This window comes from Phalangium opilio, unplaced genomic scaffold (genome assembly GCF_054372755.1).
Source record: "Phalangium opilio isolate 3A_F unplaced genomic scaffold, DU_Popi_V2 ptg000204l_1, whole genome shotgun sequence".
NCBI classification, from domain to species: domain Eukaryota; kingdom Metazoa; phylum Arthropoda; class Arachnida; order Opiliones; family Phalangiidae; genus Phalangium; species Phalangium opilio.
In genome coordinates this window covers 306,778-378,552 of record NW_028324215.1, presented here as the reverse complement: position 1 = coordinate 378,552, position 71,775 = coordinate 306,778, and the positions used below count along the sequence as shown (strand labels likewise).

General features: G+C 38.8%; 5 protein-coding genes and 1 long non-coding RNA gene across 8 annotated transcripts; all 6 read left to right on the top strand.

Moving 5' to 3' along the window:
• Nucleotides 1-9,424: 9,424 nt before the first annotated feature.
• LOC149621433 (uncharacterized) lies at nt 9,425-10,013 on the top strand. Its single transcript, XR_016375088.1, has 2 exons — nt 9,425-9,744; nt 9,835-10,013. It is a non-coding gene; the product is annotated as an uncharacterized LOC149621433 (long non-coding RNA).
• Nucleotides 10,014-28,993: 18,980 nt separating this feature from the next.
• LOC149621432 (uncharacterized) lies at nt 28,994-30,847 on the top strand. Its single transcript, XM_089853707.1, has one exon. It carries the CDS (start codon nt 28,994-28,996, stop codon nt 30,845-30,847), a length of 1,854 nt encoding a protein of 617 aa, XP_089709833.1.
• Nucleotides 30,848-30,872: 25 nt separating this feature from the next.
• On the top strand, nt 30,873-32,921 carry LOC149621431 (uncharacterized). Its single transcript, XM_089853706.1, has 2 exons — nt 30,873-31,527; nt 31,606-32,921. Exons 1-2 carry the CDS (start codon nt 30,873-30,875, stop codon nt 32,919-32,921), a joined length of 1,971 nt encoding a protein of 656 aa, XP_089709832.1.
• Nucleotides 32,922-33,267: 346 nt separating this feature from the next.
• Nucleotides 33,268-34,407, top strand: LOC149621430 (uncharacterized). Its single transcript, XM_089853705.1, has 2 exons — nt 33,268-33,311; nt 33,396-34,407. Exons 1-2 carry the CDS (start codon nt 33,268-33,270, stop codon nt 34,405-34,407), a joined length of 1,056 nt encoding a protein of 351 aa, XP_089709831.1.
• Nucleotides 34,408-40,687: 6,280 nt separating this feature from the next.
• Nucleotides 40,688-70,300, top strand: LOC149621429 (uncharacterized). 3 transcript variants are annotated; one of them, XM_089853699.1, is made up of 6 exons: nt 40,688-41,050; nt 41,116-43,052; nt 43,132-49,674; nt 63,825-63,900; nt 63,971-67,741; nt 68,012-70,263. In XM_089853699.1, the coding sequence occupies exon 6, from the start codon at nt 68,058-68,060 to the stop codon at nt 70,131-70,133; it is 2,076 nt and encodes a 691-aa protein (XP_089709825.1). In that variant the 5' UTR covers nt 40,688-41,050; nt 41,116-43,052; nt 43,132-49,674; nt 63,825-63,900; nt 63,971-67,741; nt 68,012-68,057; the 3' UTR covers nt 70,134-70,263. The 3 variants fall into 3 exon arrangements, with proteins under 3 accessions (XP_089709825.1, XP_089709824.1, XP_089709826.1); XM_089853700.1 differs by lacking the exons at nt 40,688-41,050; nt 41,116-43,052; nt 43,132-49,674 and adding exons at nt 57,092-58,025; nt 59,374-62,507; nt 62,570-62,652 and having other exon boundaries at nt 63,825-67,741; nt 68,012-70,120; nt 70,179-70,300; XM_089853698.1 differs by having other exon boundaries at nt 63,825-67,741.
• LOC149621428 (uncharacterized) lies at nt 70,258-71,337 on the top strand. The gene is made up of 2 exons (XM_089853701.1): nt 70,258-70,702; nt 70,765-71,337. The coding sequence occupies exons 1-2, from the start codon at nt 70,258-70,260 to the stop codon at nt 71,220-71,222; spliced, it is 903 nt and encodes a 300-aa protein (XP_089709827.1). The 3' UTR covers nt 71,223-71,337.
• Nucleotides 71,338-71,775: the final 438 nt, after the last annotated feature.

The following is a 71,775-nucleotide window of genomic DNA, read 5'->3' as shown; positions in this document are numbered from 1 at the left end:
CTTGAGAAAGTGAAAGTACATACGAAAACTATGCCGCCAGGTGGCGGCATTAATGTGCGTACAAAAAATAAAAAAAACTAATAAGAAACGAATTCAGAAGGGTAAAATGGGTTTTGCGAAAAAGCTCTTGAATCCAGGGATTTTCAAAACGAAAAACCAGAAATTCATGGCTGAAAGCTACAAACGTTTTCTAGTCACACGTTTAACTGAAAGATTAGCAGTATCGAAGTCTGTTGACGCTAAGACTAGAAACAGATCCACCAAATCTGTCTCTCACAAGCTAAAATGCCAATTGTTAGCTGGTAGAATATTACATTTGAAAAGACAAATGTATTCGGCATACCAAGCCAACCTATCAGGGGTGTTTAGTGAATTTAAAGATATTGCTGAGAAAATGAAAAAATTTCGGTCTGTTAATCAAGACAGTTTAGAGAAAGTAGTGGGTGGGAAAAGGCTTCACAATAGCCTGAAAGAAGCATATTTCCACGAAATCACCTATTATGTAATTGGAAATAATGCAAAAATATTGAAAAATGCCGACGAGTCACGTTACAGCAAAATTTTCCAATTAGATTCTGATGGTCTTGTACGAAAGGTGCTGAGAGACCGTGCTAGTAATTCATCTAAAGAGTTGTTTGTTGACGAAATGGGAAATTTTGTTGACATAAAAAACAATAGCACAGCTGGTGACATTGAACGATACTTCCAAGTTAATGAGTTTGGAGCTGTTACGAGTCTTTTCAACATTGTGGAAACTGTGGAGAAGAATCCGAAAGCTAATTTCGTGATTAATGAAGGTGGGCTTATGGAAACTAAACCGAAAACCGTTTATTGGGAATGCAGCGACATTTGTAATGTGGGAAATCAAGCCATTTCGAAAGTACTAGCTTTCGTAAACACGGTTGCGAATGCGAATGAAAAATCTTTGACTAAAATTTTTGGCTCAGATTTAAGAAACCAATTTTGCTCTAAATGCAACGTGTCTATGACACCAGACGGTACGGAAATCGTCGCAAGAATAGTTGCATTCTTAGGACACACCGCGTACTACTGTCAAAGTCATTTGCTTAACTGGCTCCTCATTCTAGAATAAAAGGTATTCTGAATAATATTTATCACGCAAAGGCCTTGATCAACGCTTTGACAAAAATTTCAACTGAAATTGAAACTGGTGATTACGATTCACTCACGGATAGAGATGTGAGTCGGTAGTTTACCAAATACCGCGTAAATTACCGTTTTATATCTAACCGTAATTTTACAATGGTAATTTACCGGTAAATTACGGCGGTAAATTACCGTGGTAAATTACGAAACATTTTTAGTACGCATTAAATGTTCATTTTACACTTAAATGATCAATTATTTCTGTGTTTACTTCCAAAATGACTCACCAGGCGCTATTCGCTAGTCAGTACTTACAAAATTGCGCTAAAAATCAGTCTTTTAATAATTCTTTAATTAGAAATCAGAATTGAAAGGCCACGGCTGTCATCTTGGTAGCAAAAGCCGCAAATACGTGTAAAGGAGTCAGATAGTGCTCACAATTAAACTTTGTTTGAAGTAATGTATTGTAAGCACAGGAAAATATAAATTACCAAAAATTACTGACTGAACGGTAATTTTTGTTTTCCCAAAATTTCAATCGGTAATTTACCGGTAATTTATCAGTAATTTACCCGGTAAATTACCGTTTTTAAAAATTACGGTAATTTCACATCTCTACTCACGGATGTCATGGCGGAATCGAGAAAAATCCTTGCCGCACTGGGGAAAAATTTAAACAAAGAACAAAACAATGCTTCCACAGGAAGCGTGAACGCTCCAAGACTATGGCGAGCCAAAGCGGACAAAATTCGAAATTCGCTCTCCCTCCTTAGATATTTCGCGCTGTCCCTCCTTATAATACCCTCGCTCCCTCTCTTTAAACCTCGCTCCCTCCCTTCAAAACTTTCCCTCTCTTTCAAAACCTCGCTCCCTCCCTTCAAAACCTTCCCTCTCTTTCAAAATCTCGCTCTCCCTCTTTTTATTACCCTCGCTCCCTCTCTTTAAACCTCGCTCCCTCCCTTCAAAACCTTCCCTCTCTTTCTAAACCTCGCTCTCCCTCCCTCCTTATAATACCCTCGCTCCCTCCCTGCAAAACCTTCCCTCTCTTTCTAAAACTCTCTCCCTCTCTTTAAACCTCGCTCCCTCCGTTCAAAACCTTCCCTCTCTTTCTAAACCTCGCTCTCCCTCCTTATAATACTCTCGCTCCCTCTCTTTAAACCTCGCTCCCTCCCCTTATAAAAGCCTCGCTCTCCCTCCTTATAATACCCTCGCTCCCTCTCCTTATAAAAGCCTCGCTCTCCCTCCTTATAATACCCTCGCTCCCTCTCCTTATAAAAGCCTCGCTCTCCCTCCTTATAATACCCTCGCTCCCTCTCCTTATAAAAGCCTCTCTCCCTCTCCTTATGAAAGCCTCGCTCCCCCTCTTTATAATAGACTCGCTCCCCCTCTTTATAATAGACTCGCTCCCCCTCTTTACAATAGCCGCGCTCTCTCCTCGGAAAAAACGGTCGCTCTCTCCCCTCAGTAAAACGGTCGCTCTCTCCCCTCAGTAAAACGGTCGCTCTCTCCCCTCAGTAAAACGGTCGCTCTCTCCCCTCAAGATAGCGTCCGCGCTTGCTTGTTTTTTATCGTTGCCTTCCACAGTACATTTTTTTGTTGGTATGCGCTATTTTGCAAAGCCATACAGTTGCGGTGAAGATATTCAAACAGCTCGCGCTACTTTGCAGACCGTAGTTCAGGAGACTCATACTGCAGAGTCTGTGTAGGTTGAAATTATATACAAATTATTATGGATAATTACAGATAATTATAAAATAAAGTGCAAAATAAACAAAAATCGTATTATCCATAATTTTTTCATGTAATAACATGCCAATTTTCTGGGTAATTTTAAAATAAAGTGGCGTAGCTTATGTTTAAAAAGACAGAGCTCTGGTGCTTAACTATGCAAACGTTAGCTCACACGATTGTCAGATATTGAAGAGGTAATTTCGGAAATTACTCGGGTACAAGCATGCTTGTTGTAGTGTTTTTTCGACAGTCATTTAGGCGGTCCAAAACAGTCCGAAAATTAGTGAGTGCACTTTTCGGCAAATTGCAAAATGAATTAATTAATCTTCATTAACAAATTAATTCTAATATCAATTTTGTCTGTAAGTTGTACTCAAGCATTTATTATGCAACTTTAGAAATAATTGCTTTTGTGTTATGGTTTTAATTAACTTTGGTGGTTGCAAAATTCGAACTCAAGGTTACACAAAAAAATGAAGTGTCTACCCCCTCGCAATTAAGATTGTACGAACTCTACTTTTTGTTCTAATATCTTTATATTTTTGTTAATACCATAAGTTAATTATCCTCCTCTAAGTACACAAAACGCTATGCTTCCTATGGCAATAGTGTCTGTCTGGGTTCCTTTACAAAGACCCTATACCCTATCCGTAACATGTATCAACTGAACATTAATACAAAATTGTGCTGTATGAGCTAGCGCTTCCTACATATTCTTTACTACGCTTTAGGCCTGAAACCTGCCTCGAACTCTTCAGAGAGAAGAATTTTGGGGTTCGGTTTGAAAAATGCTTTCCGCCAATACCCTACGCAAGAGATAAAAATACGAAGTTTTGAGGGGGGGTTCACCTGCCAGCTTGACCACTAACAGAAATACTACTAGTAAACTCTCCCAAATTATAGCTCCACACATTTAGTAACAGTCTCGGCCGTTCGGTGGCTGCACCTCGACAGAATTTTCTCCCTTTCGATCTTAGAGCCATACAAGTTCTGACGTCACGCTACCCTGCCGAAGATACCCAGCCAAAACCCCGCATTTGTGAACTTAGAGGAGGATAATTAACTTATGGTAATACACAGGTTTTTTCTTCGTACTCGTAGAATCTTTTTATATCCAACTATGTTCAGTTACCTTTTCGTCGGTATTTGAAAATTTTGGGAAAAAATGTAACGGAAATATACCGGTGAATTAAGTTTTTTAGGATACGGCCCGCTAAAATGATCTGCTCTATGGGACTTTAACATTAAAGGGATAGAATCGGATTTATCTGAGTTGGTCACACTAACATTGGTTTTCTATAAATTAACCACCCCTAAAAACATGGGGGTCAGTAGAAATCGCGAAAAACATTTGTTAATTAAAATAAACGTGAATAAAAATTAAAATTTTGAACGCCCGATTTAAAATCGGCCACCATTTTCAACCCTTTACCTACGTAGGTAAAGTTCGGTCTCTGATTGGTTGGTAGTAGTTGGAATGAAAACTGTCGTTTAAGGAGTAAAAAGTAGTAGGAACGAGAATCTAGGTCAGCTTGCCTGGTGCATCGTCGTCTGCTTATATGCTTAAGAATGTCAGACGAGAAAGTATTTCTGATCATTCCGGTCCTGAATCTGAAGATGAAAGTTCGAACTCTGATTCTTTGGATTCCGAAAATTCGGAACAATTTATAATAAACGAATCTGAGGGTAGTTCTTCTGAAGTAGAAGAATTTGGTGTGCAGCCATACTAATTCCCGTCAATCTGTATCATACTGCGCTCACAGAATGAATCCCCCTACCAGTAGGAAAAACACTACGGAGCCTTAGAGACTTATGACGTCGAAATTGGTAGAGACGAACTAGTAACGTTTTTCGGTGGTTCGACTCTGTGTCACCAGGTGCCCTCATGATCGCAAAACTAGAGCATTTTGGATCTTTTAATCGTAATTTAAAAATCATTAATTAAACTAAAATATAAAAACATATATATTTTCAGAATCCTTATTTGTCTATCTATCGAAATAAAGTAACCTTATAGGGATTTATTGCAATGAAATTAAAAGAAAGTATCCCTTTAAGCCTGGTTCACACCTGGCGAATTGAGAAGCGAACGGAGGAGCGAATAGCCCGTCATGAGCAGTTCGCTCGTCCGTTCGCCTAGTCTGACATATTTATGGCCATTCGCTCACCCCTTTCGCCCGGAATAGTTTCCAAACTATTTTTACGAGCGAATAGGTCAGCTTTGCCCGTATAAAATGTGGGTGGGTAGGAGGCCTTTTTATTCGCTGCTCAGCTCTTACCTATTATCGCCCAAAAATCTATTTTCTAGCGACCAAAGAAGATTTTTTTTCTTTCTTTCATCCTAATTGGCCTTATTTTTAAGCAATAGAAATTGTGTCGTTCTTCTGAATATAAGGACCCACTATTTGCAATAAAATCTCAAATGTTGTCGGAGTCATTCTCAACCACTTCTTATAATTGGCTCTATCATTCATTCTTAATTTCCACAATAGGTTATAGATACTGAATTAGTTACGACGTTTAATCAAATCCCATACAGTCCTTTTGAGTTTTTATTAATTTTGAGTTTTTTTATAAATCGGTAGTTATTTTTCCCGAAATTCCTAAAAATTTGGTTTTTGAGTGAGCGCAACATTATTAATTGTTTCAATTCCAACCTAACGAAACCTGCCCTATAAAAGAAGCAATATTTTGCTAAAGAAGATGTATTCGACCAAAATAATGACTTTCCAAATATAGTTAAAAACGTATAGAAAACATTTCCAATAAGAAACCGGCCTAACCCAACCTATTTTTTTCAATTCCAAACTAAATTAATTAATTAACCTTATTAACTATATTACAACCAAACCTAACGTAATTTAATCAATTCCAATTAAACGTAACCAAACCAAATTTAATCAATGCCAACCAAATCCAACCTTTTCAAATTTAATCAATTCCAACCAAACCTAACCTTATGTAATCAATTACAACTGCTACGAACCTAATCAATTCCACCTTACTAAATTCTGTATCTAAGAGCTATGGGAGGAACGTGGTTTTGGGGAAAATGGGAATCTGAAAAATTGGGAGAAAAAATCCGATTGGGAGAAATCAGAAGTAAATAGCAGAAGTGGCCCTTTGTACCTTTGGCTAGTGCAAGGCGTCGCGAAACCCCTCAAAAACAGTTCCCGCGCTCAATATTTTAAATAAACCAATCAGGAGGAGCCCAGAAAGTAGTTCTCATTTTCATTTGATCGCTACCTGGTGATAAGCTTCTCAACTATTTCAGTCGTCTGTCGTGAAATTCTATACTTAGAACTCGCGTGCCGTTCGTCAAATCTAAATATGAATATTTCAACTCAATGTGACAGGGTTGGCAAAAATCCGGATTTTTCTTGAAAAATCCACTGGTATGGGTTTTTGCTGGTTTAAACCGGATTTTATTGGATTTATCCAGCTTTTTTTTAAACTACTCTCTAGTGCTTAATTTTAGCACTTCTATTTACATTTAGTGCTCTAGTTCTCTTTTGCTAGGCCGTCTGATAAAGTTGATAAAACTATAGACCTTTCCCTTAGAGATGAGTAGGGCCCCTGATTTAATCGGGATTTTTCAATCCAACCCGACCCATATCGGGTCGAAAACTATTTAAAACGTTTTGCTGGTCGGGTCGGGCAGGGTTATCATCCATCTACCCGGGTAGACATCTATATTATCTTCAATGGAGCAGGGTCGGGCCCGGGTAGACATTTTTTTATTACCTTCAATAGGGCAGGGTCGGACCCGGGTAGACATTTTTATTACCTTCAATAGGGCAGGGTCGGGCCCGGGTAGACATTTTTTATTACCTTCAATAGGGCAGGGTCGGGCCCGGGTAGACATTTTTATTACCTTCAATAGGGGAGGGTCGGGCCCGGGTAGACATTTTTATTACCTTCAATAGGGCAGGGTCGGGCCCGGGTAGACATTTTTATTACCTTCAATAGGGCAGGGTTGGGCCCGGGTTGACATTTTTATTACCGTCAATAGGGCAGGGTCGGGCCCGCGTAGACATTTTTATTACCTTCAATATGGCAGGGTCGGGCCCGGGTAGACATTTTTATTACCTTCAATAGGGCAGGGTCGGGCCCGGGTAGACATTTTTATTATCTTCAATAGGGCAGGGTCGGGTCCGTTTAGGCTTTTTTATGATCTTCAATAGGGCAGGGTCTGATAAATATTTTTCTAAATGCGCGGTCCGACCCAACAATTTAGCGTTGCGAAAAATTCAACTCAGTCTCACGAGTTTCGGGCGCGTCAAACTAACCCACAATATATGGGAATCGACTTTATTATTATTTCGATGAAATAAAGAGGTGTGGGTCAAACCTTTTCTTCCATCTCACTTTATGGTGCCTATATTATTTTTTTTTTGGAAAAATCCACTGGATTTTTCAACGTGGTTTAAACCGGTTTAATCCAGATGGATAAAACCGGACTGGATACCAGCGTGCCAACCCTGCAATGTGATCTTACATACAAAGATCAAAGTGAGAAGAAGACACAAACTGTATTTAAAGGAAAAACTAAAGCAAGTCAAACCAAACCAGATGTGAAAACTAAGAATATCTCTACGGAAGACTTAAGCCTTGGCGAGCTTGCAGATAGGGAAGGGGTTGAAATTAAGGATAATAATTTGAAAAATCCTGGAACTAATTTGGAAATTGGTGTTCTTGGCGCTAAACAACATTCAGCGGCAGTGATTGTTAAAAGAAAACTACAAGGTACTGATTTGTCTGATGAATGTGCAACTCCTCTGAAATATATGGGTGAGAATAACCCTATGGTTGGAAATGAAGCAGACGACTACTACCAATCCTGGAAATCCATGTATTCATCCGCGTTTTCCCGCCAAAATCACCTAGTTAGGACGGCGCGAAATTTTCCAGAAAGTGACGCCTCGCTAAATTAGTCTATTGGGCCACTTCTGCTATTTACTTCTGGAGAAATGGATATCTTAAAAATTGGGAGAAAAAAATCCGATTATTTCTCTGAGATGGGGAGAAATGGGATGGGAAAGTTGATTAAAACCATAACACAAAAGCAATTATTTCTAAAGTTGCACAATAAATGCTTGAGTACAACTTACAGACAAAATTGATATTAGAATTAATTTGTTAATGAAGATTAATTAATTCATTTTGCAATTTGCCGAAAAGTGCACTCACTAATTTTCGGACTGTTTTGGACCGCCTAAATGACTGTCGAAAAAACACTACAACAAGCATGCTTATACCAGAGTAATTTCCGAAATTACCTCTTCAATATCTGACAATCGTGTGAGCTAACGTTTGCATAGTTAAGCACCAGAGCTCTGTCTTTTTAAACATAAGCTACGCCACTTTATTTTAAAATTACCCAGAAAATTGGCATGGTATTACATGAAAAAATTATGGATAATACGATTTTAGTTTATTTTGCACTTTATTTTATAATTATCTGTAATTATCCATAATAATTTGTATATAATTCCAACCTACACAGACTCTGCAGTATGAGTCTCCTGAACTACGGTCTGCAAAGTAGCGCGAGCTGTTTGAATATCTTCACCGCAACTGTATGGCTTTGCAAAATAGCGCATCCCAACAAAAAAATGTACTGTGGAAGGCAACGATAAAAAACAAGCAAGCGCGGACGCTATCTTGAGGGGAGAGAGCGACCGTTTTACTGAGGGGAGAGAGCGACAGTTTTTTCCGAGGAGAGAGCGCGGCTATTGTAAAGAGGGGGAGCGAGGTTATTGTAAAGAGGGGGAGCGAGTCTATTGTAAAGAGGGGGAGCGAGTCTATTATAAAGAGGGGGAGCGACTCTATTATAAAGAGGGGGAGCGAGTCTATTATAAAGAGGGGGAGCGAGGCTTTTATAAGGAGAGGGAGAGAGGCTTTTATAAGGAGAGGGAGCGAGGGTATTATAAGGAGGGAGAGCGAGGCTTTTATAAGGAGAGGGAGCGAGGCTTTTATAAGGAGAGGGAGCGAGGGTATTATAAGGAGAGGGAGCGAGGGTATTATAAGGGGGGAGAGCGAGGCTTTTATAAGGGGAGGGAGCGAGGTTTAAAGAGAGGGAGCGAGAGTATTATAAGGAGGGAGAGCGAGGTTTAGAAAGAGAGGGAAGGTTTTGAACGGAGGGAGCGAGGTTTAAAGAGAGGGAGCGAGTTTTAGAAAGAGAGGGAAGGTTTTGCAGGGAGGGAGCGAGGGTATTATAAGGAGGGAGGGAGAGCGAGGTTTAGAAAGAGAGGGAAGGTTTTGAAGGGAGGGAGCGAGGTTTAAAGAGAGAGGGAGCGAGGGTAATAAAAAGAGGGAGAGCGAGATTTTGAAAGAGAGGGAAGGTTTTGAAGGGAGGGAGCGAGGTTTTGAAAGAGAGGGAAAGTTTTGAAGGGAGGGAGCGAGGTTTAAAGAGAGGGAGCGAGGGTATTATAAGGAGGGACAGCGCGAAATATCTAAGGAGGGAGAGCGAATTTCGAATCTTGTCCGCTTTGGCTCGCCATACAAGACCGACTCTCGGTGAAAGTGAAATCTTGAGTCGTTACGAAAGTCAATTCGCTCGGGCGGCGCTAAATACCAACGAGAGTAAAATCAACAAAACTAAAATGTTAGGTTAATATTGTTAGATTTAAACATGTGTTAGTTAAATAAAAATAATTAAAGAAGGGAAAATTCAGTCTTTTTTGCCTTTATATCCTTGTATGTTTTGTTTTGTTAAATAATTATAGGCGGCTATAGCATTTTCTCCGCGTTGAAAGAAAATTTTACAAGCTGGAACGTCTTTTTTTCTCTTAATTAGAAGTATCTCTTTAAAGAAAAGAAAAAAATATATGAGAATCGGAGTTTGGAAAATTTGACCATGCCGAGAGATTCTGGAGAGGTTTATTAACAAACATGTTGAAATAGGTCAGTTTTTTTATTAGATATTTAAATAGTGACGTCACTAAAGGACATAAACTGATAAGTTTTTTATGTTCCCCTCTTTTTGCGATGTAGTGATAAGCTTTCTGATAAGCATTTTTTGGCTAAATGAGTCAGTTCGTATACCGGTCTCAAGGTGTTAACATGTTAAATTAACTAAACATGATTCTATTCTATGTAATATACAAATTAATAAGTTTAACCCAGGGAAATATAGAATTCGACTAATAAATTAACTATTTCAATATGCACAATTGCGAGTTCTTGTTTTGGCAACTGATTCACGATTTAAATTTCAACATGGTAGCACAGCGTGGTTGCCAACAGGAATAAACAAGTGGAGTCTTTGAAACAAACAACAAGGAACAAAGGACTATTGAACTGGGTAATTGGTGTGTAAGACAAAATGTTGGTGAAATGTATGAAGAAGAATAGACCAAGGCTTATAACGATATAGTCAAGTGAAGTTATGTAAAGATAGACCAAGGCTTAATAATAAAGAAGAGTCATACACGTATGAAAGAATAATCAATATGTCTGACCACGACGAACAGAGTGGGACATTCTCATTTAAGAAACTCAATGATTCAAATTATGATTTATGGAAATTTGACATGCGTATGGCACTCTTGGATTTTGACTTATGGGAGTTTTTCAGGCCCGACCCAAGCCCAGCCCGGTTTTAGCATTTTGAATAAGGCCGAAACCCGGCCCGAGTCCGAGTACATACTTGGTTTTTCGGCCCGTGCAGGTCTCTGAACCACATGCCACGTAGCGATGCTAACGGTATGTCCTCAAGTAGTTACGGTGAAGTCTCTCTTAAAAACTCGAGATATGCCTCGCCATTTAGTCTGGGTGGTAGAAAATGAGGCTCTAATAAATGTGAGCCGACAATTACTCACCACACATTTAAACTAAACTGAACTTGGTGACTCCTAACAGATGTTGCATGTGGGTTTATCTGACGCCATTCATGGTCATTGTGATAGTTCAAAATATCCTCACGGGAGAAAGATGCCTCATCGGTAACTAAAAGAGCCCGTGAGAATAGATGATCTTCAACTCTAGCCACAAACCACCGGCAAAAGTCTAGACGTCTAGGATAATCTGCAGGGTTAAGTGCTTGAACCTTGAGAATGTGATACGGGTGAAACTGATGCACTTTTAGAATTCTCCATACTAAGATGTGATTGACGCCTAACTGTCGTCCAACTTGTCTGGTATTAGTTGATGGGTCATACTCGAACATGGTAAGAACGTCTTGGTCGATGTCCTCGATGCCTTCTTGAAGATCTCGTTCCCGATCATTTCGTGGTTGTAGTTGACCCGTGTCCCTTAAGCGCCGGTCAACCGCCTCGAATGTTCGTCTATCCGGTACGCGACGTTGCGGAAATTGTTCCTGATATTGTCTTCGTGCCTCCATAAAATTATCCCGCACAAGTCCATACATAAGATGCATATCCGCATATTCTTCATAAGTGTACGCCATTATGTCACTACCGAGGGTTTAAGCGACTCTGTGACTTTGTGAACAACCGCATCGCACTTTATACCAACCGACCGCAATTTTTACGATCCGAGTAAAATCTTTTTGCTTCTGATGGTTTTACGTTCTGGCTTATGCGACATTTTCTTGGAGATGGTTTGCAGAAGGAGGTGTATTCAGAAAGTTCAAGCTCTTAACCATGCAGATTATCTTAGACGCCTATTGTTTTGGGCTAGATTTGAAGGCCATCACAATGACCATGAATGGCGTCAGATAAGCCCAAATGTAACAACTGTTAGGAGTCACCAAATTCAATTTAGTTTGTGTGGTGCAGAATTGTCGGCTCACATTTATTAGGGCCTCATTTTCTACCACCCAGACTAAATGGAGAGGCATATCTCGAGTTTTTAAGAGAGATTTTACCGCAACTACTTGAGGACACACCGTTAGAATTGCTACGTGACATGTGGTTTATGCACGACGAGGCACCACCACACTTGAGCCGTATGGTTCAAAAACATCTCGACGCTACATTTCCTTTGAGGTGGATTGGACGAGGAGGACCAGTTGCGTGGTTGGCGAGATCTTCCGATTTGAATCCGTGTGATTTCTACCTTTGGGGTCATATGAAGGACTTGGTGTACAAGAGTGAAGTCCGTGATGTGGACGACTTGAGACAACGAATACTGGAAGGGTGTGAAACAATCCGAAACACACCAGGCATCTTTCAACATGTCCAAGAATCGTTCGTTAGACGGGCACATGTTTGCATTAATGTTAATGGTGGGCATTTTGAACAATACCTCTGAGACTGCTGCTAAATTTGTACATGTACGAATAAATGATACATTAACTGGAAACTCTTCTTTGTTTGTCACTTTGAAACAACTTTTATTAACCAGTCCTTGCACGCTTCTACCTTTAATAATACGCTTCTGCTAGAAAATGGCTCATTAGAATTCTAAGATGGGAGGGTATTGGAAGTGTCTAAACAAGATGAGCAAGCCGATATTTCTTACTCCACATTTGTGACATTTTTCACGTTTTGGGGGTCAATGTTTGGGGGCCAGTACCTCCGAAACTAAGCGTTGTAGACCCCATGTTCTTTGACACTTTTCACTCAGTTTGACCCAAAGAACTCACCCTTTAATTTATGACATGCTTATCAGAAACACCCTGTATATATTAAATCATTCGTTGAAAAATAGTTTCTTTAAATTTTTCGTAGATAATAAATCGTTGGGAAAAAGCAGATCTTTGTTAAGTTTATTGAATGTGTCAAATATTCGTCCTAATGGGGAACTTTTTTTTAAAGTTTTTAATAGTGAATATCCTTTTTTACCGAAATTTTCGGTTTGACAATTATATTTGATGTATGAAACTAGTTCGGGACAATTAATTTTGAACAATAGCTCGTTTAGAAATAATATGTCGTTTTTGTCAGTGGCGCAAGACAGGTTTTCTCAGTTTAGTTGACAGAGATAGGATTCATAATTAAAGGGAATGGCTTTAGAAAAGTAGCGATACATATAATAGGCAAATGGTTTTGAACTTTTTCTAATTTATGAAGATTTTATTTACTACAATTTTTATAAATGATGGAGCAATACATTAACCGTGATTTAATTAGAGATTTATACAAAGTTAGAAAACAGTACCTCGAATTAAATTTTTAGCGATGCTAAGCAAAGAGGGTAGAAAGAGGGGGAGTAGAAGGCTTGGCAGGAGTGTTCTCGCTTTGAAAAGTTACCACTGAACTTCCGGTATGCGCGCGACTTCTCGTGTTTGGTTGTCGTCGTCTGCTCCACCGTTAAATCAGCTAACCCTTTGAAATGGATGAACGAAGCCGTGCCGAAATGGACAGTAAGTTTTCGTAATTTATTATGTTTACTTTCTATTACTTTAAAATGTAGGTATATCGAAATAAATATAATAAATAAGATTTTGGACACTAGATTCTCAAAAAATATTGTTATTCGAAACATTGGCCCATCTTGAAAGGCGTAAAGTGGAATACAAGACTGAAAATTTGGACTACATTAACCAATTCTTTGAGGATATAAATGCTGGCCACATGTCGGATTTAATTTTGAAGCATTTAAAAAACGAAATAACAACGGGTAACCTCCTCAACTGTTCCTCAGAGACTAAATATATAGAAATAGTGTTAAAGATAAGTTTGGTGGAACGAAAAGAGGGTTGTTTACGATCAGTTCTCTGTTTGGCTTCATCTCTGTTTGGCTTCATCAACATTCCAACTGTTGTCAGAATCTTTTCAAAAAACATTCGTGCAAATGATGTATAGGATTTTCTTTTCTGGACTCATGGTTTGTTCAAAAATAGGAATCAAGTAGTTAGTGATGAAAGTGAGTGAAAAAAATGCGAAAGAATTGTCTTTGAAGTCTGAAGAAGAGAAGAAGGCTGAGGAAAAAAAATTGAATGGAGAAAGATAAGTAAAGAGTCCGGCAAAGTAAACGAAGATGTTTTAAGATATGTAGCTGGGTTTATTGCACGGTCTTTAAAATGGAAAAACTGCCCTGTTGAAATTATGAGAAACATTGAAAAGAAAAGAGAGGATGATTGTCTTAAGGAACCTCAAGACAGATCTGAGCGCTGGGTTAATGTACTAAATCGAGGAGGATTAATAAAAGTGCAAGAGGGCTTCTTCAATATGGTGATTCGAATGAAGATAATTTCTGATAAACACTACATGTATTCGTCATCTGAATCCGTAATTCATCTAAGGAATCAAGCTATAAAACAACGCGCAACAGTGGCAATACTAAAAGATGAACTTCTTTCACTAGAATGGGAAAAGATAACTGTGATACGTAAAGATGTGGAACTTAAATGGTTAAGGAGCATCATTGAAACCTTCCTCAATACACGTGGTAAAGTTCTTGTGAAAGACGTTTTAGAACATTACCAACATGAAACAAAAGAATCCTTAAAAGCAAAGAAGGCATTGAGGAAAACTATTAAAGAACGAAGTGAAGCTGCTGCATCAAAACTTAAAGATATAGTTCAAAATGTACCAAACAGTGATAAGAAAACCAAAGCTACCACTCCAACAAAATACACTCAGCCCACAAATAAAGAAAACTCACCTAAACGGCCACTAAAATCTCCTTCCAAAAGGGTTTCAATTCAATAACTTTACCAGTTCCTCTAAACAAGCCCAGTAGGATAATTAAGGTGGCAGTTAATCAAAGGGCCACTTATAGTAATGTCACATCATCATCAGTTTCTAGTCTAACCCCAAGCCAATGTGATAAAAAATATATTGCTCGTGATATTTACACACTGTCAATGCCAAGCCAAACCAAACGTGTCAAAACCAATACTGCCGCAGTAACTCAGATTGACTCAAATATTATGATGCCAACTTCTGATAAAGGCATTTTGACGCATGTCATGCCAAACGCCAATCCAAATGAGTCAAATGATTATAGTTTCCTAGACGGTAATCCGGACAAAGATTTATTTTTGCAATTCTTGCCCAAAAACAATGAAAATGACTATAGTTTCTTAGATGAATGATAATCCTGATAAAGATTTATTTTTACAATTCTTGCCCAAAAACAATGAAAATGACTATAGTTTCTTAGATGATAATCCTGATAAAGATTTATTTTTGCAATCTTGCCAAATGATTAAGAAGTTAAACCATTGTTACAATGTTGAAACAAATAAAGATTTTTGAGCTAATCAGAAAGTGTTGTGTTTCCTCCTATTGCTTCCAAAACAAAGCCTTTTAGCGATTCTAGTTTATCTATATTTGACTGGTAGTGCCAAATGGAGGGGTTGTTACTCCTGCCACCAGCTGATCTCATCCTTCCGAAGTACTGTTCCAACGGATCCTGATTAAGATGCTGCGTCAGGACGAAGGGAGCACCCTTATTAAAGTGTTAGTGACATAATTTTCGTCACCCACAAACTTAAAATGCGAAAAAAATCCTTGAAAAAGCTAGTTTATTATGATATGTTTACTTTTTTATTTGGTTTCGTAGCAATTTATTAAATTGCAATCAAAGTTTTGTGTTTGGAAAAGGCCTAGTTGAGATTTTCTTTCGTTTGATGACGTAGTAAGGAGAAATTTTCACTCTAGATGTCGCTCACGTGACGCGCCTGTTAGTGTCGCCACGCAGCGTTAAGCCTAATTTATTCAGATTCGCGCGCAGACGATAGTTCTATATTTTCTTTGCTCGCGCGCGCGCAGCATTAGTAGACTCGGGAGTCTCGGGCGCGCGCGCTTGGTACGTGACGCCTATAAGTGTCTCAGCCTAAGTGTTAAGCCTAATTTATTCAGATTCGCGCGCGCGCCGCATTAGTAAACTCGGGAGTCTCGCGCTTGGTTTTTCCGCGAGATGCCGTGAATGACGTAGCAAGGTGAAAAACCCGCCAAAAATCTTCTCCGCAAATTTGCCTTTGTCCCCCAAATTTCAAGTTTTCAAAGTGTTTTTTCTGTGTTTTCCCTCATAATTAAATATTATTCAAGCATATTTTTGGAATCAGAAGAGTTTAAACTCTCAAAAAAGTAAGGTTTTCTTTAGATTTGAGATAATTTTTAAATCACGTCGCTATTCCTTTAAGCACAAATTTGACCACGCTGACAATTGAGTGAGCTACAAACATGATACAAATTTATTAAATAGCAACTAAAATCCCTGTCATTAAAAACAATATACCAGTCATTTTCAATCCTTCGATCGTTTCTCTACTAAGCAGCATCTTGGCCCTTTGACCAGGAGAGAAGTTTCCTTCGCGGTTTAAGACGTCAGCTCCCCAATCATCAAGGTAATTGATGAAATTGGATTCCAACCACTATAAAACAAGGCAAAATTATTAACAATCCCCCTAGTTTTATGGTTTTAGACATACAATTAGTCTTTCGTCATTAACGGATGTGAAAGGTGCTTTGTCAGGTTTTCTCTTTTGGTATCCCTCTTTACAGTTTTTCACATTACAGATGTCAAAAAACTTATTGAAAACTCTAATAAATTTTGTAGTCTCAGTGTATTTATCTTTTGCTAAACATGTTTCGATGGCGCATGCTACAGTTTCGCTGAGTACTTGTGCTGCATAGTTTACTTTCATTTTTCCGTAAGAGTTTAAATAGACATGGCCATAGGTCAACTTGGTTAAATGTTTGAATTCCCCTCTTCGGCGAAGCTGAAAGTAATAGAGTTTCACAATCACTTCCCAGGAAATACTTTCATTATTCTTCCACAAAGAGCGAATCTTTGAGTCTTTGTCACTGTTGTTAAACAGTTTCTCGTTGTTTTGATAAGATGAGGAGGATCTGATATAAAATAAATATTCCTCTCTTCATCGTTAGCAAATAAGTTCGGAGTACTGAATTTTATTGGAACAGCTTCATCTTGAAGTTTCCCGGCTGCTTCATAACACATTTTAAAATATTTCCTGTTGGATGACGCTCCATCTCCAACAACCCCTATTATTTTAAATCCACTATTTTCGAGTCTTTCGATGGCTTCTTGCATTATAAAAAATATTTCAGTACTGCTAGCGCCAGTAGTTGGGAAGAGTGCAAAAGGAATTTGAATTCTATTTGTCACACCTCTTAACATCAGCTGAAGTATATGAGTAGCTAATGGTGGTGTCTCAATCCCATTTACCTCTCTTTTTATATCATCTAACTTGTTAATGTCATCATTTAAGTCCTTAAATCCTGTTAAGAAGCCTGTATTTTTGTGACACATTAAGTCCTCTCTGATTTTCATCTCGTCAAGTAATATAGTGAAATAACAATCCCAAGGTTTACGATGTGCAATATTGGTTTTGCGAATCATGTCAGTAAATGTTTCCTGATAAAATCCACTTTTGACTGTCATTATTTGACGCTCATAATACAGCGTTCTCGAGGTTGGCAAATATATACAACCTGATTTTCGCAGTGCTTCATAGGATGATTTCGATTTGTTTTTTAAGTAACAGCACCATTTCAAAAATGTTTTATCCCAACGCATCCCATACTTTGACGAATGCATAGCTTTTAATTGCTGCTTGATGAACACTGAAGAAAAAGACCCTGTTGGTTCCATTTTCAGTCTATCTTGAAATATCTCTCTCATTGTTGAAATAGCTGCTTTAGTTTTTTGAAACTTTGATGCCACAATTTTATGTTTATCAATCCGCTTACTTGGTCCTTTTTTCACTCTTGCCAAAGCTTGCGAATTTACTTTCGATCTTATTTTTCTGAGGCAGCCCCTGTATCTAATACAAGCATAACATCTTCTTTTCTCTGATGGTATTAAGAGATGACAACCATTACTGAAAATAGTTTGACGTTTTTCACAATAATACCCGGTTTTTGTTCGGTTAAACTTATTTTCCTTTTTGAATAACTTAACAAAATCTTTGTCTGGATTTCCAAGGCACATATTAAAGTTATTTAATTTTTCTAATAAATCATAGATATCCTTGTTTTCACTCAGTACGAAGTTTGGAGAGATGCACTGCAAATCTATACACTTACCTACAGTGTTTACGCTAACAGTTTTTCCAGAAAAAATGCATTCAATAATTACGATACCACTTTCAAGTTTGCTAAATTTAACGGTATTCTCAACAACTTCCATAGCCCGACCAACTTGAGGGATTAATGAGTGTGTGTCAATTCCTTTCTTCAGTATTAATTCATTACTTGGTTTGACTTCAAATGATGAACTGGCAAATGATAATTCGGGAGAGCAACTTGGTGCAAACTCGACACTAGCTTCCTGGAATGTTTCAATCTAAATACATATAGTTCATACTGAATTAATTACATTATGCTTTCAAATAAGAAATAGCAATTTCAGAATTTACCAAATCCTTTCGGATATTGGAAGGACAAGGACTTATTTGAATATCATTCAATGGCACTGGATCGGGGCTCTCCGTCGTAGGTCCTTGAAACCCATGGAAATGTATTTTACATAGTTGACTGGACTTCGTAACATCTGCAATACCAAAGTTTGGCCGTCCACATGCTGATACCCATCTTTTACATTTTTCTAGTTCAGTTATGGGTGACGGAAAACGCACAAAACCAACATCCAAGGAATAAACTGTTTTCTTTTTGGATTTCGCATTTCTCATACAAGACCCATAACAGCAACGATATCTTGAGCTTGGCATTATTTTAGCAATCGCGGATAACCACAAACTTGGCAAATAATTAGAAGACGTTTAAGCGCGCTTAAATTCAAAATTAACTTGGATAATTAGTGATAAATGTTAAACGACCACCACCTACACAATAAGCAGACGACAACTTTTTCCCTCCAAGCAGACCGCAACTTTTCTGTCCTCTAATTGGTTGAGTATAAGCCAATCGCGATAAACCGGATGTTAGGAGGAAAATTCAAGAAATAAATAAAAAAGAAAAGCGAGAACACCCAAAATGCCTTAGCAACGCTGTAAGTTTCTACTTTCCCTCTTTCTACCCTCTTTGTGCTAAGTAAGCAATTGAAAATTTTTTTCGTAGTAGACAGTCTTACAAATATGTTCAGCAAATAACTACAGTGTCTTGACGTTGAAGTGATTTTTATTGATTTTGTAGTCGAAAGCAAGTTTATTGCTTAATTTTCTGGTATATGAAATGACTGTTTTTGATTCATTTATCGACATGTTATTCTTATTGCACCAATAGTAAATGATCAGGTGAGCCTGTAATTCTTCGCAGTTCTTGTCCGATATAATCAATTTACTTAATTAAGTATCATCTGCAAATTCCAAAATATCCGTTTTTAAGCACATCGGGATGATCGGCGGAGTAGATATTGAATAAGAGAGGGCCAATTGAAGAACCTAGAGGTGCACCACAGGTAACGTCATAAGATATCGATGACATCATTTTCTTAACTTTTATGGTGCTTCCTTTCGGATAAATAACTTTTGAACCATTTAGCACATTTTTTTAAGCCATAGTAGGATAATTTTTCTAAAAGTAATTGATGTGAGACTCGCTCAAAGGTTTTTGACATGTCAATATAGATTGAGTCAACCTGCCCTTTGCTCTAAATTACGGGTTTCACAGAGTTGCAGAAGGTTAACAGGTTGGTTTCTACGCTTTTCACTTTCAGGAACCCATGCTTTTGAACTGGTAGGTTTGGAGGAACCAGGCGTAGAGTTTCTTATTCATAATGTAGTCGAAGACTAGGCTTAAGGAGCATAGCAACAATATTGAGCGATAGATTTGGGGGTCGACTCTGCAACCTTTTTTAAATATTGGTGAAATGAGAGAATATTTCCACGCGTCGGGGTATATGCCGCATTTAATGGACATATTTGTGATGAAGATAATAAGTGGGATTAGTGTATGCGGGCAGCCTTTGATAATGAAATTGGGTATTCCATCAATTCCACATGTTAATTTTGGCTTAAGTTTCTTAAAAGCGTTCGACACATCCTGTGGTGAGTTCTCGATTAATGAGAGCTCTTGCTGAATTTTATTTCTGGGGTTTAAAGCAAATGACAGATCAGATTTACCTTCAGCCTATGTTGAGAAAATTTTGCACAGTTCCTTCGAAATATCCTGTGGATCACTTGTGACACTGCCATCACTTTTCAAAGTTATATCGTGTTGTGGGTTATTTAGCATAGAACCGACATATTTCAAGAACGCCTTTAGATTATGCTTAACATTTTTCCTCATTTCAGATCCGATATAGTCTCTGTCCCGCTTGAGTAAATTTCTTGATCAAAATGCGCTGTAATGTATATTTATGCTGGGCTAAGGGACTTTTCGTTTTGAAATGCCCGATAGTCCCATTTTCCCAAAAAGACCGGGTTACAAATGCCCAATAGTCCCATTTCCCCGAAAAAAACCTGATTTCAAATGTCAGATATCCCCAGTTTCCCAAATAGACCGGGTTTCAAATCTTCCATATTTCCATGAATAGCAGAGCAATGTATTAGTATGAAGAAAAAACAACAAACCAGGCCATGGTCTAAAATACGACCCGAAGTCATTCTTAAGAACTTGTATGTAATGGACGCACTTCTTTTTTTCTACTTTTATTTGCTTCTTAAGACAACTTTGGCAAAAGTGTTGCCACATTTTAGACTTACCGAATCGGTCTCAAAATTACGACAAATTGGGCAAGTGAAAGGTTCAATTACTATACTCTTGAATTTCTGTACAATTTATAACCATGAAGAATTTACAAAAAACCAGGCCATGGTCTAAAATACGACCCGAAGTCATTTTTAAGAAATTGTATGTAATGGACGCACTTCTTTTCTTTCTACTTTTATTTGCTTCTTAAGACAACTTTGGCAAAAGTGTTGCCACATTTTAGACTTTCCGAATCGGTCTCAAAATTACGACAAATTGGGCAAGTGAATTGTTCAATTACTATACTCTTGAATTTCTGTACAATTTATAACTATGAAGAATTTACAAAAAACCAGGCCATGGCCTAAAAAACGACCCGAAGTCGTTCTTAAGACGACGCACTTCAATTTTTTCTTCTTGACTTTCAAATGGCGTTTCACGCAGGTTAGTCAGAACATGTGCCTTCAATTTACCTTTACTGTATCCGCGATAAAATCCTGGCAAGTTATGCATATGAAAAAGTTTTGCCCTTTTTCCATAAATAGCTGAACAATAAGGGTGGAAAAAAACGAGGCCATGTTCTAAAATACATCCGGAAGTCGTTCTTAAGAACTTGTACGCAATGGACGCATTCTTTTTCTCTTTTTAATTGTTCTTTGAGACAAGTTTGGCAAATGTGTGGCTATTTACCACTACATTTGAAAAGTATGAAGAGAAGGTAAATATTATATTGAGTCCTCATGCAAGCTGTTGAGACTATAAACGAATAAGATACAACTTCATAAATAGGTGAAGCTACTTGAAGGAAGTAAGGTTTTTGTAACTAAATTAGACAAACAAAAATTAGAATACAAATACCCTACACCATCTGAATTGATTAGTGAAATACTCTTAACACTGCATACTGAGCAGGAGCACGCGGAGCTCACTGCAGAAGGACGTTGTTCAGGTGTTTATGGAAAAGGTGAGCTCACTGCAGAAGGACGCGGAGAAAAGAAAGGAATCCCTACAAAGCGTTTAGAAGTTATTCTGGGTAAGTATTTATCTTATAAAAGAACTTAACTAGTATATTTCGATGTTATTTTCTGGTGTGATTAACCCATTGTTCTTCTCCGGCCTTGTTGCTCGGGAGTTTAACCACAAAAAGGGTGCTGTAAAAAGCCGTTCAAAGGTTACCTCCATTATCAATAAGAAATGTGCGAATGTCAAACGAGCTTTAAATAAAGGACCGAGCAAGCGATGCCAAGAGAAAAACACAGGACCAGAAGAAAATACGTCATCTGGAACAGATGATTCAAATGAAGAATTCATTGGGAAAGGCAAGTCCGTGGGCGTTGCGCAACAAAGTGAGTGACATTGATGGAACTGTTCACGAAGCCAATATCAATTAAATAAAATAATAGAATGCACGTTTATGGCGTGACTCAGCCTTATTTTCTCTTAAACACCAGACGACATAAATTAACCCTCTAATCAGACTTCTCGAGAGCATCTTCCATTCAGATAAGTGTTATTAAACCATATAAATTGTGCAGTTTTTGGACCCGTCAAAATTAAGACAAAAGGTGCTAAATCACACCTTTGGTTTAAAGAGTGTAAAACAAAATGCAGCTGGTACCTGGATATTTGTTCCTTTCCACGAAAGACGAAACATGAGAAATGAGTTGCTAAACATAATTTATTCCACTTGCGGAAGTAGAACTGGTTTGACCAAAAAGTATTTCAATGTTGCGATCGTACAAGACCTTTGGCTTTATGGACAAATCATCCATAACAATGGAGTCTAATGTCTCATGGTCGTCACTATCACTGTTTTATCATTACCTGAAGACTCGTCATTGAGAATTTCCTCCTCTTCGACTAGAAGTATATATACTTTTGTAGATCTAACCTTGTAATGTAGCTTACTAAATTCTCTTTGTTCACACAAAAAGTTTTTTACCGACTTCCCCGCACGTGCGTGTTTCACTGAGGGTTTACCAAGACTTTCACAGGAACACACGTTTCTTCCTTTTACTCGACTGAAACTATGCTTACACGAGCAACTTAAAGCCCAGGCCACTGTTGATCCCCTTTCAAATGGTATATTGTTTTCAAATTTCACCAATTCCATAACTTTTTATGGTTTTCTCGGAAATAAATATAAGATAAATGCTGAAAACGTTTTCCTTGCTTAATTCCAAACTTGACGTCAATATTTGCTGTCAAGTTCCAATATGGTCGCAAAAATAATGTCTTTCTAATCACGAATACATAGATTTACCATTTGCAATCTTAAAGAGGCCATAGATGCCATGCAAATATCTGATTTACTGTGAGGGGAAGCGCCAAAAGAGGCTGCGAATCTGTGTGGAAATGTTTATCATCGTCATGGAGATCAGAGGAGACGGGGAGAAAAAGGTTGTTACTCCCTTTAATGCATTAAAACTAGGGGTGTGGGAAAACCACTTTTTGGGTATTGAACCGGTTACCGCATGCCAAAAAAATTGTCATTGTCAAATACCGAATCGAATAGTTCATTCCAAGCCAGGCCTCGGTAATTTTTTTATAAACCAATTTATCACGAATAGTTAAGCCTAGTATTCGCAATTAGCGCTTCAGTAGCATTGCGCCGAATCCCAATCAACCGAACCCAATCCCATTATACCAAGAAAACCGCAAATTGGGTTTTTCCCGATGGAATTTAAATAAATTAAATCCTGGGAACGCAAAGATTTAATCTTTGCTAGCAAAAATTAAATTAACTTAAAGCAATTTAAGGCCTACGTAAGATGAACACTAGATCCAAACACTCTCTAAATTATTATTTTAAAACTAAGGATTTTAAGAAGAAAATAGTAGTAAATCATTAAAATATGATATAATAAAAGCAATTAATTGCTTACAGATTTTTATTTTTTATGTTACATTCATCATAAAATTACTTTTAAGCCAGCCGTTTTAATATACTTCAAGTGTAACATTAACAGTAATTATTTTGATGGGAGTACGTGTTGAGTGATCAATATTGAGTATTTAAAATATTCTACTGAATGTCTTAAAAGAGCAAGCGGTCTTTGACATAATAATTCTTGAAGAGAGTTAGAGTCAGAATTTTATATTTCTTCGCTTAGTTTCGGCAACAGAACACACAAGAATTCACTAGCATCTTTTTGTTGGTTGTGGGTAAAAGGCAGACCAACAGCCGTTCGCAAATCGCAACCGTCGTCGCAGGAACTCGTATTTGAATTTTCAACATGCTGAACAGTGTTACGAAGGCAAGTCAAAATAGGCTTATCGCTCAATGATCCTTTAGGACCTTTAGTTATGTTTCTTAATTCCGGAATCAGTAAGAGCAATTGCGAAACGCTATTTGCCTAGCACATTACTCCATCTCCATTTTCAAATCCTTTCAAGGGAGAAATGTCTATACTCTGAAGACCAAGTCTGATATTTTTTTGTTTGGTTTTTCTTTTTCGTTTCACCAGATCGCTCTCCTTCACCTTCTAAAACACTCGTCGACGCCGGCGTTTTTCTACCTATCTTTAATTCCAACTCCGCTATTTCTATAAGTGGCAGATCACGTCTGTGTTTTTGACGCAGCCTGTTATACTCCACGAGGTATTATTTTATTCGGGTCTAATTGCAAGAGATGGACACGGGCAAAGAAGTCACTCGCGATAGAGTAACGTACGCCACGCCAGTTCCAAATAAATTTGATCCCAAATCCATAATTGCGCATTTTAAACTCATTCCCTGGCTTTTGTGTATAGTAATGGCATATGCCAAGATTACCGGAAATTGCGTTCATTTCAAGTATAAATTAGTCATTAGCGAGAGCTTAACGCTCTCGACTAAAAATTTGCACTTATTGTTCTCGTCGCTTGGTTCCCGATCTACTCTGATACGGATATCAGTGATGTTCCCACTGCCGTTTTAAGTCAAGCCCTTTTTTAGCCTTTCTGACCTGGCTTAAAGTTAACCACTGCTTCAGTGTAACAGTTGCATGGAATTAAAGATAATTGCGTTAAAATTGAATACTTTGCGATTATTGATTGAATTTTAGTCTCGATAACTGTCTAAAATTTTTGATAATGTCAAACGTCGTGTTACGCGAAATTTATATATAACTTAATAATTAATTTAATAGTGCTTTGATTGGCGATTGGTGTAGTGAAAAGACCTTAATTATTAACAATAAATTCAATAAAGTTGTATGAGAATGTTTTTATGGTTTTCAGGTTTCCTAAGAGTAGAAATCCGGTTTTAAGTTACGAATTAGTTTAAATACAATAGGGATTGGTATGGTATTATGCGGCCTTAATAATTAAAATTTAAGCAATTATAGATGAAAGAAATACTTTCATTGGTTTTTTGAGGTTCCCAAAGGGTAAGTCCAATTTTAAGTTACTAAGTAGTTTAATTAGAATTAAACTAGAATTAGGAACATTAGCAGCACTTCTGGGCGGCAAAGTTTGAGGGAATAAGACACATGTCGGCGCTCCTACCCTATAGGTGCCGACTGCCCTGTGTTCGTCGGAGATGACGTGACCCCAAGACCCCTTCCGTCACCTCCCAAATAAACCTCATTTTCTTCCCTGATTATTCACATACTGAAACCTGATAATTCGCATCCTTGCCGCGGCACACTGACCCAATTTGCATTGAAACCTCAAAAAAAAAAAACATTAGCAGCAGCTCATAGCTTTGAGTGTAATTAGTTATTAAAATATGGAATCATTTATCTTCAACGCACTCTTCGATTTAAATTCAAGACATTCCATTTTATATCTTTTAATTTCATTCATTCGCCAATTATATATTTTAATTTATTAAAGACAAAATTAAAATTTTCCTAAAGCACAAGAACTGTAATGCTTTTTCTAGTTTATGTGTCTTATCACATCTACAATGGCCCTGCTTGGTAGAGCACGCAGGCAAAATCTCCTTTCTCCATTCCCCGATTCTTGTGGCCCTCGTTCTACACGTTACTCAGATTCTCAGAAATCGATATGTATTTTTCAGTTCTTCGTCATGTCATTCATTTCTTCGAGGAGCGTGGCGCAGGGTGGTACTTGATACTTACCGTGCAACATACTACCTTTCCAACAACCCTGTTCGTGCAAATACATCCGACCAAAACTAATGCTTGGTAAGTTGTTGTCCAACATTACGCGAATCTTAATTCTTAAGTAATTTGAATCCAAATTTAGATAGTAGTTTATTGAAAAATATTTATTTAAATACATATAATTTAAAATTAGGATTTTTTCATTGTGGTTTGTAGAAAATAAAAATAGCAGCCTTGTGCAAAAAGTAACTTTGGCTTTTAGTGTTTAATTTTAATTTATCAGATTTTCAATAAAAAAATTTCTTTGCAAATTTAGTTTCTTACAGTTTCAAGAAGTAATAAACAAGTTAAAACATCTGGTTAATTATGAATCGGTTCAAGTCAAAGTAAGCGTACTTGTAATATTTTTAACATTATAAACAAGATAGGGGTATTTTCTTGTAGATAAAAGTTGATGAGGGATTTCCTATCGGAACAACTCAAATCTGTTGCTTCTTCTCCTGACTTGGATAGAGTTGCTTCTCGTGACTTTGACAGAGCTCCCCTGGAAATGATTAACAATTTCCATGGATATGATGGAGCTCTTGCTGTTATGCAAGATAACAGCGCAATACCTCCTTTCGCTTCAAGCGCAAAGCAGGAATATTTAAATTTTGACAAGGGCGAATTCCATAGATTTAAGCAGTGAATTATTTTCTAAAGAATAATATGATCCTTAATAACTAGTCCAAAAATTCCTTAACGGATGGTGAAATTCCTTCATCTTATCTCGCAGAGAGAGGGGATTGCCTATAGCACCTGTCTCATAGACCATATCGATGCAAAAAGGTTCAAACTGTTTGTCTCGCTTTAGATATACACCACCAAAGCCCGAGTGATTCAGCGCAGGCTATTAAGATTTAAAAGACTAATCTGTAGAATTATTGGTTGACAGTGTTATAATGGTAATGGTACGAGTAATAATAAACTCGTATTTCTGCACGAAAACTTTTTGCTTCCAACAAACTTTCACATACATACTGCGGACGGTTTTATTGTTAAGCCCTTCAACACAAAGACGCGCTTATTAACGTCAGCGATTTGAGTTGGGTCTGTTTTTTGTAATGGCGTTGATACCATAGCTGCCGGTACTCGCTCAAACCGTTCAACTTTATGTGTGAGAATTAAGTTGGTTCAGAACACATTTGGAATCGCGGTAGTCTTTCGTTCCATCAGAGTAGTTTTCGTACGTTTTGCGTAGGTTATGTTGAACCACTGGTACTTTTAAAGAGGGGGAAAATTTGTACTTGTACTTGTAGAAAATAAGTCAATGCTTGAACGGTTTGGAAATGCAAACCGGGGTTTTAGTTTAGTCGGGACGAGAGTCTCGATAAAGTAAGGTGAGGCTTCTTTTTGGATTTCAGTTTCCAAGAGCCGGATAAGTAATTGAGTGGGTTATTTAGCTACCATTATGAGTGTACCGCAGCATACTGTTCGTAAGATGAAAGAAAAGGATCTTCCTCAAGCGTTGGCCATTTAGAAAGAAACTGGGATGAACCAGGGTAGTGATAGTACTTGGTTTCAAATTGATCGGAACGGAATGTTCGTAGACGCTACTGACGATGGTAATTGTAAGACAAATCTCGCTTGCATGTTGTTCAGTGATAAATATTGGCAAGTACCTACTTTGAATGTTGTCTCGTAACGTTAGATGTACCAGCTGTATATGTAATCGAACCAACTCGTCTACGTGCTTTGACACAGGTCAAATACTTGGTACTTGCGCCGCCGTTTTTTCTCGCGAAGATCTGGCCTTCTTGGGTCTATACACCGTTCGACCCGAGTACCGTGAACAAGGTGTTGGTGGAGGGATCTTGAAGGCCGCCCTAGACTACGTCGGTGACCGTAATTGCGCCCTCAATACCAGCGAGAGTCATTTGGCGACGTACCGGGATCGCGCTGGGTTCGGTTTGTTTACCGAATGGATTTTGATCGCCTACGAGAAAGAGGGGCCGATGTCGACCCGGAGTTAATGTTGTCGATTTCAACAAAAGTCGTTTTGCGTCAGTCGTAGCTTATGACGCCGCGGTTCAGGGTTATTACCGAGAACAATGACTACGTCTCACTTTGAAGGAAGCTGATTGCGTAGCCATGGTCGCTCTGCGAGAGAATGGTCTGATTGCGCAAAGTAGAATTACACGCGGATACATTATTGGGTTCTGCTCTTTCCCCGCGTTAAGATCAGATTATCTGGTATAGTTCGTAAGAATGTTCGCGGACACGGGATGGTCGGCCCGCTGTACGTGGACGATAAAGACGTAGCTGAGGCGGACCTTTCCAGCGGCCAGAAACTACGGGGTTATATATATTCCGTTGAAGAACAACGCCGAGAGCTTAACCTTTTCTGATAAGCTTAATATGTATGTCTTTGGCGTGGTTTCACGTCTCTTAAGGAAGGAATCGGTCCCTCCGGCCGAACCCAATAAGATATGGTCTCAACACGACCTCAACTTCTGCAACTTTTAACTTAGGATAACTATTTAAATTATACCAACATCTGTATTTTCCTCTAACTGTATTGTAAGTAACTGTGAGCTGTGCCGTTTTGTTGACTCTCAATGGACAAAGAACGTTCAATAATTATAAGTGTAGGAAATTCGTTGTAGTGAGTTACTCATGTTGTGGTTAATAAAGTAACATAAGATCAAAATGAAACCGAAACGAAATTTCTAAAAATTGCGCGCTGTGACGAAATTCGTTTATCACCTTCTCGACCAATCAAACAACGTTCCGTCGCATTTCTGTCGCCAATAACTTCCTTGGGTTAAAATTAGGTAATAATATAATGAAAAAGAGGTCAAGTTTGTAAAATTAAATTGAAGTGAAAGCGCGAAGTTCCGAGAGAAGTTAGGACTTATCTGAGAAGCCTCAATGCGCTCTCGGAACGTAAGTACAGCTTTATTAATTGAAATACAGAAGCCTTTGTTAATCGAATAAAATTGTTGGAATCTTCAATAATTGAAAATTATGAATGATTTTTATAACTTTTGTAGAACGAATAGGAGGCAATGAAACTAGGCGTGTTTTCGTGAGAACTTAGCACATCAATATTTAGTTTTATTTATTTATTTGTTGGTGCAGGTCTGAAAGCCCATATGGCCTGAAGAGAATTCATAAAAAATAAGTTTCTGTTTGAATATGTTTAAAAAATGAACTAGTCGATAAAGAGCTAAAAAATAATTGTCTTTAATTTCGGATTTTTTACTCTTAAATATTAATTTTAGTTGCTTTAAAAAGAGACGATACGAGCTTACCTTTGACCGCTGGATTTAAATTGAAATCAGTTAGTCTTGAGATTTTAAAGATTGTACCACGCGAAACTTATCGCGCAGAAATAAAGTATTGTTTTTCCGATCACGTTAATAATTGTGCGAGTACATATATTTCTTCAACTAAATATTATCCTATACCTTTAGATAAATTTCAGTATATTTCGACGATGTATAGTCGGGATTAATTTCATGGTGCCGAAACCTGGGAGGGATAGTTTAGTTGCGTAAAGAAATATTGTAGACTGTTAGCGGACGATTAACATAGTTGTGTCGCGTGAAAATTACAAGAAGAGGACGTACACTCCAAGACATCAAACGACATCATGGATCACTTTGCGAAGCTAAAATGGAAACGAGGTACTGTAAGAAGCTCACTTACAAGGTTAATTCAGAAGATTGAAAACGAATTTGGAGCATCAGCGACGGCTTTGTCAAGGACCAGTATAACAAGTTACTTATTACAACTTGAAGACAAAGAATTGAAACTGAAGGAACTGGATGCTCTAGTTGAAGACGAAATCACCATAACTGAAGATTATGATGATGAACTCATAGAGTGTGAAGAATACGTAGAGAAGATTATCAATTGTAAAGCTCTCTGTAAGATTTCTCTTCAAGACATAAACGTAAATGAAGGTCAAGAAACCTCATCAAGGTTAAGAGTGCCGGTTAATCGATATGACCTACCTCAATTCAACGAAGATGCGGAGACCGAACTAACACACGTTCCATCAATCCAAATGCCGACAGTCAAATTACCACAAATCAACATAGAAAGATTCTCGGGAGACATCAACAAATGGCAAGAATTTTGGTCGCAGTTTGAAGTGACTATTCATAATAATCGTCATCTAGCGAACGAAGAAAAGTTCACTTATTTGAGGAGTTACTTAAATGGAACTGCACGAGCCAGTATCTCCGGGTTGTCATTGACGGGCCAAAACTACTCACTAGCCATTGAAACTTTGACTGAACGTTTCGGAAACGAGGAAGATCTTGTTCGAGAGTACACGTCTAAATTACGATGTATCGAGCCAGTCAGAAAGTCGTCGGACATAAAAGGATTACGGAGGTTCTTCGATACATTGTATATCAACATAAAGAGTCTAGAGTCCCTGAAGGAAAACACGGAATCCTACGCAGTGTTTCTAATACCAATGGTAACCGAACTCTTACCAGAAGACATTGTGTTGAGTTACTCACTACAAAGCCGAAAAATTAAAGGACCGAAGCTTAAAGGACTTATCGAATTTTTACGGGACGAAGTAGAAAGTAGAGAACAAGCAGTCAAACTAAAAGGAGCACCATCTGTAAATCAAAATCATAGAGACTACAGGAACCAAGTAGAAATAACTTATCGTAAAGACAACTCTAATTACAAAACGAGGTCACAACAACCTTCATCAATTATGTCATTCAACACCACTACAAGGCCAACGAGGACGGAATCAACTTGTATCTTCTGTAAGGAATTACATCGAATAGAAGACTGCAAATCTCTCACATCAGCGGAAAGAAAAGTCATCATCAGGTCTCTTGGAAGATGTTTTGTCTGCCTGGAACCAGATCACATAGCAAGATTCTGTAGAGCAAGAAAGGTCACCTGTAAATATTGCAGTCGACGTCATCATCAAACCGTTTGCGAACAACAGTTCCCTGACAAGGAAGATACAGGGAATGAGAAGCCAGAATCCAGTGCCAACCTGATGGGAACTATCTCGCTAAGAGAAGCGTTCGAGAAAAAACCAGAAATATACCTACAAACCGGATGGGCACGAGTTTCAAATGGAAAGAAAGATTTGATCATACGTTACTTCATAGACAATGGAAGTCATCGTACCTACTTGTTGGACAAGATTTCCAAGAAGTTGAATTTACCGGAAGTAGGTAGAGAGTGTATGAACATGCATAGTTTTGAAGCCGGGAGTCGTAAGATTGAAAGACGAAGAGTCAAGATAACACTTGGACACCTCAAAAGTTCTCGATCCATATCAATAGAAGCTGTAGAATCACCACACATCAGTACAGCTATATTGGGATTCCCCCGAGAAGATATAATTGCGATAGCGCAAGCGAAGGGTATACAACTAGCCGACGTTCATAAAAATCCGAACGGAAAACAAAGAAATCGGGCTTCTGGTGGGAGCCGACTACTATTGGAAGATCGTGACGTGTAATATAGAAAGGATTCAAGATTCGTTAATGGCCGTAGAGACTCTTTTCGGATGGTCCCTGTTGGGTCCAGCACATAACACATATATCGAAACCAGAGAGAGTGGAGTACATAACGTATGCGTTTTAAACGCCTATTTTGAGACGGAAGAAGACAGCTGTATTTCTAGAGAATTAAGAGCATTCTGGGATCTTGACTCCTTGGGAATCATAGATAAACCTTCTGAAAAGTCTGCCATTGAAGAAACCATACAACGTGACTTCGACTCCAAGATAAAATACGATGGACATAGGTATACAGTGGGTCTGACGTGGAAAAGCAATGCAGTACTTATGAACAACAACCTAGCCGTAGCCGAGAGACGATTTGAGCATCTACTGAAGAAATTCCGAAGAGATCCTAACCTATTTCGAGACTATTCAGAAGTCATTCGAACGTATCTGGATAATGGATTTGCTGAAATAGTTCAAGGAGATGGAATACCCGGACGCTCATTTTATTTGCCTCATCGCGAAGTTGTAAAGCAGGATCGAGTAACGACCAAGACGAGGGTTGTGTTCGATGCTTCGTCTCACACTATTGGCTCACCATCGTTAAACGATTGCCTTCATCCTGGTTCGACACTCAATGTTGATCTTTTGGGACTGCTTTTTAAGTTCCGGAAACATAAAGTAGTTTTCACTGGTGACATCGAGAAGGCATTTTTACAAGTTGCACTAACTTAAGAAGACCGTGATGTTACTCGATTCTTCTGGCTTAAAGATGGCAAATTGGGTTCCGGAACTACTGAGAAGATTGTTCTGCGGATGACAAGAGTCCTTTTTGGGATAAACGGAAGTCCATACCTTCTGGCGGCTACTATTCACCATCACCTAGACAAGTACAAGAAAGATTACCCAGAGGCGTTCGAACTGTTGAAGAATTCACTTTATGTAGACGATCTCTTGGGTGGAGCTCATGACGAAGATACCGCGCTAAAATTAGCCCTTGAAGCTAAATTAATCCTTCAAGAAGCAGGGATGCCACTGAGAAAGTTTCAGTCCAATTCAAGAGGGCTCCAAAATCAACTTCGGAACCTTGAAGAAACCAAAATCAAGATGCTAAAACCCGTTGGAGTGCCCTTAAAAGTATTGGGCCTAACCTGGCAACCTGGCAATGATGAATTTAGATTTGATGTCACAAACCTTTTGGAGTTTCTCCGTAGCCGAGAAGATACGAAGCGCTTTATACTTCAATCGTCATCAAGAATATTCGATCCAATTGGATTCGTTACTCCATTCACGATTCGAGTCAAATGTCTATTTCAAGAAATATGGCAGAGAGGCACACAATGGGATGAAACTATTCCCGAAGATTTGAAGCAACAATGGCGAACCTGGTGTTTGGAGTTACGTTACCTAGAAGAAATAAAAATCCCTCGATTTTACGGAGCAACTCAAGGAGACAAACTTCAGTTACACTGCTTCACCGATGCCAGCGAAAGAGCGTACGGCGCAACGATTTATTTCCGGATCGAGAGCTCTAATGGAGATGTAGATGTGAACTTAGTCATAGCCAAGTCAAGGGTCGCTCCACTGAAGAAGTTAACAATTCCCAGATTGGAACTTATGGGAGCCGTTATTGGGACAAAACTAATGACCACTGTTCGGTTATATTTTGCTAAAGAAAATCCAACGATACATTTTTGGAGTGACTCTACGATAACTCTTTCATGGATCAAGGGCACCACAAAACAATGGAAATCATTTATCAGTAACCGTACAAGCGAAATCCAAAACTCTTACGACCCGATTTTATGGAGACACGTCAAAGGAAGCCTTAATCCAGCAGATCTTTTGACTAGAGGGTTAAATGTCACGGAGCTTATATCGAATGACTTGTGGTGGAAAGGTCCAAAATTTCTAAGGGAACCGGAGGGTGAATGGCCAGACCAACCTAGAGATAACGGTTTCACGGAAGAAGACGAAATAAAAATCGAAGTCGAACGAAGACCCAATTCAAGGGATGTTGAAAGTCTAACGGCTATGACTCTTAAAACGCTGGAGACGGAACCACTCCTGAAATTGATAGATTATTAAAACTATGAGAGAGTAGTAAGAATAATAGCTTGGATTAAACGATTCCTGACCAATTCAAAACGGCAACAAGGAAACCGACTGAGGGGAACTCTCACCACCGAAGAAATACTGATGCAGAAAGATACTGGATTAAGAAGGTTCAACACGAATCATATCAAAGGGAAATCATGGCTATCAAGAACAACACACCAATAGCAAAAGATTCGGAAATATCTGACTTAAAGGTTTCATAGACGACGACGACCTTTTACGGCTTGGTGGGAGACTTCAGTTCTCGAATTTGGACTACGATGAAAAACATCCAATAATTCTACCAGGAGACCATCCGTTTACTCACTTGCTAATCATGAAGCAACACGTCGACCAGAAACATATGGGTGTTAGCGTCACGTTAGCTAATCTGCGATAAAGATTCTGGGTTCCAAGAGGTCGGCAAATAATTAAGAGCGTCCTCTCAAAATGCCAAAAATGTAGGATCTGGAAATCGAAACCTCTCAATCACGACACTGCACCGTTACCACCAGAGAGAGTTGTTGCAAACGTTCCATTTGAAGCAACTGGAGTGGATTTTGCTGGTCCAGTTATCACCAAGCATTATGACGCGGAATCCAAGTCCTGGACGCAGCAATCAAAAAGCTACATCGCTCTTTTCACCTGTTCAACTACCAGAGCCGTGCATCTAGAACTAGTTTCCAGTCTCAACGCGGAACATTTTATATTGGCGCTAAAGAGATTCATCGGGAGAAGAGGAGTTAGTCGATTATTCTTGTCCGATAATGCTTTGACCTTCAAGAAAACTGATCGGGAGATATCCAAACTTTGGGAATCTGTGTTGACGAACGAAATGAAGGAGTATTTTGGCACTAAACGGATCGAATGGCGATTTATTGTTGACAGAGCTCCCTGGTGGGGTGGCATGTGGGAACGTATGGTTCGGACAATGAAAGAATGTATTAAGAAGACACTGGGTAAAGCGCTTTTGTCATATGAAGAAATGGAAACAGTTGTAATTGAAGTGGAGTCGGTCATAAACTCTCGACCTATCACGTATATCAGCAATGATCATGAGGAACCGACCCCGCTAACTCCATCTCCCTTTCTGGTTGGGAAAAGACTGGACGCATTGCCACCACGGAACTTCAAGATGAATGAAATTAAATCCACAAGAGATGGCCTCACCAAGAGGTGGAAATATAGACAGGAGTTACTTAACCGATTTTGGACAAGATGGCGACAGGAGTATTTACTGGAACTTCGGACTGCTCAAAGGGTCATTCGAGCCAAAGTTAATCAGCCGGAACTTAAAATTGATGACGTTGTTATAATACAAGACGACCGACTACCACGACATCTTTGGAAGATTGGACGTATCACTGATCTACATCCTGGACGCGATGGAATTACACGAGCTTGCTCTGTTAGAAACGTCAACGGCCATATCATAAAAAGACCTTTAAAGTTGATATATCCGATAGAAATAAGATAGAATTAAATAATTTATTAGTCTAATGTTAAAAATAAGTTAAACTCATTTTGGTGGGAGAATGAAGAGAATTCATAAAAAATAAGTCTCTGTTTGAATATGTTTAAAAAATGAACTAGTCGATAAAGAGCTAAAAAATAATTGTCTTTAATTTCGGATTTTTTACTCTTAAATATTAATTTTAGTTGCCTTAAAAAGAGACAATACGAGCTTACCTTTGACCGCTGGATTTAAGTTGAAATTAGTTAGCCTTTAGTTTTTAAAGATTGTACCACGCGAAACTTATCGCGCAGAAATAAAGTATTGTTTTTCCGATCACGTTAATAATTGTGCGAGTACATATATTTCTTCAACTAAATATTATCCTATACCTTTAGATAAATTTCAGTAGATTTCGACGATGTATAGTCGGGATTAATTTCATGGCCTATAGAGTAATATCAGTGACGTTTGTCGTCTGCTTATACCTTAATTCCTTTGACATGTTAACATACTTAATTGACCAGTAACTCAAACATTATGTGGTACTTTCAAAGTAAATGTTTAGGATCCGCCATTTTGAAGGAAAATTTGCCTGCAAATTCAAGTTAATTACCTATGGCTAACATAACGAGTAGTGTTACTGTTTATTGGGATTATTCAAAGGGTCTGGAATTACACGTCAAAAATCGTTATATAGAAAAGGTTTTATTGACCCGTATTCGCTGAAACCAAAAGATTTTCTATATGTTAGACCAGACACAGATTTCCAATTCCTGAATCTTCTACCGAAAGTTAGGTATGGGGATATTTACAATTACCTTATCAATGGAATATTTCCGTTTACGAAAGAAAACCTTCGAAATTTCAAGAATTTGGGAGAGTATAATAATTTCTTGAGAGGATTTGTTAGAGAAGTTACGGTTAATAAGTTCCAAAAGTATGTTCTTGTTAAGGTGGAAGGTAAAGCTTAGCTAAATTTCAATGGGAAATTGGTCATTTTTCTCACGTTGATTAGAAGCAACAGCTTTACTTATAAATACACGGTTTTCAGAAAAATTAAGACTGTATCCTTCTCTTTGCCATGAAGTAATCTCAACATATAAAAAAATGTTTAATTAATTTTGAAATTAATTTTTAATGGGAAAGGATTTGTGATGACATTTTCCGTTGATTAAAGCGAACCAATTAGCCGAAAATTTCTAAATTGGTATTGATTGATGAGTTTTTAAATCCTACGTGCCCTGAATTAATTTGATAATAAAATATTTGAAATTAGCGGAGATATTGAATTAAAACCTAATTTTGGTTTTAGTTCAAAAACTCACTACCGATGTCACTAAGTACCCATTTTATTTTTTGGCGCATGTCGTCACTCCCTCGAGGGTAAGCCTCACCCACTGAAGATTTTATTGCTAAACATGGACTGGGTCCCTCCCCTTCCTTCCTTCCTCCTTCCGCTCTACAGAATTTTACAGTTCCCATGGCCGAGACTTAGTCCCTATAAGTAGTCTCGGAGATACCATCCTCTCCCTGAGCCCCCTATTCAAAACCGGTCGGATCACGTGACGTCAGACTACTCAGCTGTGCGTCGAGGTAGGTACGCGTGAGAGAGAGATCAAAGAGGAGAGATAGGACTGTGTCGTTATAGTTACCAGGGATGCCATATTGCGCTTGAAAGCCAGCAATTGGGCTTCTTCTCTAAAATATTGGCTGGAAATAGAACTGTTGTTGGCTGTTAGTTAGTTTTGGGCTGCTTTTCGAAATATCATCTGACGGTTTTTGGGCTTGTTTCCAATTAAATTTTGGCGGGTTCAAGGTTTTCAATCTAGCATCGCTGATTTGACAGACTGTCGAACCAGAAAGACCTAGGTACACTCTTCACTTTCCGTGGTTACTGCCTGAATTTCAAACCACAAACCGAAACTTTCTGCATCGCGACAAAACTTATATATGTGGGCCCATTTATTAGACGCCTTGGGAATTGTTTCTCTGACAAGTAACAATGGCAAAAGCGCGGCTCCCATTGTCCAATAAGGGCAAGTCCCGTAAAAAATGTTTCAAAATTAAACGGCAGAATCAGGAGGCGAATAAGATTTATCTGTCAACGTAAGTACTCACTAACCATTACTTGACGTGAAACCAAAATGCTACAAATTAATAAATTGTGTAATTAAACTTGTAGTTGCCCTGCGGCAGAAGTTCTTGCGATGGGCTTGCCAAATGAAGAATTTGTGGCGAGGCCTAGAGTGCTTTCACCTGAAACGCCTTCAAGTACCCTAGTGTCTGAAAATGTACCAACACAGGAAATTCTAGTCAAGTCACCAATGGGACTAGAACTTTTAAAGCTTCAGTACGGTCGGGATCATCAGGGACCTGAATGGGTTCTTCAATATCCAAATCCCAAGAGAGACGTGGCTCCCGCCCTAAATTCGAAAAGAAAGGGGATCTGCCCGTGGTTTCATGGGGTGCAGAATTAAAGCAAATTGAAGAAGATCCAGGGTTTCATCCCATTGCTCATGGTGATACCCTAAATAGAATGATATTAGCTCGCCAATTACTCGATTTAGTCTTAAGCGGGGGGGGGGGGGTAAATAAATTTTTTTCAGGACAATTCCTATAAGGTCTTTTTATACAGAAGATTATTCTTGAGCTCAAACAATTTATGCCTAACTGGGTTAGGATCTTCTAAGGAAGTTATTATGGGAGAAGCAAAAGGGTCTTCCTTTTGAGATGGTCTCACGTCTTCCAAAGTGAAAATTGAATAAAAGGCTCTAGGACCTTGGGGGACGTACTTGACCTTGCTCAGTGTTAGTAGAGGATGTTGTAGTACTACTATTTGTTTTGTAACTTAAACTTCTACTAGTTGGATCCTGAATGCTAGTAGATTGAGAAAGGGAGGAACTAAGGCTTAATCTTAAGACGTTTATCGGGGCACTGTACAAAGCGTCAGCTACCACATTCTCTACTCCTTTCTTTTGTTTAATTTTAAAATCAAAAGTTTGAAGGTACATTTAACTAGAGGATAATTTGGTTCCCTTATATAAAATAACCACTGTAAAGCTTAATGGTCAGTGAGAACTGTAAATTTCCGACCTTCTAAAATGGGTCTAAATTTTTAACGGCCCAATAAATGGCTAAACATTCCTTCTCGCTTTATGGAGTACCTAGTTTCTGCGTCTAAGTCCTGTACTTGCGTAAGCTATAGGAACTTCTATATTATCTTGGATTTGGGAAAGATGGGCACCTAACCCTACATCACTAGCATCTTCTCTGGAATTTATGATAGAGTCTTGAGGCCGTGTTTTATGGATAGAAGGAATTTTAATCTCCAAAATTAGCCCTTAAAATGTTCATTTGAAGCTCTCAAACTTAAGTTATGATGATTTAAAGAAAAGTGTTCCAAATTTGGGCGGCTGACCCTAATATCTCCATGTTTACTGGATCTTCTTCTGATGGAATTGAAAAAGGGATCCTTTGGTTTCCCACTGAACAATGTGAACATTCAAAATCTAACTTGACCCTATATTCCTCAAGAAAATCCTGCCCCAATATAAAGTCACTGGTAAGGGAAGGAACAGTATAGAATTGAAGTTTTAATACTTTTTTAGTCCCATTATCTTAATGAGAGAATTCTAATTCTTGGAAACTTTTAGTAAACGTATAAGGACCGTCGCCCCAAGCTACACAGTCTAAATGTTCATCTTCAGGAATTTCTCAAGAGTTTCTAAATTTGCAAATCTTTTGCCATTGATCTTAGCTAACAAAAGAAGCATCTGCCCCACTATCTAATTTTGGGTGTTCAAAAATAACCGGAATAGTGACCTTTTTGTGAATAAAACCTTTTTTAACGGATTCAATGCTTAAGGGGAACGCGACACGCTTCTTTATAGAATTGTTTATTTGGCAGCGGGAGAGGGACCGCGAGGGATCTTTCCCGCTTTGGCTTCCCCCGACTTGCTGGGTTGTTTATCAGGGCAGTCTGTAGCGTAATGTCCTGTCTTCTGTCAATTATAACAAGAAGAAGGAGTGAAAATCCTCGGACGATACTATCAAATCCCTTCAAGGCCATGTTGAATCCTTGGTTACCAAAGTCGATACCCTTGAATCCAAAGTTTCTGAATTCGAGCGTGCTAAGTCGAAACGAGGAAATCACGGTACAAGTACCCATAGGAGGTCCTAATTTGCAGATAAAATTTTTACAAACTTTTTTTACAAACTTGCAGAGAATTCCGGTAACGAACCCTTCGAAAGGTTTGAAAACAGAAACCTAATTTGCAAATACTTTTTCCACTATTTTTACAAAATTGCAGATACTTTTTTTTACAAACCATATACTAATTTGCAGACGCATTTGAATTTTTTTTTACAAACTTGCAGATACTTTTTAACAAACTAGATTGTCGTCTGCTTGCACTTAAAGCATGTGAAGATGTAATCCTTCAGAGAAGTTAAAGAACTACATCTTAATTGCGTAACTTTTATTGGAAATAACGTAGAAGTATACTCTAAAGGTAATGACTTTACCAACTGCTAAAAAATCTTACAATTATTTGTGATTTCCTTTGTTGTTAAAAGTAAATTATTTTCCTTGACTTTTATGAGTAGACTCTTTCGCAGGTATACTTTTAAATTTTTGAAAAAGTTCTCCCGAAATGAGTTTTTCCGAGTGAAAACGGTACTAATAGTGTCTAAAATTAATTAAATTGTATTACTAATTATTACCTTTTTGATATAATAACCAAGTGACCTCCCCTAAAAACATTTCCTTTTTGAACAAACCATTTTTAAATTGAAGGTTATACTACAACAAAAATTATTTCAAGGGTGTAAGTAATTAAAATTTTAACACAAAATATACATTTTTCGTAATACTGTTTAATCATTATTCATGTACAAGGGAAATAATAAAATATTATTTACCCGCTATTTTTTTATAATAATGAATATATAACCTTAAAGAAATTTCTTTTTTCTTAAAAAGTTCTTTGGCTCCATGAGGTATTTCGTTATCACATATATTTTTTATAAAAAAGTTTTAATTGCCAAATTTTTTTCCTTCCTAAAAATAATTGCCTTTTCCATTTGATTTTTTTCCATTCTATTAAATTTACTTGAAATATATTTTTTTCCTTTAAATTCGAAGAATTTTTTTCATTTAAATAAAAAAAATTGTATTGCTTTCACTTAATTTTTTTATTATTCCTTTTAATTGAACTGTTTTTTCTTCCCTCTCTTCCAAAAATAATTTTTTTATATAAGTAGAAGTCAAAAACTTTATCCTGTTCAAAAGAAACTACTTAACGAACCAAGAAACATTTTTTCACAATGAAAAAATAGAAAAGAAATTTTACGCTTAAAATTTTCTTTCTTTCCCTCAAAAAATCTTTTCTTTTCTTTATCGTCTGTGTGTTTAAGAAGAGCAGCGGAAGTGGCTGAACCTGTTGTTCAAGTTATGATATCTCTGTATAAAATGGCAGAAAATGTTTTCAAAATAACTTAATAAGCATTTCTTTAAACATTTAAATTTTAGAAATTTTATAAATTTCTTCAAACTCCTCGTCGTCATGGTCATCGTGATCGTAACGAGAATCTGTACTAGATTCTTCTTGATCATCCATCGCTTTATCGTTTTTCTCTTCATTTTCCTCGTTTCATGTTTTGTCTTCTACTACTTCTTTTTTTTTCATTTTTATTTTTATTTTCCTTGACAACTGTTTCTTCTTCATAGTTTCTAATTTTATTTTTGGGTGGTAGAAGCCTATCCATCCATTTTGATGTTTCTAAATACTGCGCAGCTTTACAGTACTCTTTACCCCTCTTTATTTTACCACCCGTCTTCTTAATCAGTATTTTTCTTATTTCCTCTTTTATCAAATAATAAATTGGGATGCCTCTCCTATACCATATTAAAAACCAAGGTTAAAATTATTTTTCTATTTAATTCTATATTATTAATTGAAGGGCCTGGGATCCAAACATTGTCTAAAAGCCGGTCACCAGGGCATATGCGCCGGCTCTAAATTGAGTCTTATGTAGTTCCGTCATATAGACGGTTTTAATTATCAAATTTACCCGTCTACCAGCTCTCCTTTTAAAGGAACATTATCACACCCCCTACTTTTAAAATTCCGTTTCGTAGTTCACTTTTCTGAAATAGATGGCGCTTGTATCTATGTGGCCCACTCTGAAGCCGGGTGTACACAAAGAATATTTTCGTGTTTTAAGAGCCTTTTTTTCTCGAAAGAGACAAAAATCTTCAGTGTGCACCCGCATTGATATTAACGGCCGCTTTTCTAGAGAATTGAGAATGGACTCGTCTGGGGGAATTCTAACCATAATTTCTACCATTCCTACTAAGTCTGGTACTTCCTCCTAACTTCCCGCGGGGACCAACTTCACGCGGTTCACGGAATATTATTGCGGTTCATTGATTGAATGTTTGCGTTATAAGTTAGGGTTTTTTCTTAGTTTTATGTGTAGAAGACGTTCTAGCAGTATTGTATTCGGATTTTATGCTAATTAATTAGGATAATATGGAAACAAAAAATAGACCGAAAGTATACAAAGTGAATCTGGGCTTAGAAACATTTGAACGTTGGTCTATGGAAAGGAAAAATTTGGATATACAAATGAAAAATTTGGATCTTTTTTTGTTCAGCAAATGGTAAGCGCAAAAGAAAATTTTAATATACATGTCACTTAAATTTAGAAAATAATCTTTCGGTTCAGGGAAGAACTAGAATATTTGAAGATGGAAATAAAGAAAAAGGGTTCTAAAACATATTCTGTTACCAAAGGTATTATAAATATTCATTAAAATGTTGTATTATTAGAAGTAATAGGAGGTTTCTTATATTATTTTACTTCAGTTATTATTCAGTATTAACTGGCACGTTGTCATATTATTATAAGTTTACCCTAAATGCTCCACAAGTATGGCACTGCCTTTGTTATGTTAGTGGTAGGTTAAGACAGACCGGATATACATATGTTCGGTTATTGCAGTTAGCTTCCTATTTAGTCGGTACTATGTTTTTGATAGCGTGTCCCCAGAGATCACTTATATATACCAATGGGTTTATCTTCTTGGAATTTTCAATAACATCTTTAATAGAGAGCTCCCAGTAAAGGGAAAAGGAGAGTTGACCATAATGGGGAGATGGTTTTTGGTCGTATATGCTATAGGGAGTGCATGTTTATTTTCCTTCGACGGTGATTTCTCTGAATATCTCCTCGGCTATCGAAGAATGGTTTAACCGCAGACCGATATCAGTGACACCCCGCGAGGGGGTGTGATAAGACGCCGGAGTTTCGGAGTGTTTCAACGGCGGATTAGAAATCAAGAATATGGCCCATTCCAAATGCCCGGCAGAGCTTATCGGTGTTCAAGTTCGGTGTTTATCTTTTGAAATAGAGGTAATGGAGGGAAAAGACTGAAATTTTATTATCTGTAACCATAATGGGAAGGCAGTTCTAGTCAGGGGTGTTATCCATGCTAATTTTAATTCAATGGACATCCCCCGAATATGTCCCCTGGTAATTGAAGAGTGGTTTAACCGCAGGTTGTCGTCAGCGACATCATGTATTTCATATGATAAAACGCTGGGGCTTCGGTAATTCTAGTATATATGCTTAAGTATTCAGGCGATCATATTCTCCGCGTGAGTAACCAATTTTCAGAGAGAAGTAACCATAGAGACCGTGAAAAGCACCTAATTACGATGTTATTAATAGGCAAAGTATAGAGATTTCGATGACCACGGTTATATATTTAGGACCATATACATATATATAAGATGGAGATTGGGTGGTAAGTTTTTTAGAGGTGGTTCAAACAAACAAGGTTTTGACGATGAGTGAATAAAGTATTCAGACGATCATATTCTCCGCGTGTGTAACCACTTTTCAGAGATAATCTCTAGGCTGCCCGAAATTAACGCGAGAACCACTTGAACTACTCGAAACAGAATTTGAACTATGTAAATTCCATAAAAAAACACTCCGTGTTGGTCCATTAAAGTTTTTAAATTAAATTTGTGGCTTAAAAATTAAAGTTTTTGTGTATAAATAATAAAAATTCAATCCAAACTGATAACCGATCTTTCAATTTTAAGATAAAAAGCTTACAAATTTAATACAAGTGTTTTTCCATATTTCTGGAAAGCTCTCCGTATTTAGTTATTTATGGTTTGGAGAGAATTTTTATTTTAAAAAAAATTCAATCCAAACTGATAACCGATTTCTCAATTTTAGGATAAAAAGCTTACCAATTTAATACAAGTGTTTTTCCATATTTCTAGAAAGCTCTCCATATAGTACTTCAGTTATTTATGGTTTGAGAGGATTTTTATTCTATATAAAATTGTTGGAATAGATAGAAAATATCATTCTCTCATCAACACATTCTCATCGCAACTATGGATTCTACGACGTCTATCCCAACCATATGCAGTCTGCTGTATACAGCCACCCTAGGATTGATAACCCCGGAGCTAGAACAAACATTCAGAGTTTTTTCTATAATAATTCGCAAATACCATCAGCGATGGCATAACGGTATCTTCCCTGACGAGGGGACCAGTCAAATCAGGGTGAATCTCCCCTATCATGCGAACCTGGAGAACGTTCGGACTAACGCACTAAAAGGAAGTCAAAAATTCATATCGGTAAGATTTTCTTTATTATTACTAGCCTCGTAAGGTACTTTAAAATTGCATTTGAGTTTATATGTAAATATACCTTTAGGTCAAAAAAATCGACATCCCAGTCGAGGGTGAAGTAGAAGTGGTAGACATCCTGAGCTCTCTGGGGATCGAAGTCAATACCTCCATGCAGGGTTTTCCAATTCCACGCTCCACTCAGTTGTCTATCCCAACGGCGATACCAATCACCCACCAGGAACCTATTCCGACAACGTCACCGACTCTGGACCACGCACAACTACAGACGTGTAACAACAACCCTCAAACGTTTTCCAGGGTCGCCCTACCAGAAACACCCCAATCAAACCTCAATCTAAAAAGGTCTAAAGCGACGAGCAAGGTCGGACCCAAAAAGAGGGGTAGGAAAACTAAACCGGTCATCGAGACGGATGCTTTAAAAGATTTAATCACCGTAGAGCAGATCTGTCAGGAGATCATGGACGACCCCGAGGTGGATTAAAAAAAATAATAAAATAAAAAACTGTTACGAAAAAAATAATTTGCAATAAACCAACAATTAAAATTGGACGTGTGTTTTCATCTCTTGATTCACCCTTTAGATTCTATCTCTCGAGTATCTTCGGAGTTTCAAGTTACTGATGAGCGCTGGGTGGTATATAAACCCGCCCAGAGTTTTGTATTTCATTATGAACTATAACCTAGTTAACTAGTTTGTACTTCATAAAATATGTTTCCGTGTGAGGTATGCGGCTTCGATTTTAGGAGAAAAGATACGTTAACGAGACATGTTTGTGAACAACATGAGGGTGTCAAATACACTTGTGATACGTGCGGGAAAAGTTTCGCCCGTAAACCACGTTTAACACGACATTCTCGGATACATGGAAATTTACCAATTACTTGTTCCGTACGCGAACCTACGTCTCCCGAAAGCCAATCATCACCGTCCAAAAACGATCCTACACCGGCCAAGGATGAATCCATGCCATCTAAAAGGGATCCTTTTCACTCGCAGGAGGTTCCCGCCCCTGACGAGAATGATTTTGCCTCCAATGCGGAGGAGATGTTAGCCTTAGGGGATGCGATTCTAAGTGCTAGATTCACTCCACCCGATTGTCAGACAGACCTTGAACGTTTTATGACACCTCTAATTCCTAGTCTCATCAAATATTTGGAGCAACAACTTATTAAGAGAAAGGGAATTAAATGGAATATTATAATTCGAGTACGCTATATTAAAGCACTACCCAACGGTTATGAGATAGAGCACACACCATACCTACGAAGTACAACTAGGACTACGCTCTTAGCGGATCAATTTGAGAATCAGATCAACGGGTGTGTTCAAGCTATTTGTAATCGGATGCAAGAATTCCAGGAGCTAGGGAGCAATTGGGTGGTAGATAAAATTCTTTGCCTACAAGTGGATGTTATCAAGTATCTCCTCCTACATAGCCACCCCCGAGGGGCTTAGAGAAACATAGAGCGTTCTCAACATAAAATCACACGATGGTATGTGTTTTAAATGGGCTTGCCTAGCCCACCTCCATCCCGTTGAGTTGAACCCGAATCTTGTCTCGAGATATAAGCAACATGAGAATGAATTAGTCTGTTCGGAAATAAGTTTCCCCTTTTAGTTAAAAAACTTCGAGTTTAAAAACAAGCTATCGATTAAAGTGCTTGCTTGGCTCTCGAAGTTGGGGACGCAAGCTAGATGGGGTGTTCTCTCTTTCCCCCCCTTGCTTTGGCTTCCCGCTCGCGTTCTTAACTCTACACACGCTAGCTTGGGTCCTCATCAATGCGATGTATCACACCTCGTCGGTGGTGAGAGCTGGTAACCACTACGTTGTGTTGGGCTAAGCGGATACGCGTCCTTCTCAAGCCAAGGTGTTGAGGCATCGTGCCGAGGGCTGCATGGTACCGGGGAAGTAAAACTACGGTATCGCTAACGATCCCCTCGGGGCACCAGGCGACACCCCGTTGTATCTAGCCTTCCACCCGGGTGGGGGACTACCAGGGGGTGACCGTTTACTTACCCCCTTACTCGTGGGATTCTTATGGATAACACATCAAAAAACAGCTCTAAAACTACAACACCTACGGTGCAGGGGTCTGCTCAGGGCAGAACCCACACTGATACCACTACGCTAGGGCCTGTATCCAGCGATACTCGTGCCGATTTATCGGTGCGTGTGACTGATAAGGCTTCGAAACGTACCGTGCGACGTCGCCGTAAACTACAGATTGCTCGGGAAAAGGCGGTGCGGTACTGGGTACTGTTCATCGATGGCCCCTCGCTGGACGCCATTAAGAATGCTGGTTTCGTGGGCTTCACTGGAGTGGACAAGGGTTCCCTCAAACTCCCACAGCACACGGAAACCACCAAAACCACTGCAGCCGAATCTACGGCAGGGGGTGGGACTAGCGAGATGGGGGATCTCGCTGTGGAGCTCGCTGGTGTCGCTCTAGGCACAGGGGGAGGGGGTGGCTCATTCGGAAGCTTGTTCATCCATGGATGAGTCCACCCTACTGGAAGAATCGTATGGGACCCTTCGGGATCCAGCCGATGTGCGTTCTAGTGGTCCTGATGAGGGGGAGGATCTTGGGACAAGGAGCTTGCCTGTCGGTGGGGGAGGTGCCACTAGCCGTCTCGGGACCGATGAGGTGTAGCTAGGACCCTTCTGAACCCCTCTCTTAAGGACCATGGGGACGCTACGTGCAATTCAAATCAATCTGCACCATAGTAAGGCGGCCTCTGCGGTACTCTGCAGGAGGTTTGCTATAGAGGGTCTGGATCTTGCCCACATACAAGAACCGTGGATTTGCCATGGCAAAATCCTCGGTCTTGACGCGGCGGGGTCACTATTTTATGACCTTACTGCTGCTAGACCTAGGGCGTGTATTCTGGTTCGGAGGGATCTTTTTTGTATAGAGATACCGCTGTACACGTCCCAGGACACGGCGGCCGTGAAGCTAGTCCTGGCCACTGGGCATGCCAAGTTGACTATCACGGCTGCCTCTGCCTACTTTGCCCACGATTCGGACTCTCTCCCGACAATTGAGGTGATAAATTTGGTCAATCAATGTGAAAAGAGAGGGGACAAACTAATCATTGGCTGCGACGCCAATGCTCATCACATCACGTGGGGCAGTTCTGACTGCAACAGGAGAGGTAATGATTTACTAGAATATTTAGTTGGTTGTAAACTTTATATTCTTAATCAAAACAATGAACCTACTTTTGTTACTTCTAATAGAAGGGAGGTCATTGACCTCACGCTAGCCACGGAAAACCTCGTGTCCTCCGTGTTTAACTGGCATGTGTCCAATGAGCCGTCTCTGTCGGATCACAGGCACATCTGCTTCACTGTCGCGACTACTTCTGTCCCGGCGAGGACGGGGATACGCAATCCAAAACGGACCAATTGGGCCGGCTATAGGGAAGACCTAATCCTACGCTACGGAGATGGTCACACCCCTAAACTTATTTCACCTAAGGGTCTTGATAGGGCTGCTGGTGACTTACAGTGCTCCATCATTGAGTTGTTTCACCGTAACTGCCCACTTAAGACCGTTTGCTGCTCGAGGCTTGTCCCTTGGTGAAACGCGGGTCTCAGCCGGCTTCGGAAATACACGCGCAGGCTCTTTAACAAAGCCAAGGGCACGGGTGACTGGACTGGATATAGGCAGTCCCTTAATACCTACAACAGGGCTTTTAGAGCTGCTAAGAAGGACTCCTGGCGGACCTTCTGTGAGCATGTCTCCAATGTCCTTGTCTGCTTTTGCAGGCGGGCTTAGACTACATCATCTCTCCGTTATGCAAGTTCTATAGACTTTGTATGCCTTGTGAATGGAAAAGCTCTAAGGACATCTTTATTCATAACCCTGGGAAATGTTGCTATCTTGAGGCGAAGGCATTCAGACCCATATGCCTGACCTCCTCTATCAAAATTCTAGAGAGGGTGCTGGCTATCCGGTGGCAGGCGTAGTGGGTGCTGGCTATCCGGTGGCAGGCGCATAGGGTGCTGGCTATCCGGTGGCAGGCAGAGAGGGTGCTGGCTATCCGGAGGCAGGCGTAGTGGGTGTTGGCGATCCGGTGGCAGGAGGAGAGGGTGCTGGCTATCCGGTGGCAGGCGCATAGGGTGCTGGCTATCCGGTGGCAGACGAAGAGGGTGGTGGCAATCCGGTGGCAGACGAAGAGGGTGCTGACTATCCGGTGGCAGGCGTAGTGGGTGATGGCGATCCGGTGGCAGGCGTAGTGGGTGTTGGCGATCCGGTGGCAGGCGTAGTGGGTGTTGGCGATCCGGTGGCAGGCGCATAGGGTGCTGGCTATCCGGTGGCAGACGAAGAGGGTGGTGGCTATCCGGTGGCAGACGAAGAGGGTGCTGACTATCCGGTGGCAGGCGTAGTGGGTGTTGGCGATCCGGTGGCAGGCGTAGTGGGTGTTGGCGATCCGGTGGCAGGCGGAGTGGGTGTTGGCGATCCGGTGGCAGGCGGAGTGGGTGTTGGCGATCCGGTGGCAGGCGGAGTGGGTGTTGGCGATCCGGTGGCAGAAGGAGTGGGTGTTGGCGATCCGGTGGCAGGCGCATAGGGTGCTGGCTATCCGGTGGCAGACGAAGAGGGTGGTGGCTATCCGGTGGCAGACGAAGAGGGTGCTGGCTATCCGGTGGCGGACAGAAGAGGGTGCTGGCTATCCGGTGGCAGACGAAGAGGGTGCTGGCTATCCGGTGGCAGACAGAAGAGGGTGCTGGCTATCCGGTGGCAGACGAAGAGGGTGGTGGCTATACGGTGGTAGACGAAGAGGGTGCTGGCTATCCGGTGGCAGACGAAGAGGGTGCTGGCTATCCGGTGGCAGACAGAAGAGGGTGCTGGCTATCCGGTGGCAGACAGAAGAGGGTGCTGTCGATCCGGTGGCAGGCGAAGAGAGGGTGCTGGCGATTATCAGAAATATATTACTTTATACGAAGTTCACTTCTCCCTACCTCGCGCCGGCCATCATCTATGAAGTATTTTTACAGGCTAGAAACGGTACCGTTCCTCCCGAACAGCGAGGCAGAGAGGTGAAAATAAAAACACTAGCGTCGCGTAGTGAGAAAAATGTGCTTTTCTTACAATCGTATCATGGTTGTATCTTATGCAGCGGTTTCTCACTTGCGCGAAATACAGTTGAATCCCGCCGTTTCTAGGAAACGTCAGATTATCTTGGCAGTGGCCATTTATCACAGTTCTCTCTCGGGAGGAAAAATGTTTCTCTTCGCGACTAGCGCGCGTCGGGAGGGGGAAAAATTCACACCTCTTCACTCTTGCATAGTTTTTTTTTGGATTTCTCTTCATAGATGATGCCCACGGTACTAACCATTATTGAAGTGAACTTCGTGTAAGGTAATATATTTCTGCTTTAAGTTTACTGAGTAAACCTTGCTTTTAAGTCGCCAAGGTGATTTCCCCTTTTTTGGGTAGGTCGGAAAGTTTTTGGGGGTAAGCCCCATCCTACTAATATTTTTCCCAAGCGACTCTAGTTTTTCATTTGGAAGCTTGTATTTTCATCTTGGGTGGTTTTTACCAATAGTACCTTTCCATTCACTTCCATACACTTTTACTTTCCCCTTACGTCATTGGTATTTTTGGAGGATGGAAAGGCACTAAAGGGGTTTTTGAAATGCTCCAAATGAAAAACTTTAAGCCTGGGTTTTTACATTTTTAACAGAAAATAATTCCACCAATACTTATACACTTTTGATAATTAAATATTTAACACCATCTCACCTCCCTTATCTCTGATCAAACTATCATATTTGGCGAAACTATCAATTCTTCTAGCTATATTTTAGACTGGCATTAAGTTATTAGATAGATTTAGTCCCTCTCAACAAATCATAGATGGTCAAACTATCAAATCTTCCTTCAATATGTTAGAATGGCTCTCATTGTTAGATAGATTTTTTGCCTATCAAATCATACTGAAATCTTTAGAAACGACTAAATTAATCGATTATTTAATTTCCGGACTTTAAATTTGATTGTTTTCCATCAAATTCATTTGGTCTCTACCTAATTTTACTCTGTTTAATCGATTCCTGATATTTCCTGATTTTGTAGAATTTCTAATATTTTCATATATTCATATAATTTGCATAATCTCATTTCTCAAGTTTGACTTATAACCGTCTACAGTTCAAAAGCTGCTATCCAAACTTTTTCAAATTATTCGCCCTTGATTTAATCTAAACCATCTACTATAAACGGTTAACTAATAATAATTAAAGGCAAAAATTGCAATTAAAAACTCTGGGTAATAAAAATCAGAAAATCTACACTTTAATTTATCTGCTTCTACGTTTGGATGATTTCGTGGAATCGTTCTTCCTCCTCGAGTAGTCGTTCACATCAGTGACAGCACGGAGCTTCTATATACAAGAAGCTCCGTCTTCACAGTTTGAACTGTTGAACCATCGTTTATTTTATTTTTAGCCACATCGTATGATGAACATATACGATGTGTGGTGGCCTGTTGTTGGCGGTGAAGGTGGTGGTGGTGGCGGCGTCGTCGTGAAAGAGAATTGCCTTAGACAGTATAAAATGTTTCGATCGTCATTGAAGGGAGAGTGAATGGGAGAGAGTTGAGGTGAGGTGATATTTTTCGTTCGTCTGCTTAAAAGGAAGGAAATTATGATGGTTAGGTTAAGCCATGTACCCTCCCTTAAAAATTCCTCTTACCCGTCGACAATAAGAGTTTCACGCTCCCCTATTTTAACATTCAAAGAAATCGAGGGAAATTTTGAAAGCAAAAGCAAGTATTCACTGACGTTCTTTTTAGAATGGTCTTAAGGCACCGGGATAGTACAATTATTGCGTGTTTTCCCGAATTTTTTCTCTTTCAAACTCTTCTGACCATAAGTTCATGTTAGAAATTTATAAGAAGCGATAAGTTTGCATCGGTATGTCTATGTTGTAAACTCATCGAGGGGATAATCACTAAAACTATCTGTTCTTCGATTCGCCGGAATATTACAATTACGGCATAAGTAAGTTTATACGGGTAATAATTCTATCACCGTTTAGGGTAACTAGGGCATCGAGGGGCTATTCACTCTGATTTTATGCACGGTCAATTATTTAAGCATTGTAAAAGATAGCGCTATTCACTCATTAGGGTAGGGTATAGAGGGGCTATTCACTCGTACGTTGTGGCTACTATTACGAGCCCTTGGGTCGCCTTGTTATTTATTTATTTGAGAGGGTTATAACGACCACCAAGTACAGAATCTTCTTATAGAATAAACCTACGCTTGCTAACGTTCAAATATATTAAAAACTTCGATATCATTCAAAAAACGACTTATCTTTCTAGAAATTTTCATAACTATCAAAATTGCCTATCAAAGATTAGTTCATAATCTTTTCAAAATGAAATCAGAAAACAGATGTCGCCAAATAAAATCACTCAAAAAATCAATATATTTCTCAAGGAATAATGCCTATAATTTTTTATGATTTCTAAAAGATGGGGTTAGTAGCCAGATCACGTTGAAAATCGATATTTTTCTCTAGAAGATTTCAACGAATCAATGAGTCATATCAACTTCGAGTGCACTTTCTAAGCTATCAAACTCAATCGATCATTATAATTAAAATTTTTCTTGAAAATAACTATCAAAATTGATACTTTGATTGGGGCAGATTTAGTTTTCTATCGTATCAATTGGTAAAACTATCAAATGATATGATAGTGCCCAACTATGGACCCGGCAAGTCCAGTTTTCCACTACGAACACATGGACTCGCAACCTAAAAATCAGGACTCGCACACCTCCGGTAAAAAACTATTTAAATTTTTAAAAATGTGGAACATTAAACGTGGAATTCATAAAAATATGATTTTAAATGATAAATTTTTAAAACGGTATGTTAAGAGTTTTGAAGCATAAATTGTCCCACTTCACGCATTTTTTCTTTATTTTTCTTCAATTCCTCATTTTTCATCTCTAACTGCAAAAGTATCAAAATGAAAGGATCACACGTCACGTCAGCCTATTCAATTTATACTTCTAACTTGACAATTCCGCGGAGAAAATATAAACTAAGACCATTCAACACGGGTGGACTAGAATGGAGATACGGCTGGGAGGCGCGTGGTTCTTTTAGGGCAGCGCTTCTCTAGCGCCGCCACCCCGCGACCAATATTGAAACTTGTTCTATTTTGTCAATTTTATGTTGATGAGCGCACCTAAGACCATAAGAGCTATCTCAGAAGCCTTAGTGTGACGTCACTCATAGAACCAAAGCGGTAAAAAAACATGGCCACCGCTCACTGAAGAAACTAATCCCTGGACGTTTCACCTAGGCACTGACGTCACAACTGAGACACGAGGCGTGGCTCATTCAGGGCAGCTCCTTTAAACCGTCACGCCCCGACCCATATTGAAATTTATTCGACTCAAACCACACAGCCATAAGGCTTACGAGTCGAATTAAGTTTCGGGACTCTCCCGCTAGGGGCGACGACAGGCCATGCCAATAGAAGAACGGGGTCCGTTTTAGCTTATACTTTGTTCAGTTCATCTGTGTTCAATGGTCTTAGATATAAACAACCGAAACATATCAACTTACTTTCTGTTGTAGATCATTTATCTTTGAAGTAAGGCCTGTTAAGAAAATAGAGGCGGTTACGCTAAATAATTTATAACCTTGAGTATTTAAGAATCTCCGTATATGACTTAATTTTGATTGATTTGTCCTTATCTCCGTTTCGCTTACCGAGTTGTCTGCCCACATTTTCAAGCCTGACAAAGTACATAAATACTATTAAGGCGCCAAAAAAAACCCTATGCTAATTTAAAATCAGTTTTTTAGAAGCATTTCTACGCATGACCATGCAGTGGCATGACACTTTATCGTTGCGTGTTACTAATTTTAAAAATAAGTTCGTAAGATACGTTACAAACTGGAGTTTGTCATGAAGTGACGCGGGTCATAGATTCTCGTAAAGCGACGCCTTGTGAGGCGCTGCTATCATAGGCTTAGTAATGCTGACTAAAGCTAGATTCCCACTCGACGGAAAACCCGGCAGAAAGGGGTTCGACCAAAAAATCTTTACGACCGACGAAATTGTCGTTTGGCCGGGTGTAAGTGGTGTTCTATTTTTTCGGTGTCGCAGCCAATCAAATTATTCCACAGACTACGCCATAAATTTCAAGAGCGCACACGTACGCGAGATAGATTTATAGCCGCCATTTTTTTTGTGGTTGACTAAGGCTTATCGGAAAAATGCCTCCAAGAAAGAAAAATGAAACTAATGGAAATAAAAAGAGATTAGAGGTTAATAACGAAGACTTTATTGAGGAAGTTAGAAAATATCCCTTCTGGTACGTTCTACGCGATAAGGGGGAGAAAGATACCAATTCAGAGTGCAAAATAGAAACCACTCAAATCTGTCACGTGACCCAAAACTATCTTCCGCCAAACTCAAAATTCAGTCGTAGTGTGAACGGTCTAACGCCGGAAGTTAAATTTATACCGTCGACTGCGTGATTTCCGCCGGCTTTTTTCGGTTACGCTGGACAGAAATTACGTTGAGTTAGCTCTCTATTTTTTCGGCCGCGTTCACCGTTAACGCTCTGCGCGAGCCAATCAGTAATAAGCTTGAGTCGTGACGTCATTTTCGACCACGCAAGAGGACGTCCGCGGTCCGCCATGTTTTTATTTATTTAGTTCCTAATCGAGTCAGTTACTATCGCTAAGAATGCCGTAAGTTTTATTGAAGAGGTTCGGAACATTCCATATCTTTAAGATGTGGGAAACAAATATTACAAAGACCAAAAAAGAAAGGCAATAGATGGGCCGCAATTAGTGCAATGTTCAGTTTTTGTCTGGTAAGCCTTGGTTCCGTTATGCGCGGGAACTGTGTACGCTAAGTGAAAACGCTATAACGCTGCCGCTGCCGCTGGGTGGCAACGTAAAAAACTTATCTGACATTTGACGTCCAGCTGCAAAGCAGTTTTTTTTCGGTCAAGTGAAAACCATGCTTTAGTCTCTAGCATTACGAAGTATAGGAAGTGTCATACTTAATCTTATAAACTTATGTTTTAAACCATTAATTATTTCACTTTTCAGGTATTTAAAAGCTAATTACTTTCTAACTATAAAAAAGCTGCTTCTATTTAGGCCCAAAATTTTGGGCTTATATAGTGTACATGATTTGGTGAGATATACAAGGCCAAATTTTGGGCCTAAATAGCCTATTATTTTATCAGTACTATTTTCAGGTATAAGGGAGTTGAGATGGATTGGAAATGATGATGGGCGACCTGCGGCACCGTATCTCTCCCAGTGTACCTCGCTCGCACACGCCCCTACCCTTCGGTTCGGTAGGCGATTGCTAAGTGCTGCCGCGTAGCGCCATTTTAATTGTACGAGAACTAGCTTCTATTTTTAAGATAGAGCCAGGAGCGTCCTTTACAATTTTGCCCGGTACGACCCTAGCTAACCGCTGAGGATGCTGGGAGGACTACGGTGCCGTATAAATTCCAATTCAAATTAAGCGCACTTACCCAGCATATTTAGTTTCGGAATCCAATTTCTTGCATTGGGCCTTTAATTCCTACAATCTTTATTTAATTAAAGAAATACTTGAATTAACGTTTAACGCTTAAATGAAACTAGATCTTAAGTTCTCTGAAATTTCATAAGTTCTCTCCGTCATACGTTCATTCCATAAGTTTGGGCACTGGGTACAGACTGGAGCTTCTCACGAAGTGGCCTAGGTAGTTCATAGATTCAGGGTAAAGCGACGTACGCCTGGTGAGTGGGGCGCTGCTGTCAAAGGAGGCTTAGTAATGCAGACTAAATAGGACATAGATGCGGAAGTCTTGCAAAATTAACCACCACCACCGAGTGTAACCAATTGACTCGCTTCCGTCGTTCTCCCTCGAACTAGTTATCTCGAGTACTGTAAGTCTCTCAGTAGCGTTACGAACTTGTAAAGGAAGTGCACTCATACTTATGAAGGGAACATATCACTTATAAACTTAAGCTTTACTTACTTCATTAGAGAAATCATCTTCAATTGTTGAATTTGATAAATAAGGACTGATCCTAGAGAGCGAGGAATCATTGGAATTTTCGGAGTTGTTTTCAATTACCTTTTGGAGAATTGCCCTGAAACGAAAAGAAAATAATTCCAGTTGAAATTGAATTTAAGAGTTTCAATGAATATAAATAATTATCGTACAGATAATTAAGTGACGTGGGTTGAGAGTTTTCCATGGCGGAAATCAAGCGTGATGACGCAGACCTCAGGACAGCAGGTGCATTGTTAGATAGACCCAAAGCTAATAGGCTTTCCAATTTATTTTCCTAAATATAAATTTGAAAACGGTAACAAAATTCAGACCCAAAGCTAATAGGCTTTCCAAATCATTTTCCTAAATATAAATTTGAAAATTGGAACAAAATTCAGAATCATAGGTAACAAAATGCCAGGGAGCCCAGCCAAAAATTTAAATTCCTTATAGGAAAAAAATTGGATTTTTTTCCCCGGAATGATGGGATTTTATAGGCAAAAACAGTGTTTTTTTGGAAAATATAGGACCAAAAATGCTTTTAAAATATTCCTGAATTTTACTAAAATCGTTTAAAATTCCCAGAGTATTTAGTCAAAAATGTATTTCCAGGTTTCCATGAACCCTGGTTTAAGCATTGCTTAAAATAAAAAAACTTTCACTTACTTCATTAAATTTTCTTAGAAGTTCTTGAACCTCAGGCGTGAAGATATCCCTGGCGTTAATTAATATATAAGATGCTTGAAGAGCAATGACCATGCTAGAATTAATGAACAATTAAATTTTAGAATTTTGCAATACCTTACGCCGTAATTACCCCAGTTCGCCCTTCTTCTTATGGCAATTAAAAATCAATTTCGGCTCGAAAACCGCGGTAATAAAACTATTTAATACTTGGGCTACGACCTTGCGGGATTCTATATTTTGGCAAAGAACTAAAAAAAAATCAAAAGATTTCTTTCAGAAGTTCATGGCATTAACAGCATCGACGTTAGTTTATAAGTGATATGTTCCTTCCATAAGCATGACGTCACTATACCTATACAGTTCATAATGCTACTGAGAAACTTACACAGCTCGAGATAACTAGTTTGAGGGATAACGACGGAAGCGAGTGAATTGATTAGGCCTACACTCGGTGGTGGTGGTTAATTTTGCAGAACTTCCGCATCTATGTCCTATTTAGTCTGCTTTACTAAGCCCCCTTTGACAGCAGCGCCCCACTCACCAGGCGTCGTTTTACCAGAATCTATTCATGACAAGTTCCAGTTTGTAACATGCAGTGACAAACTTGTGGAACGGAACATATCTTATGAACTTAGGCTTCTAGTAACTATAAGACCAGTCCGCATAATGAAACATTCACGAAATATCTCCGAATGATGAAATTATAGGATAGTATAGAACAGGTTGAAGAACACAGGATTTTATAGGAATAATAAAACTCGGTATTTACTCGAGACTAAATTTAAACATTGTACTTGAATATTTAAGACATCAGTCGCTGAACTGTTAATTTCCTTCTCGAGAAAAAACTGGTTGATTACTTCATGAAGCTCCACTTTCTTAACAGAGACCAGGATTTCATTGGTGACGCCATTAATCTATTAATTAGCATCGCATTTAATGGAAAAGTGGAGGTAACAAAACACTATGCCTTAAAAGAACGGCCTTTTTCTAAACATATAAAAGGAAGCAAATATTAAAATGAAATAAGTAAATGATCTCTTAGTACAATATGATAATTCAATTACATTCAATTAGTCTTAAAAAGGATCAAGGAATACTGCCTCGCCTTCCGTGGCGTCTGCTTTAGTGGCATCTGCTAAATCGAACCTCTCTTACCCCAAACGGAATTGGTTGAATTCTCACAGGCCGAGAGAGGTAAGGGTAAGGTTAGTTCGATTTAGCAGACGCTACTAAACCTGCAATGGCGGATGGTGGCGCAGTAGTCCTGGATTTTTTTTAAAACTAATTAAATGCTAATGTAATTTATTAATTTAATTTTTATGTTTAATTCCTTTTATATGTTTAGAAAAAGGATTCCGTTCTTTAAAGGCGTAATCAGTTATGTTAGCTGAAGTTATCCTTTATTTTTCTTCAATTTGAAAATATTATTAATTTATTCTCCATGTTATAAATACCTTAATAACTTCTTTAATAATTTGAATAGCGAGGAGTGGCAACTTGTCATCAACGCCTTCCTTTAACCCTTTTAGCAGCCACGTTTTTAAAACTTTGAAGTTGGAGTTACGTCGAGTAGCGTTTAAGAACAGTTCTAAAAACTTTGGGGTGCATTTTCGTAAAATACACAGAAGGAACTCGCATGTCTGCAAAATAATTAGAAATAAAAAAGTACTTCTTAAACTAGTTCCTTCTAAAGTACCAATTATTAACAACACAAGTTCATAAGATTATGTTCATCGATAAGTTAGTAACTGGTTAAACATTATAGCTCGTCATGAAGCGAGTGAAGTAGGTCATAGATTCAGGGTAAAGCGACGCCTGGTGGTGAGGCGCTGCTGTCAAAGGCTGAGTAATGCAGACTAAATAATAATAAGATGGATTGCAAAATTAACCACCGTCGTTCTCGAACTAACTCGAGCTGCAAGTCTCCAGCATTACGAACTTGTATAGGAAGTGCACTCGAACTCGAGATTGCCAGTTTAGGGACCTCAGTCTGTCTTCTCGCCTAAAGGCTTTCAGCAAATACGAGATCTTTGAAGCCCGGGCTTGAACATCCTCCAGGAGGGTTATGTCCCGAACACGATAGGGGTTCCATAGGCAAGAGGCTGATTCCAGTAATGGTCGAATAAAGGTCGTGTAGATTGAGGTCAAAGTAGTTAGGGACTGGCCAGAAAGGTTATGTTTAATTACGGCCAAGAGGCAATTCGCACGGGTCACCGTGCGAGAGACATGGGAGTGTTGGTCAAGGTTAGCTGTTATAATTGTACCCAAGTCGCTGTGTTCGGTAACACGTCTGATGTTTTTGCCCACAAGAAAATACGGAGATGGCGAGGTAGGCTGAATTTTCTTGGCTTGGATACTCTGAACAACCGATTTTGAATCATTGAATGAAAGTGCATTTGCCTACGACCAAGCCTCAAGAGTCTTCAAATCATCCAGAAGAGTTTTAACATCGGAATAAGAATTGATGACGCGGAATAGTTTAAGATCATCAGCAAACAAACGACATTCTGATTGTAGCCGTTCTGGTACGTCGTTAATGTATACCAAGAATAAAAGAGGACCCAAAACGCTTCCCTGTGGTACGCCACTATAGACTGGTAACGGGTCACTTAACGTCTGATCGACACGAACCATCTGCATACCATTTTGCGAAAACGCTGATATCCATTGTAGTACGTTATTGTTAACTCCATACATCTTGAGTTTGGACAGAAGACGGGGATGCGGGACCGTGTCAAAGGCCTTGGGCACATCAAGGTACAGGACATCCACGCGCTTCTTATTTTCATAGGCATCCATCCATAGGTGAAGTGAAGAAAGCATATTGGTAACTGTAGATTTATTGTGTAGAAACCCGTGTTGGTAAGGGGAAAGAAATGGCTTCAGGTGAGTTGTTAGAGCAAATTTGATACACTTTTCCAGTACTTTGCATAAAGTGGACGTGAGGCTTATTGGACGATAGTTTTTTGCATTGGATTTTTGACCAGAATTTTTGTAAATAGGAGTAATGTGTCCCATTATCCAATCTCTGAAGAGACTGCCTTGTAGCAGCGAATTGTGAAAAAGGACATGTAGTGGGCGAAAAATAGTCGAAGAGCATTTTTTAAGGAGTCGATTGGGAAGGCATCCGGGCCGGAAGAGGATTTAACGTCCAACTGGTCGAGAACTCGACTTATGTCCTTGAAGGAAGGCACGAAGTCATCCATAATGTTGACGGTTAACTGAGGTAGATGAGAGTCGTCCGTAATACGCCGGTTGAAATTATGAACGAACGTTTCATTGAGGTAGTTTTCCATACGCAAGTCAGAATCTGTTAAATTATTTCCATCCACCAAAATGCTGAGACGAGATTTTGGTGAGATTAGTTAGCGCGAGGGCTAATTCAGCAAAGTGGTTTATAAACTCGCGGTACCAGCCTCACATTCCTAGAAAGGGCCTGACCTCTTTCAGATTAGTGGGACGGGGGTATTTTGAGTATTCTCTAAAAGCCAGTGTCTTGGATGGTTCCGTTTCAATTCCGTTTTCACTAGCTAATAAACCTAGGTATTTCACTTTTGTCATTAAGAAATGGCATTTCTCTAGTTTGCACGTGAGACCATCTTCACGCATGCGTTCGAGAATCTTCTCAAAGGCGACCACGTGGTTTTCTATTGACAGGGTTTTGGAAAGCAAATCGTCGAAGTATATTTCGGCGTGGGTTGTAAGAAAGTCCCTAAAAACTGATTCCATGAGTCTTTGGAAGGTCGCCGGGGTGTTTACCTAACCAAAGGGCATGCCGTTGAACTCAAACAGACCTTTGTGTGTCACAAAGGCTGTGTACTGCTTACTTTCTTCACTCAACTCCACCTGCCAAAACCCATCTTTTAGGTCAGACTGAAAAGTATTTATTGCCTAATAATTAGTCTAGCTGTGCCCTAATTAGCAGAATCGGATACACATCCGGTACTGTCACACTATTAAGTTTTCTAAAGTCCCCACAGAAACGGTAGTTCGGTTTACTGTTTGGGTCTAGGCTTTTCTTTTTGATTAGTAATATGGGGGATGAAAAGGGGGAGTTACTTTTCCTAATTAACCCATCTTGGAGCATTTGGTCCAATTGTTTTTCCACAACTTCTGGCTTGGGAGGAGAAAGTGTATATGGGCGCGATTTATAGGAGGTTGGGTCAGATAGTTTGATTACGTGTTCGACTACTTTTGTTCGGCCAGCTTTCCCTGAAAACAAATCGGGAAAGCTTACTACTATCTTTTCGATTTGTGCTAGCCCTTGCAGCTCCTCGGGGGTCCTATCTATTGGAACTTCAGGAGGCTTGACCTCCACCGTTACAGGAATATTTTCCACTAGATCGGTACTCGGATTTACTCGTTTGAGTTCCGACGACCCATGATCCGAGGCGCCGCAAAAATTCGAGCCGAAACCGGTCGCGTAAGAAACTAAAGGGTATTCTTGGCCCTCATCTCTAAACGTGTACGTCAACGTGTGTGGCTTTGCGTGAAGCCCCGCATGAAGGATAAAATCCCAACCTATTATAATGTCGGCTTCCGGGTTAGTGGATAAACAAAATTTCTATTTCCAGGAGCTGTCGCTAATTTTTTCCACGAAAGTGGATCGCCCTTCTAATTCTACGTTAGTGTTATTTATTGCCCCTAGCGGCGGTCCTGTGTAAGGTTCTAATTCCTCATTTTGGTACCTTAGGGAGTCATAGAGGAATTTGGACATCAAAGTGACGTCAGCGCCATTATCTATGAGAGCGGTACTTTCCCACCCACGAATAGTAATTGGTGACGTTGAAACGCAGCAGCTAAGCCTCACGTCTTGCCTAACATGATGGGTATCGCTTTCACCCTCACTAACCTCTTTGCCTATCCTTGATGGGTCATCCCAATGGTCAGATTCTGGGTTTCGGGGATTAAGCGACTTAACAGATGTATGGGGGTCTAAAATTGTATCCCTCGCCTGTTAAACTGGGCCAACCACTATCACAGCAGCGGAAGCACGTGGTCCAGACTGAGATTGGTCGGTACGTTGCTCCGCTTTGTTTTAATCGCGGTTTCTTTTGTGGCAATATTTTTCCCTGTGGTTTCTTTTGCCACAATACGAGCGCTGGCGAGGAGGTCGTTTTTCTTCTACCGTCTCCCTATTGGTTTCCCTAACAATGGATTGGCAATTTGAATTGGCATTGTCCTCTTGGCCCAACTTATTATCCCTATTTTTATCCCCAATTTGGCTTTAAAATTAATATTAGAGGATTTGGTAAATTTTGAATCGTACGCGTCGCATTGAGCCTGCATATGCTGTGCGTCTTGGGCGGCCTCTTGTACTTCGGTGAGGGAGTGTTCGCCCGATATTTTCCTGGATCGAACCAGGTGGGGGTTTAATCCATTCAAAACTTTCCTAGCTATTTCATGTGTTGACATGTTAGTGTCAAGTTGTTTACACATTTGTTCTATTTCTAGGATTAACTCCAAAACTTTCTCGTTGGGTCTCTGTTTTCGATTATAGATAGTAATTTCTATCTGCCATGTTTACTTTCATGGGAATCCCCGAAGATAGGGGTGTGTCCGAATGGTGGGATTACTAACTCTTCGGGGTCACCTTGCTCTACCGTTTCGGTAACACGTGGCGGAAAATTCCTATTTAAAGTGGTAGTAACAGGTTGTCAGGTAGGCCCGTGATAGGATTGCAAATTTCCGTTTTTTCGGAACTAGATCTGGATGAACTACCATTTTGAGTATTAGAAATTCCCGAAGCCATGAGTTGTTATAACAACTGGTTTTATTGTTTTGGCATCTCCAATAGAGAATTCATGGTTGCCGTTAGGCCTTTAAATTGTTTTCTAACCCTACTAGGGGACATTGGCTGACTTTCGTCACCTTCACTACCACTTTGATTTTCGCGATCCATTTTTAAAGGAATTATTCGAAAATCTTCTGAAGCCTAGTTCACACCTGGCGAATTGAGCAGCGAACGGAGGAGCGAACTAAAGGCGCGAATAAGTAAGCGAATAGATCCAAGCGAATGAGGGAGCGAAGAGCTGTCACACTAGGCGAATTGAGGGGCGAAATCTCCAAAATGATACCTGTAGGGGGTGCTATATTGGCGGGAAAATCAGAAAGATTGGCTGGTTTATCCTTTTTCATCATTTCCAATGGATAGAATGATAGAAAGAAGGTGCTTGCATTGCATTGGGGTAGGATTTTTGTAGCTAGAGGATGAACTTAATACACCAGCCAATAAAAAATAAAAAAACTGTATGGGATTTGATTAAGCTTCGTAAACTATTGCAGAAATTACGAATGAATGATAGAGCCAATTATATGCCTAGGAAGTGGTTGAGAACGACTCCGACAACATTAAAGAGTTTATTGCAAATGGTGGGTCCATTTATTCAGAAGAACGACACAATTTTGCCAGAAAGCATTCCGCCCGGTGAACGTCTTGGTCATGCTTAAGGCCAAGAATATTTGGATGAAAGAAAGAAAAAAATCTTCTTTGGTCGCTCGCTAGAAAATAGATTTTTGGGCGATAACAGATAAGAGCTGAGCAGCGAATAAAAAGGCCTCCTACCCACCCACATTTTATACGGGCAAAGCTGACCTATTCGCTCGTAAAAATAGTTTGGAAACTATTCCGGGCGAACGGGGTGAGCGAATGTCCAAAACTATGTCAGACTAGGCGAACGGATGAGCGAACTGTTCGTGACGGGCTATTCGCTCCTCCGTTCGCTCCTCAATTCGCCAGGTGTGAACCAGGCTTGAGAGGGTCAGTTAATTAATTAACAAAATTTAAAGATAAAAGTTAATGTTGCCTTTTTACGCAACAATTTAATTCAAGGGGAATTATAGTTAATAGAGTTCGTAAGGTTATTACCGTAAACAACGTAAACACGAGTTTTCAGTAAAGTAAATTAAAACAAAACAAAATTTTGATACTCTTTCTGGTACGTTGATTATGCGATGGGTCTTCCTTAGTGTGGATACTTCGTTGCTGGTAATGGCCATTTTCAGTGTTCGAGTATCGTAATGTTCTCCTTTGTTCTAGTTTCAAGCGAGCGGGTCCCTATTCGAGTTTCGGTACTGCAAAATGGCGTCTTTTTTTGTGGTTCAGCGTGCGGGTCCGGTCAGCTCCCATTAATCGCTATTCGTCCGTAGATTCTACCTTTGTCCCTTGTACCGTAGTTTTTCGGTGCAGCTTTTCAGGATCGTACTTAAAGTCGTTAATTATGGCTGCACGGCCCCTCCACCATTTTGTAGAGGGCGAAAAGACGTTAATTTAACGATGGAGGAAAATCGCGCCTTAGCTACAAAAGTGAAGTAAAACCACAGATTTTAGATTTTAAAATAAATACATTTATTTCCATAAAGGGTTTACAAGTTCATCCTCTAAAGGGACAGTCTTGACTCTCCTGAGTCGTGGTTCTAACTACCTTGGTGAGTAGCTCTCTCGTCCCGGGCTCTCGTTCCCCTCGGTCCCATCCAGGGGGGTTGACACTCGAGAGCCTATCCCGGAGACGGAGAGAGGCCAACTTCTCTTTCACGTAACATTTACACCTGGTGGAGGATGCTACCATATACTGGCGTCACACTCTACGCTGGTTTGAGTTTCAGGAATTATATCACAGACCTTCACAATTATTAGCATTATAGTGCTATTAACAAATCATGAAACCCTCTATACCTCATATGGGAATGTTGAATTAACTGCGCTAACGTAAACACCACTCTTATAACTGCCGTAGGGAAAACACAGTAAACTTTTTGTCATCTTTACAGGGTGAAAAGCACTATCTTTATATCAAAGCCTTAATAAATTGAATAGATATGCCATTTTTTACTTGAAATTGGAAGCGCGAACGGTAAATCCAGTATAAAACAAGACGGCCCAAGGGCTCGTAATAGTATCCACATCGTACGAGTGAATAGCCCCTCTATACCCTACCCTAATGAGTGGATAACCCCTCTATAACTTACCCTAATGAGTGAATAGCCTATCTTTTACAATTCTTAAATGATTTACCGTGCATAAAATCAGAGTTAATAGCCCCTCGATGCCCTACTCTAAACAGTGATGAAATTATAACCGTATAAACTTACTTATGCTGTAATACTAATATTCCGGCGACTCGAAGAACAGATAGTTTTAGTGATAATCCCCTTGATGAGTTTACAACATAGACTCATGCCAATGCACACTTATCGCATCTTATAAATTTCTAACAAGGACTTATGCCCAGAAACATTTGAGAGAGAAAGTTAAGTTATAGTGATAATCCCCTCGAATTACCTTTAGCAATGCTAAAATGATCAAACGCATAACGCTCATTTAACACTAAGTTAGCTCTATCTAAAACCATATTTGAATTAACCGCCAAAACGTTCCAGTCAAACATAACATAGATGGCTATAGCTACCGAACGAGAACGAAACACATGAGGAGAGGGGTAGGAAACGGGGAAAATCGTTATCTATTTAATTAGCACATAAATAACAAGTTGGGAAAACCAAAATATTACCTCTCCGTGTCGAGAAGATTATATAAACTTAAGTATCCAATGAAAACGTCGACCTTTTTGCTCTCATCCTTTCCCGCGCTTTGCGCTTCCGCATTTCATCCTTACCCTCAACATTATCTTCCTCCATTTTACATACAAAAATCAAATACTCACAAAAAGAAGCGGCAAAAACTTGCTGGCTCTTAACAACCACTTAATTTGACCATAAGTTTATAAGATATGTTCCATAAGTGTGTCACTCGTTAATGAGAGCTTGTCATGAAGTGACGTAGGTGAAACGTCATAGATTCTCGTAAAGCGACGCCTAGTGAGGCGCTGTCAAAGGCTTAGTACAGACTAAAGAGGAGGATGGACTGCAAAACCGAGTGTAGTCAATTCTCACGTCGTTCTTGAACTAGCTCTCATTAAGCCTCTAACATTACGAAGTATGGGTAGTGATATACTTATGGAACATATCTTATAAACTTATGATTTGACTTAATATCCAACTTCCAAACAAAAATATTTACTGGCAGATAAATTGACAACCCACAAGCATGAAAAATTCTCAAGAATGGCTTCCGCAAATTTAAAAGCTCTATTTTCAACTAGGTGGGCGTATCTGATTAGATTTAAAATATATATTTTTGAAATTTTTGGTCTGACTGTTATCTACACCTAGATGGTTTTCAGTCAAACAAACAAGGAGCATAAACACAATAGTGGAAGCTTCAGTCTTATTTAAAACATGTAAAACAATTATCATCTCTGCAAATAGCTTACACATGTCTTTTTTACCAATGCCTAACCGTTTGGATTTTTCTAAAGCAATCTCAGCACCAAAAAATATTTTTTGATACAAAATAAATGTTTTATATTCTTATAAAGAATAAAACAAGAGGATAAAAAAGGTCTGTCCTCTCGTAATTTTTTAAGCTTTTATCATGATTACTCTATACAACAGTATCAAGGAGTATAAACCCATTAGTGGAAGCAGTATTTTTTTTTCGAAAATATCTCGCTTATGTTTATTCTCTCTAGACTTCGCTAAAATCGTATTACTCTTATGTAAAATATTAATAGACAGGCAAGGGTTCATAGCATTAAAGAAGGAGCGCAATATTATCCATATTTTCATTTCATATACAGAGAAAAGAAATTATTATGTTTCTGAGAGGAGTTTCCCATTTTTGTTGTTGTTTTGAAAAATATATCGCAATGCACGGGCCTTTATAGATATAGGAGGCAATGATAATCTCTCTCTTTGCACGAGAGGTTTATCTTTAATATTTAAATAAATATAATTATTTTTAAATATTTTAATCTTCAATAATTAACATTAATAATAGTTAAATCGTTTAAAATAAAGTTATACCTATTATCTTCTCAAACTTTGCTAATATTGACGTTGAAATTGAAGCGTACCCTCTTACCCGATTCTTTTAAAATCTATATCTATATAAATCAAAGTCCTGACTGACTGACTGACAGACTGACGGACTGATAATCAACGCCCAGCCCAAACCGCTTGCCCTAGAAGGCTGAAAATTTGCAGGAACGTTACTCATAAGTAGTAGGCACGTACTAAGAAAGATTTTTCCAATCCGCCGCCATCTTAAAAAATGGCGCCCAGAAATGTAAAACATATTCTCTATGCAATTAAGTACGCGCGTTTCAACCGATTTCACAAATATTTAGTACACTGGTTTGCTTTAACCTTAAGACGGGCTGAAAGGTCTTTTGGGTTCGATTTGTTGCCATCTTTTAAAATGGCGGCCAAAAACTTAAAAACCCTTCTTTATGGAATAATGTCCGCGTGAAAAGTAATAAAAAATATCCCGACGGGCTGACGGACTGTGCCGAGTGCCTTCGCTCCTAGGGTGCTACAAAAATATTAGTCATCAGTAAAATCTACACATTATTTATATCATTTTAGATGGAAGTTCTTATTACATGCGAGCGACGCCGCGGGTAACGGCTAGTTTTGGTATATATATGGAAACATGAGTTAATAATATGTTAGCTCCCTATAAGTTACTCAAGCTCCATAGGCGTAATGTATCCAGCGATTTCTTCTCATTTCGCCCGCGCCGGGAAAAATCCGAATGTTGCGCTCTCTCTTGTCGAAAAAAAATCCCGCTCGTACGGCTCCTCGACCTCGAGTCGTCGGCTGCTTTTTCTCCAAGGGAGTGTTTTAGTTTGGAATATTTATGCTTTTACAATTTAAGATTAAATTATGGCGTTTGTGTCAGTATTGAGACAAAAAAAATGCAGGAACTCAATGCAATTTGCCGATATTGAATAAAGAATTCTAAAGATAAGAGTTGTTATTGTGACTTGAAACCTTGAAAATTATACAACTGAGCTAAATCCAATCCATTGATCTCTTAACTGCTTTCTTAACCAAGGCTACTGAGCGAAATAATCGGCTGCTTAAATAGCTCCGATATCATTGGCTAGCTTCCACTAAACGCGCTTCCGCGAAAAACCGGAAAGAAGAGTAAATAAGATTTTCGTTCACGAGGCGGCCGCAGAGCGTCGCATATAATTGGGAAGCCGGTGGTGCGGGAGAAAACGAGGGAGTATAAAAATGAATTGCCTGAGTAACTTATAGGGAGCTAACATATTATTAACTCATGATGGAAATCGTTTCCCTTATAATAGTAAGGAAAAAGCGCAATTGCGAAAACCTTTGGTGGCCGATCCCACCTTAGGGAGGCTAGACGTTTCTCGTAACCCTAGCTGATCGCCGCTTATATCCTAAAACCAAACGATGATAATGGAGTAGAAGCCAATGAGACAGATTGGTGTCTATGTGGAATAGACGGAAGACCAGTGGATGGTGGTGTTAGAAGCCAATGATACAGATTGGTGTCTATGCGGAATAGACGGAAGACCAGTGGATGGTGGTGTTAGAAGCCAATGATACAGACTGGTGTCCAAGTGGAAAGGACGAAGACCAGAAGATGGTGGTGATTAGAAGCCAGTAAGAACAGACTGGTGTCCGTGTGGGATGGACAAAGACCAGAAGATGGTGGTGTGAGAAATCAAGTAGAGGAGCCATTTCCGTGACTGTGAAAGCAGTTCGGAAATGGCGAACACGTTTGCTCCGATACGCAAACTGCGAACGCGGTCACGTGGGTGTAACAACGGACAGACATACAGATACACAGACACACATACACGCCCGTTACAGAACCTCTCCTGGACTACGTCACACGGAGAGGTAAAAAGAAAATAAATATAAAAATAAATATAAAAACCCCAAAGCATACAATTTCAGAAGTATCCGACCCCACAGATTAAGAGGTACCCCACCTCACCTCAGAAGAGAGAGGAAGGATCTGGAACCACCACCCACCCTCCCCTTCCCGACGCGCCCACTCAGCTGCAACTGGATATTGTAAGTGGGAGAGGAGAGAGAGGAGAGAGGATTTTCCGTAGGCTGCCTGGCGCGCGCCAAATAATTTTTAGCAATGTCATTTAAATCAATGAACCATACTCATTTAAAGTTAAATAATAAGAATTAGCTAATATGTTTATTATATTTAAAAAAATTAAATTATTAAATTATTTAAGTAATAAATTTAACGATAGTGTTGAGAGAATCCAATACAGGGCAAAATGAGATGTCATAAATAGACTACAAACTCCGTCTAGATTGTCGGCTATGTCGCCTGCTTAAGGCTTAACGAATGATCAATGATTAGATAGTTTAATCAGGTGTATAAATGTAACTTAATTCCGGCGATACCATGAATGACAAACGCAATCAACATACTCATGGTTTAATTAAAGTTAATATGAAAAAATTAAGGCTCCATTTGAATTGCTAAAAGATATTTATAAAATTAAATCAACTCAACGATATGAGAAACTCAACTTAAGTAAAACGAAATTAACGTAATCAAGGATTGATTACTTTAATATCAAGGTATCAAACAAAAAGTACTTAATTTTAATTTGGAATTTCAATTTAAATACATCCCAGTTTCTTAAATACCCATTGAGCGTCTGTGGCTCAACGTTCAAACCTCCAGTCTCTGCAAAGTGATTTAAATTTCAGACCTTCTCTGAGGGAAAGGGGGAACTCAATTAATGAGATTTACAAACTGACATCATCCTTAAATTAAGTTATCATTCTAAAAACTATGCTACTCAACTATAAATAAAAAGGTATTGAAGGTTAAAATAACGTTACTATGAATGTACCATAAAAAATCTAAGTAGGTAATAAAGGAGAGAACTATCCCACCATAGCCCCCTGAATAATATAAGGCCTGGACATGGGCGGGTATTTTATTATTGAAACTGGCAAAAAACAATTTTAAGTTTAAAGCCAGATTTGACCGAGAGATGGCCCTAGATCTTTCTTGTTTGACGTCAGACGACGAAAGTGCGTCTGCTATAATTGGCGATCGTGAATTCAAACTTTGAAAGCGGACCCATTTCAGTAAGTAAATGTTTTTGTAATATAATACTAATTAATATTTTGATAATATGAAATAATAATTAATATTTTGATAATGTGTAATAATAATTAACACTTATTTCGATAGGTCTTTTACATAAATCGGGTTTAAACGCTCAATATAAATTAGTTTTAGTATTATTTAGGCTAGTCTTGAATGTATTTAATACCAAGGCTTAACGTCTTGTCTTGGAAGTTTCAATGTTATTATGTTTTGAAATGATCTTAATTTACGCACTGAATGGTTTTCAGATGTTAAAGACTTAAAGTTTATAAAGAAGAATATTAAACAAGAATAATGGGATTCAAATGTGCTCTAACCGATTGCCCAACAAACAAGCAAAAGAAATTAGGATTCAGAGGCAGAAGCAAACCGTGCGACAAAAACCAAAGCAATAGAATTTCATTTCATGAGGTTCCTAAAAAAGAATGTATTAAAAAACAATGGGAAAGTGCTCTTTCATGTACATTACCCATCGATGCCCGTATTTGTAGCTTACATTTCAAGGAATCTAGCTTTAGTATTTCGACAAAGAAAAGAAGTTTGTTACCAGATGTAATACCCGAGATTCCTTGCAAAACACCACGAACCGAGAGTACAACCTTATCAAATGCTAGCAGTTCTCCTAATAAAACACCATTAAGCCCAATTATTAATAGAACTCATATAATTGAAAAGTCAAGTGATACAGAAGGGCCGTCCTTTGAGATGTACAAAAACCTCAATGACAATTCACCATGTAAAACATTAATCTCTCCAAATATTTCAAGTACTGATTCAACTTCCGTTACATGTAATGCTGCTACTACCGGTAATACAAGAAATTTATCCCGAAAGAGACTTTTTCTCGAAAGAAGTGTAAACAACAGAGACATCAACATAAGTCCATCTACGCAAAAGAAAGCTAACTGTAATATAGATTTTGAATCTCCAATTCGGTCAAAAGTTCCTTTAACTGATGCTGTGAAAAATATCAAGAGTGTTTATAGTGATGAATCAATTAATACAAAATACATTCCATCTCCTAAAGCTATTGACATATCTAGTCCAGGAATGCCTAGCGGTATTTCGCTTTTAGAAGACCAAACCCCTCAAAATGCAGATAGTGGCAAATATAAATGTGCTAAAAAGATAAATGTCGTCAATAAAACTAAATCAAATGGAGTTGTATCTACTCGAAAACAAGGCCGTTTCATTTCAAAACTTAAAAAGAAACTACTTAATGCTCAAGAGAAAATTAAATTACTATCTTCAAATATCAAAGAGCTGAAGAAAAAAGACTCATCTTACAAAGAGTTAAAACGTAAAATAAATATTATAGCAAACGCTAGTGAAAATGGAAATATTAAAGCTCAGTTCTTGAGTGAACAAGTTTTGGCATTTGGCAAGAAAAAAGTTCCATTCCTCGAATCAACCCTAAAGGTATGCTCAGTTTGGAATCAAAAATCGCCCAGAGCATACCGCTACGTAAGAGATCTTGGGATTTTGCATATGCCACACCCTAAAACCTTAAAAAGGTTCTTGGGTACAACTATCGAAGATACTGGAATAAGTTCATTAGTAAAAGCCAGACTAAGAGAAGATTTTAAAAAAGTCAGAAATGAACATGAAAAATTAGGCTCAATCATATGCGATGAAATGGCAATTAAAGCAAAGTATATATACGATAGGAAGCTGGATCAATTCTTTGGAGAAAACGAAGTCACTCCAGAAGAAGTGGGAGTTACTGAGCATTTAGCCACCCATTTGCTCTGTTTTTTATTTCAAGGCTTAGCGACAAATTATAGGTTACCAGTGGCTTATTTTTTTGTGGCTAAACTTGATGGGGAAACTCTTTACAAAATGAACCTACAAATAATAAAAGAAGTTGAAGCTGCCGGCTTCGTTGTGGTAAGAATGGTAACTGACAACGCAAAGACCAACGTGGCTGCCTTTAAGAAATTTGGCGGTGGCACCATAAAGCCAGTTGTTGCTCACCCTAATGACAATCATCGTGACTTGTTTCTTTCGTTTGATCCTAGTCATGTCTTTAAAAATATTAGAAACCAGTTTCTTGAACGGGAAATGGTGTTTATTGGGCTTGTATCATCATCAGAATTTGTACGAAAACTATACCACATGCAGAAAAACAATCTAATTAAGCCCGTAAGATTTTTGTCCAGAAAACACGTCTATCCAACCAACTTGGAAAAGATGAATGTTGGGCGTGCTGCAGCTCTATTTCATCCATCAGTCACAGCAGCCCTCAAAACCATCATCACGCTTAGAAATTGCGATGTAAAGGAAATTGAAAATCTAGATGCTACCATTTTTTTGATGGAACAGTACCGGAAGTGGTATGAAATAATGAAATACACGATGTATGCAATTTAAAACATGGATACTTTTACCGAAACACCAACAAATTGCCCTTTATAGATGTCAATGATGAGCGACTGGACTGACAGAAGAATTTTTAACCATTTTAAAAACAATACAAGAAAATGCAACACAAAAGATGGAAAAATTTAGTGAAGAGACTTATCAAGCAACAATCTTAACAACCCATTCCACCGTTCTTCTTATCAGATATTTGCTTAAATCTGGGTTCTTTTATGTGTTAACGAACAAAACTACTAGCGACGCTATTGAAATGTTTTTTAGTCATGTCAGACAAATGGGTGGATATAACGATTCAATGGATGCTCGCTCCTGCATAATGGCTATTGAAAACACAATTAAATTTGGACTGATTAAACCATCAAAGTTTGGCAATGCTGTAACAGAAACACATGCAGAAAATGAAATCGATAACAGTTTCAGCAGCGAAACATTTTTAGTAAAGCAACGGCCAAATGTCGCAGATGTGATTTCCAAACCGATTGAGGTGAATAAAGCATTGGAAAGGATCCCACAAAATGTGTTTGACATACTTCGTCATATGACTTTTTTGGATCCAAACAGTATGTACCAGTTAATACATTTCAAATTATATATCTAAAGTTTTATATAATTTCTTTTTCAGCCTCTGGTTTCAACTCCCTTAACAATAGTGCTGTGGCTTTTGTAGCCGGATATATTGTTCGAATCGCCGAGGAAAACACAGAATGCAGTAATTGTTTGGACAAATTAAACCAAGCTCGCTCAAACGCACCTATTTTAAGTTTAATTAGATTCCAGGATAATGGTGGTCTTAGATATGCAACTCGATATTTAATAAACGTGTTGTCAGCAGTTACAGATTTCGTTAAATCAGCCATACCATTTCTACCTCGGAAAGACACACTTAGCATTCTTAAGCAAGCCATTTATCCTTATTTTTGCAGTGCTTTGAAATGCACTAGCAGTAATTATCGCGAGTTAGCTGACATATTGTTAACAAAGTATGTAAGACCTCTGTTGGACAACTTGGCAAAGATGTTACTGATAGAAAAGAGTTTGTTAAGAAATTTAACAAAAAACCGATATCCAGAAAACATTTAAAGATGTAGATCTTGATATTAATGTTCCTCACAAGTTTAAAATAAACTTTGTGATATTGTTTCTTAGAAGTTTTAAATAAACTTTGTGATATTATTTCTTACAAGTTTAAAATAAACTTTGTGATATTATTTCTTACAAGTTTTAAATAAACTTTGTGATATGTTTCTTACAAGTTTAAAATAAACTTTGTGACGTTGTTCCATACAAGTTTTAAATAAACTTTGTGACATTAATGTTCCATACAAGTTTTAAATAAACTTTGTGACATTAATGTTCCATACAAGTTTTAAATAAACCATTTGTGATTTTTGACTGGACATTTGAAATTCCCGCTTGCAATAAAGTTGAATCTCGCGCCATCTATTGATTGTTTCGCGCACCTTTCTACTAAGCTTGCCGCCCCCTTCGGAATGTTGGAAATTCTAATTAAATAATAATTCCGTGGCTTAAGTTAGTATAAATTATGTTTATTTCAATCATTAAGTTAATTTTGTTAAATCATGACTAGCGTCCAACAATCAACTAAATCCAAATTAATCAACTCATACAGCCG

What these genes read in the sequence shown, in the direction of transcription:
- LOC149621432 (XM_089853707.1), top strand. Translation starts at nt 28,994, where the DNA reads ATGGATCACTTTGCGAAGCTAAAATGGAAACGAGGTACTGTAAGAAGC.
- LOC149621430 (XM_089853705.1), top strand. Translation starts at nt 33,268, where the DNA reads ATGAAGCAACACGTCGACCAGAAACATATGGGTGTTAGCGTCAC. An exon ending in CATATGGGTGTTAGCGTCAC is followed by an intron (nt 33,312 to 33,395) that starts GTTAGCTAATCT and finishes CCAAAAATGTAG; the next exon opens with GATCTGGAAATCGAAACCTC.
- LOC149621431 (XM_089853706.1), top strand. Translation starts at nt 30,873, where the DNA reads ATGGCCGTAGAGACTCTTTTCGGATGGTCCCTGTTGGGTCCAGCACAT. An exon ending in ACATAAAGTAGTTTTCACTG is followed by an intron (nt 31,528 to 31,605) that starts GTGACATCGAGA and finishes TCTGGCTTAAAG; the next exon opens with ATGGCAAATTGGGTTCCGGA.
- LOC149621428 (XM_089853701.1), top strand. Translation starts at nt 70,258, where the DNA reads ATGGAAAAATTTAGTGAAGAGACTTATCAAGCAACAATCTTAACAACC. An exon ending in GACTTTTTTGGATCCAAACA is followed by an intron (nt 70,703 to 70,764) that starts GTATGTACCAGT and finishes TTTCTTTTTCAG; the next exon opens with CCTCTGGTTTCAACTCCCTT.
- LOC149621429 (XM_089853699.1), top strand. Translation starts at nt 68,058, where the DNA reads ATGGGATTCAAATGTGCTCTAACCGATTGCCCAACAAACAAGCAAAAG.